Raw genomic sequence first — 70,385 nt, forward strand, 5'->3', positions numbered from 1 at the left:
TTTAACCAACAAAAAGCTAGAAGTGGAAGTGTGTCTCAAGAGACTGAATACCAGCCTTGAGCAAAAAAGCTAAGGGACAGTGCCCAGGCCCTGAGTTCAAACCCCCATACCAGCACAAAGATAAATAGATAAATCAATAGATACATAGATAGATAAATGAATAAATAAATATATGTGTGTGTAGGTAATGCACAAGTAAGTTAAGGCTGGCAGGCGATAAGAAGCCAAGGGTCCAGCATTGAAGGTCAGGAAAAAAGTAAAGGTCAAGGCCCCTGCACTCCAGGGGCCTTGTAGGCCCAAGGAGACTACCACTCGTATGTCCAGATGCAACAGTATAAAGCAAATGGTTAGCTAGCTAGATTCTGCAATGAACGGATAGTTGTCTTTAAAGAGAGATGTTGATTTGAGAAATAAAGCTTTTTATTATCATTAGAGAAGAAAGCAGTATAAATTGCCACACTAAGGAGAACAAATAGGCAATTTGCTACTAAATGTAACAAAGACATTTAAAAAACTTTAACATCCATTCATGATTAAAACTAAGACAAAGAGGGGCACCCGTGGCTCACGCCCATAATCTGCGCTATTCAGGAGGCTGAGGTCTGAGGATAGCAGTTTGAAGCTAGCTCAGGGACAGCTCTGAGCTCAAACCCCACAACCAAACCAAAAAACAATTTTTAAACTAATTTTTCACAAGTAGCATGATCATGCAGAGACCTCAAATAAAGAAGGTAAAGTTAATTTATTAGATCACTGAGTTTGTAGGAGCGTTTGCATGGCCCTGGATTCAAAGCTTAGTATGCTGTCCCCCTCCCAGAAAAAGAATTAATTGCTAGATACAGAACTATTTAATGTATAAAATCTTATTTATTTCTATATAACAGACTCAGTGAATAGACATAGAAAATTTAAACCTAGGGTATAGTTCTGTGGTAGAATACTTGTGTAGCATGCATGTGACCTAGGTTCAAGATCAAGCCCTGAAAAAATAAAAATTAAATGATACTATGTATAACAATATCAAAAGATATCCATTGCCAGTGGTTTACACTTAACCATTCCAACTACTCAGGAGGCTGAATTTAGAAGCCCTGCTAACCCAGGCAGAGAAAGTCTGCGAGACTCCTCCAAACTAACCAACATAAAAGTTGGCTGGAAGCATGGTTCAAGTAGTAGAGTGCCACCCAAGTGAGCAGACAAGCCAAGCAAGTTCAAGGTTCTAAATTCGAGTCTCAGAAACAGAGATACCAGGCTCCTAGAAACAAGTCTAGTAGAATGTGCACAAACCCTCAGAATAATTTATCAAACTTTGATAATACATGTTAATGAAGTTTTTCAGAAAGATTTGTGGCTTGAATTTTTTAATCTCAAAAAAACTTTCAGTGAAAAAATCAGGGCTGTGTCATGCTCATGTTCAAGGCTAGCCCTCTATCACTTGAACCATGTCTCCATTTGTGGCTTTTTGCTGGTTACTTGGAGATCCAAGTCCCATGGGTTTGTCTGCCTGTGCTGACTCCAAACTCAATCCTCAGATCTCAGCTTCCTGGACAGCTGAGATTATAGGCATGAACCACTGGCCAGATTGTTTTAAATTGGGGTCTATTGAGATGCGATGTATCTACAGTACAAGCCACCCATTTTTAGCATATACTTCTGGACTTTTTTTTTTTTTTTTTTGGTTGGGGTCTTTGAACTCAGGGCCTGGGCGCTGTCCTTGAGCCTCTTGGTGTTCAAGGCTAGCACTCTACCACTCTGAGCTATAGCAGCACCACTTCGTTTCTGAGTGGTTTATTGGAGATAGCAGTCTCATGAGAACTTCTCTGCCTGGGCTGGCTTCGAAATGAGATCCTCAGATCTCAGCCTCCTAAGTAGCTAAGCACCCAGCTACTTCTGGACATTTTGACAAACTAAAATGATCATGTGACCACTCCCAGCACCAAGAGGTAGCAGTTTTCACCTCCCAGAATTCCTAAGGCTGCTCTGTCACAAATCCAATTCTCAACCCAGTCCCTGGAAAGCACCAATCTATTTCCATGTCTCTGGTTTTACATCTTCTAGAAAGAAAGTGGAGTCCTTTGGGTCTGGCTTTGATTGTGAGCCTGTGTGTACTAAGAGCTTGCTCTCTTCTGTTGTTCATTAGTATTTTATTATATGGGGACACCGTTGTTTCAAGAATTTTCCAGTGGTTTCCAGTTTGGGAGCATTATAAATCAAGCTAGCTTAAAAACTGATGCATAGGAGATGGGCACCGGTAGCTCATGCCTATAATCCTAGCTACTCTGGAGGCTAAGATTTGAGGATCATGGTTCAAAGCCAGGCCTGGCAGGAAAGTCTGTGAAACTCTTACCTAAAAAAAAAAAAAAAAAAAAAAAAAAAAAACACTAGAAAACTGGAAGTAACATCGTGGCTCAAGTGGTAGAACACTCGCCTTTAGCTGAAGAGCTGAGGGACAGTGCCCAGGCCCACAGTTCAAGCCCCACGACCGACAAAAAAAAAAAAACCTGATGCATAGATTTTTCAGCTAATTGTCTTGAGAGAGTTCCTGAAGCAGCTAGCTGGCACGAGTCTACCTCTGGGAGACACTGCCGAACTGTTTCTTCAAGGAGGCCAGACCATCTTGCGTTCCCGCCAGAGCGCCAGGTGCTCTGCGCTCACACCAGCCCTCATTTGGTCAGGTTGGTTGGTTTGTGCTGGGGATTGAACTCCAGCTTTGTGCATGCTAGGCAAACAGGCTACCACTGAGCTACAATCTCCAACCTGCATGGGAAGGTTTTGTTGTTTTGTTTTGTGCCAGTACTAGTGCTTGAGAACTCAGGGCCTGGGCACTACCCCTGAGCTTATTTTGCTCAAAGTCAGTACTCTACCACTTCCAGCTTTTTTCTTTTCTTTTTTTTTTTTTTTTTTGGTCAGTCGTGGGACTTGAACTCTGGGCCTGGGCACTGTCCCTCAGCTCTTCAGCTCAAGGCTAGCGTTCTACAACTTGAGCCACAGCACCACTTCTGGTTTTCTGGTGGTTAATTTGAGTTAAGAGTCTCGCTGATTTTCCTGCCTGAGCTGGCTTTGAACCATGATCCTCATATCTCAGCCCCCTGAGTAGAGCTAAGATTACAGGCATGAGCCACCGGCGCCCAGTTCTGCATGGTAAATTTTAATAAATCATTTGTCACAGATGTATAGAATTTCCCATCTGATCATTTCCATCTCAACTAACCACTGAGCATCTTTGATGCTCTCGTTTGGCACCTGTGTGTGCCTTTAAAGAAATGTCCAAATATTCTACCCCACTTTATATATGGGTTGTGTGTTTAATATTATATTTTTAGCCAGATGCCAGTGGCTCACACCTGTAATCCTACTTACTCAGGAGGGTAAGATATAAGGCTCTCAATTTAAAACCAACCTAGGCAGGAAAGTCCATGAGATTCTTATCTCCAATTAACCACCAAAAAGCAATACATAGAGCTGTAGCTCAAGTGGTGGAGCAATAGCCTTGAGCAAAAAAACTAAGGGACATCCCCCAGACCCTGAGTTCCAGCCCTAGTACCTAAGTGTTTGGTTGCTATTGTAAAGGGTTCTTTTTTCTAATTTCAATTCCCAATGATTCAAGTGTATAAGATCATAATTCTTGGTACACTGACCTTGCATCTTAAGACCCTGTCAACCCACGGTGTGTTCTAGCAACTTTTCCATAGATTTCTTTGAGATTTTCCTGACGACAACCGTGTGGGAAGCGATTTCAGTCCTTCAGTTTTCATCCCGTGCCTGTAGTTCCCTTTTCCTGCCTTATTCCACTGGCTAGCCTTTTAGTGCGATAGCAAACAGGAGTGATGTTACAGCATTCCTCCCTTTTTCCTGGTCCTAGAAGAAAGTACTCCTTATCTCATCATCACAGTATTATCTGTAGGTCTTTCATAGATGTCCTTCAACATGAAATTGATGAAGTTCCAGTCTCCTGCTGGTTTACTAGGAATTTTCCATGAATAGGTGCTGAGTGCATCAAATGATTTTTGCTTTACACTTATTGACAGGGTCATATAGGTCATATGGGTTTTCTCCTGTAATCTGTCAAGATGAATTAGGTAGACAGACCTTTTGAATGTAGAAGCAGACTTGGGTTCCTGAGACAAGCTCCCTGGGTTCGACATCTAACCTCTTTAGACTTGCGCTGGATCTTCTTTGCTGATGCTTTGCTGAGAATATCTGTGACTATGTTCAGAAGGGAAGCTGTTCCATTTTCTCACACTTTCTCTGCTTTAGTCTACTATAAGGCTCACGTTGGCCATGTAGGACAAGTAGGAAAGCTGTTCCCTCCTCTCCACTTTACATAATTACCACTTGTTCCTCTACTACCTGGAGATGTGGCCAAGAAACTTATCTGTGCCCTAAGTTCTTTGCTATTGCTACAAGAATTTTAACAAAGCCAGGCGCTGGTGGCTCACACCTGTAATCCTAGCTACAAAGGAGGCTGAGATCTGAGGACCATGGTTCAAAGTCAGCCCAGGCAGGAAAGTCCGTGAGACTCTTATCTCCAATAAACCACTAGAAAACCAGAAGTGACGCTGTGGCTCAAGCAGTAGAGCGCTTGCCTTGAGCTGAAGAGCGCAGGGAACAGCGCCCAGGCCTAGAGTTTAAGCTCCACGACCAACAAAAAAAAAAAAAGGATTTTAACAAGCCAGGCCCTGGTGGCTCATGCCTGTCATCCTTGCTACTCAGGAGGCTGAGATCTGAGGATCACAGTTCAAAGCCAGCCCAGGCAGGAAAGTCCATGAGACTCTTATCTCCAAAAAACCACCAGAAAACCGGAAGTGGTGTTGTGGCTCAAGTGGTAAAGCGCTAGTCTTGAGCTGAAGAGCTGAGGGATAGCGCCCAAGCCCAGAGTTCAAGCCCCACTACCAACAAAAACAAAAAAAATTAATAATAAATCTGACTTATTTGGTATGTACAAGCCTATTTCTGTGTGCATGCACACATCAGTACTGAGGCTTGAACTCCAGCCTCATGCTCAAAGCTGGCACTTTACCACTGGAGCCACACCTCTATTTCCTGTTTTTTGCTGGTTAATTGGCGATAAAGACTCAAATTTTTCTGCCCCAACTGGTTTTAAAAGCATGATCATCCAATCTTAGCCTCCTGAGGATTTAGGTTGCAGGCATGAGCTCTGGTACCTTTTTTTTTTTTTTTTTCAGTGAACCTTGGTGTTTCAAAATATGTGCCCATTTCATGTACAAGATCTATAATGATGTTGTCTGTTTAATTCCTGATATTGGTACTTTTTCTCTTTTTTTCTCAGTCTGATGAGAAGTTTGTTATACTGATCTTGTCATAAAAGTAGCTTTACTAGCCAGCCAAAAAAAAAAAGAAGTAGCTTTACTCTCCCCTTCATTATTTGTCCCCTTTCACTTTTCTGTTTCAAGAATTTCCACTCATCTTTTTTTATTGTTGTTGTTGGTTGTGGGGCTTGAACTCTGGGCCTGGACACTGTTCCTGACTGAGCTCTTCAGGTCAAGGCAAGTGTTCTACCACTTGAGCCATAGCGGCACTTCAGATTTTCTGGTGGTTAATTGGAGATAAGAGTGTCACAGACTTTCCTGCCTGGGCTGGCTTTGAATCACGATCCTCAGATCTCAGCCTCCTGAGTAGCTAAGATAACAAGCATGAGCCACCGACACCCATTCGCCACTCTTATCTTTCTTGTATCCATTTGCTTTGAGTTTAATTTGCTCCCTTTTTCAATTTCTTAAGGTAGATGCTTGGATTGATTTCATCTTTAAATATAAACATTTAATGCTGTAAGTTTTCTTTTCTTGTTTTAGCTGTCCCCAAAATATCAGCTTTCTATGTTTTAATTTTCATTGTTTGAAGTATTTTGTAATTTCCCATCCCCATATACAAGCTGTATGGTCTTGGGAAGATAGGAGAAGCAGGAACTGGGGGCAGGCCTGTTGGGCTGGGGACAGTGCCCAGTGTTCTCCTGAGATTCCACACTGCCCCAAGCCAATCCCCAGAGAGAAGCTGCTCAGAGGAGAGAATTCAAGCGTCGCCAAGCCGCCCTCTCCTTTCCAGTTCCGCCTTCATCTGACTATCCTGCCTGCTCTGGCATCTGGGCCCCACTCTCCTGATTCCTGGGCACCTTTCAGTCACTAAAGGCCACTTCACTTGTGATCCAGCTAGAGAGACTCTTCACCTCTATGACTGTTCAATGACACAAGCAAACTGCAGGGACAATGGTCACTGTTAGAGATGTCCTGGGATGCTGGGGTGTGGCACAGAACCTTGCACTCAAAGTTTCCTTCTGCACACAAGGGTGTGTGAACACATCAAAATGGTGTCTGAACATGCACAAGCACACACACACACACACATGTACACACACAGGCACACACTTGCATGCACACACAGGTACGCACACAGACATATTCATACACACATAGGTACACACACATGCACACAGCAAGTGTAGCAACAGCAGAGAATGACTGCCTTCCCAGCGCAAATTCCATCCAGACAGAGTAATCCAAGTCAAAGAGCCTCGCCTCTCAGAGAGAGAAGATGCACGGTGGAGGTCCCGGTGGAAGATGAAGATCTCTCCACAAGCAGATCACTAGCTGTCCCTTGACTAGCGAACAACAGACTGTCCCACAAGCTGAACAAGAGAACAGAAAACACACGCCACAGCAGCATAGAACCAAAGAGAGCTGACTTCCCCCAGAGACCTGTCCTGAACAGACCAGACACACACAAGAAAGATGCCAACCACAGAACGTCTGCTGTTACTAAGAACACAACCTAAAGCCGGGCGCCAGTAGCTCACGCCTGTCATCCTAGCTACTCAGGAGGCTGAGATCTGAGGATCGAGGTTCAAAGCCAGCCTGGGCAGGAAAGTCCGTGAGACTCTTATCTACAATAAATCACCAGAAAACCGGAAGTGGCGCTGTGGCTCAAGTGGTAGAACACTCGCCTTGAGCTTGAGCTCCCAAGCCCAGAGTTCAACCCCCATGACTGACAAAAAAAAAAAAAAATTAAAAAACAGAGTGAAAGCAAGAGCAAGAGCAACACACACACACACACACACACACACACGTACACACACACACACACACACACACACACGTACACACACAACCTTGGTAGAGAACTCAGCTTTACCTTTATTCCCACATGTACAAATGGAACAAGTCAAAGGGAGCTTCCTTGACTCCACTTCTGTTTCCCATGGCCTAGAACTTCTCCCTCATTTTCCGTGGGAAAAAGTGTCCATGACTGTTTTCCTGTGCACTCATCCTCCTCGGTTACTGGAGATTTCTTGTGCACCTCCTGTTGCAGTCAAACCCCCAGACTGTGGCTTCTCACCCAATCTGAGATTGCTTCCTCCATCTGCAGTGCTCCGTCTTTACTAGTAGGAGTGTAAAGCCATGAGTCAGGACTCTACTCCCTCTCTGCGTCAAGGACACACCTAAATCACACACACATAATCCCTGAAAATACCCCCCACCAAGGCAGTACTAGTAACCCAGTTTTTCTGCCTTGGTCCAGGCACAAGGTTCCCTTGTCACTGCATCTTTCTCCACGCCCCTTTATTGCATTGCCGATCTACCTCCTGTCCATCCTTGCCACTGAGGAATGCTAGTTCAGCCAGTCGCTGCCACAGCGGGGCAGCGGGACACGTCTCGTCCCAAGGAGGAGCTTCCAGGATTTCCTTGGGCAAGGTGAACAATCCCAGATGAGCCCCCATGTTGTTAGAAGTGGCTCAGGATGTTAGGGTGTCACAAAGGTCTAAGGACACCACCTCAAAAGGAATTCCTCAAGGCAAAGTTTACTTCTGCACAGAAGGCCTGTGAACATGCCAACATGCGTCGGAGCACACCCACGTGCGTCAGGTGCTACGCTCCTGCCTTTCATCCTGACACCGTGAGCCCCAGCTCCTCACCTGCACCAGTCAGGCTCAGGGCTCACTGCCTAACACTGCCTAACACCCAACATTTAAACCAAAAGGCAGAGAAGCTTGGTGGTTTTTTGTTGTTGTTGTTTTGTTTGTTTCTTGTCGGTCATGGGGCTTGAACTCTAAGCCTGGGTGCTGTTCCTCAGCTTTTCAGCTCAAGGCAAGTGCTCTACCACTTGAGCTACAATGCTACTTCTGGTTTTCCGAGTGGTTTACTGGAATCATGGATTTTCCTGACCAGGCTGGCTTTGAACTGTGATCCTCAGATCTCAGCCTACTGAGTAGCTAGGATTACAGGCATGAGCCACCAGCGCCCGGCCTTGGTGGGTTTTTAACAAACAAAGCGTCTGGATGGACCACATGAAGAGTCTGGACAAGTTTCACAGACAAAGGGAGAAGGGGTTTCTCAAAGTAAGAATCCAAAAAAGGGGGCTGGGAAGGTAGCTCAGTGGTAGAGTGCTTACCTTGCATGCATGAGGCTCTGCATTAGATTCCTCAGCACCACATAAGCAGAAAAAACCAGAAGTGGTGCTGTGGCTCAGGTGGTAGAGCACTAGCCCTGAGCTGAAGAGCTTAGGGACAGTGCCCAGGCCCAGAGTTCAAGACCCATAACCGACAAAAAAAAAAAAAAAAAAAAAAAAAAATCCAAAAAAGAACTCAGAGCAAGGCAAGTAAAAATGGAGTCTTACAAACAAATGTAACACACTTTGATAGAAAATGCTAGCTCTTCGTCATGAACCCCGCCCCCCCATTGTAAACTAGGGACAGGGGCTGACATTCCTCCCTAGTCATCATTCCTCCTGAGTTTATAATACTCTCTTCAGACAGCAAGATCCCTGTCCACTCCACTCATCCAGGTGTGAGAGTGGACGCACAGGGGAGGAATGGTCCTTGTTTTGACTCACAGGGATCCCCAGAACTCGGGGGCTGCTCAGTGCAGGAGAGAAGTAAGGCAGGGAGCTCAGGCTCCAGCACAGAACTCAAAACTACCTATCTCCCAGTAATTCCCCACTGAGTTCCTCACAGTCTAGAGCCCGGGGATGGGAGGGGAGTCTGTCTTCCTGAGGCAATCAGCAAGCATGCTCTGGGGGAGAATGCCAAGTCCTGAACCCCAGTGCCACCGCACAGGTGGCTGTGACCAGGCACAGGGCCAGTTCTGTCCCCCAGGGCCAAGGCAGGAAGACTTCCATCCTGTCCCTGAGGGCGCCCAGCCCCTCCCGTGCCTCCAGATGCAGGGCAGGGAGCCAGCAAGCCCAATGGGGCCTCCAGCTCCCAGGCACTAACCCCGGTGGGGCTCAGCCTCCATTCTGACCTGTCACCACCACCATGCTGGCCCAGGGTGCCTTTTCCATGAGCTGCCACAGACCGAAGGTGACCCAAGCCAAAATCCTGGCCACAGGAAGCAGGGCCCTGGCTGCAGGCTCTTTGTGCAGTGCTCTCTCTGGGCTCTGGAGCAGGCTTCTACCATCTTTCACCTCCAGGATGCAGAAAGGATGAGCAGTACCGTGTCCTGCTAACAAATTAGCCATACTTAGTCTGAGCGCCTGGTGCCCGCTGCCCACCAGGCCCACCATGCAAGGCCACTTGAGATTCTCGGCAGCGGCGAGCAGCCCTTACCCATCCTAAGTCCCCAGAGCCACAGAGCCTTGGCTGAAGGCTGCAGAGTCCAAAGCAGCAGCCACGGCCCAGGGCTCTCTACCCCAGGGCTCCTGAAAGCCAGTGGACCTGGCACTGACCAGACCAAGTCATAGAACAGAACCCACGGGGTGCCTGAGGAAGGCGAATCAGACCCCTCTTGAGGCCACGCCCTCTCTTCAATGGGGGCGGGGCTGCAACCGCAAGGTGAAAGAAGAGGAGACAACTTGGGGTTTTCTGTCTCGCTGGTCCACTTCCCCAGAATCTTTCAGAGCCAAGAACAGGGACAGGAGGACACCAGCCTCCTCCAAGCATGTGCCCACCACGCCTGCCCTTGCTCTGGGCATCACTCCATGCCACCCTCTCCCACTGCCACCTCAGCTACCCAGACCAGGCCACCAGGTCCCTGCTTCCTGCTCCCACACTCTGAATCTTTCCAAAGCCCAAATCTAGCCAGGCGCCAGTGGCTCACACCTGTCATCCTAACTACCCAGGAGGCTGAGATCTGGGGACCACAGTTCAAAGTCAGCCCAGGCAGGAAAGTCTGTGAGACTCTTATCTCCAATAAACCACTAGAAACTAGAAGTGGTGCTGTGGCTCAAGCGGTAGAGCGCTCGCCTTGAGCTGAAGAGCGCAGGGACAGCGCCCAGGCCCAGAGTTCAAGCCCCACGACTGACCAAAAAAAAAAAAAAAGCTGGAAGTAGAGCTATGACCGAAGTGATGGAGCAGCACGGCAACTGGACTGTCAGGCAGCTTCAGGGCAAGTGGTGGCTGTGGTTAATTGGAGGTAATAGTCTCACAGACTTCCCTGTCTGGGCTGGTTTTGAACCTTTACCCTCAGATCTCAGCCTTCAGAGTAGCTAGGAAACGGGTGTGAGCCACCTGCACCCAGCCTCCTTTCTCTTTTGTTTCTGGTGGCACAGGGGCTTGAACTCAGCTCTTGAGCTTGCTGTACAGGCACTCTGCCACTTGAGCAGCACTTTGTCTTTTTTTTTTTTTTTTTGCCAGTCCTGGGGCTTGAACTCAGGGCCTGGACACTGTCCCTGAGCTTCTTTTGCTCAAGGCTAGCACTCTACCACTTGAGCCACAGTGCCACTTCCTGAGCAGCCCTCTCTGCTTTGCTATTTTTCATGTAGAGTCTCACTTTTTTTGCTGGGGCCAGTCTGGGAAGTGGTCCTCCCATTTATGCCTCCTGAGAGCTGGGACGGCAGAGTGCAGCCTCCACACCCAGCTTTTATTGGCTGAGAGGAGGCTTCAAGAACTCCCATACCCTTTGCTTCAAACCACGATCCTCCATCCAGATTCCCAACCTCCAAGTAGCTAGGATTACAGGTGTAAACCACCACACCTGGTTGGGAAGTTCATTCCTGACACCAACTTTGCCTGTCATTTTTCTCTTTCTTGCAAAGCCGCTGGGACATCATCAGCGGTGGTCTGGGTGGTAGTGGGTGGAGCCCTCATTATGGGTGGCAGGGCAGTGGGTGTGGAGGGAGCTGGGGTTGCAGAGGGACGGGCCTGAGGGCACAGAGCCAGGGTCATGGACAGAGCGGACAGGAGCCAGGGGAGGAGGTGGCTCCCACGGTGCTCGGGACCCCGGTACCCAGGCCACACCTGGCTGAGATGCCCCCACACTCAGCTCTGGTGCCCTGGACTCCTTGCCAGGCCTGCCCACCAGGCGCCCACTCTGAGCAAGCTCCATCCTGTCTTACTCCGCATGGGATGGAGGGAGAGACAGAGACAGAGACAAAGCAGGAGTGTCTTCATGGACACGCTCCCCAATGCCACAGCCAGACCCAGGCTACTCTATTGTTGCCCCCTTCAGACGACCAGAGACATTTAACCAGTTAGCCCTCCTCCCCCTACCCCCCAGTCCAGGGATGCTGCTGCTCATGGGCCGCCCTCCTGGCCATGCTGGTCTCCTCTCCATCTCTCCGTCTCTGATCTCTCCGCTTCCTTCCCTCCCCCAGGCAGGAGGGCAGGAGCCACCGTGTGCACACGCAGTAACAAATCTTCTGTATTATTCCCTTTCCTTTATTTACACCGGGCGCACAGTAGCAATTCAATCTGAGAAAGTGCCATGTTTTCGGAGGCGTGCAGCCTAGGAAATTGATGTTTGCGCTAATCAATCTTGTAGGAGCCCGCGGGGCTCAAAGAGGTGCCACTCGAGAGATTTCTTCTATTGATTAATTGAACTTCGAGCAGGGCAGAATGAGGAGAAAATCAAATACTGCAGGTGCCAGAAAGCTCTGGAGACAGGTCAGGTCCCCTGGCTGAGGTACATCCGAGGGCCCCCACGGGTGGGAGTCAGGACCTCTGACCTCAGGGGTGGGACTTAGGGTCCTCCTAGCTCGTGTGGAAGGTCTGGGGACAGCCCTTCCCGTACCAGCCTCCTGCTGCTGCTCCTGCAGGCAGAGGCAGAGACGGGGCAGCGGGCGGGCAACCATGGGCCTCAGCCCAGCCCCTCCACAGGAATTGTGCCCCTGTGCACCCCCAGGAACCAAGCTGGCTCAGCTGGCGAGGGGCTGGAAGCTGGGAATGGACGCGGACACCTCAGCTGCCACTGGCAGCAAACATGGAGGGCCCAGCTGTGGGAGGTGAGGCCTGGCCTCTGTGGTCAACTTTAGGAGCACATGCTGACAGCGGTCGAGGCCCTGCAGGTGTCAGGGGGTGGGGGGGTAGAGGGGAGGACCAGAGCCCACACTCAGGATCAAGCTCTCCACACTCCTAGAGGCCGTATGAGTGACCACACACACATCAGCCAAGCCTTGTGGCTCTCCCTGAGAGGGAGGGCCAGAAAGACAGTGCCCCTCAGAGCTACATCCCAGGGGAAAATGGGCACCTACCACTTGAGCCACAGCTCCACTTTTGGCTTTTTGGGTCAACTGGGTAAGAGTCTCACACTCTTGCCTAGGTTGGCTTTGAACCATGATCCACAGATCTCAGCCTCCTGAGTAGCTAGGATGACAGGTGGCGCCCGGCTAAGAGTAGTACATTTTTAAAAATTATTTCTTGGGCTGGGAAGTGGCTCAGTGGTAGAGCACTTGCCTTGCATGCATGAGGCCCTGGGTTCGATTCCTCAGCACCACATAAACAAAGAAAAAAAGCCGGAAGTGGCGCTGTGGCTCAAGTGGTAGAGAGCTAGCCTTGAGCTGAAGAGCTGAGGGACAGAGCCCAGGCCCAGAGTTCAGGCCCCACGACCGGACCCAAAAAATAAATAAATAAAATAACATAAAAAATAAATAAATAAAAGTGACTTCTTGTACCAGTCCTGGGGCTTGAATTCAGAGTCTAGGTGCTGTCCCTTAGCATAGTCTGCTCAAGACCAGTGCTCTACCATTTGAGCCACAACTCCACTTCTAGTAGCTTTTTGGTGGCTAATTGGAGATAAGAGTCTCATAGACTTTGCTGCCTGGGCTGGCTTCGAACCTGGATCCTCAGATCTCAGCCTAAGTAGCTAAGATGACAGGTGTGAGCCACCAGCACGCAGCTAAGATCAGTCTCCTGTTCCAGTTCATGTGGACCTAATACCTAAACACAATCTGTGGCCCAGGCGAGAGGGCAGATTCCAGAGGTCAGCTGTCTGGCCACCTGGGGACAGACACTGGCCCTGAGGCATCCCAGGGCCAACCTCGGTGTTCCCACCACAGAGTGGCATCCCGCCACTCAGAGCACACTCACTAGGAAGCCGGACTCAGCCTCTCGTGTAGCCTTGTCCGGAGTGAGGCTGGCCTCCAAACCACTTGACAGACCCCGGTTCTAAGTGTTCACGGCCATGGGAGCTCAGGGTGGGGGAGGCCCAGACAGCTGGCCCAGGGGCAGTGCCCCAGTCCCTGTCAGCAGAGGGGCACTGGAACCCAAGTCCAGCTCTCAAAACAGAAGATCTATTGCCCTGGACAGTCAGAAGCTGCCTTTGGTCTGTCGCTCCTCATGCTCGCTATGGTCTCCTGTGAGAACCACCCAGAACACCCCAGGGTAAAGTGTCCATCAAAGGCAGCCCGCCCGCCCACCAGACAGGAAAGGAAGACGATTCTTAGAATGGCTCAAACTTTTCCAGAACTGCTCACTGGATGACTTTTGCCCCATTTACACACACACACACACATACACGCACACTCACGCGCACACACGCATGCACGCATGCACATCTTGTTGATTTTCCAACAAACAAAACACAATCTGTGCTTCTGCAAACAGAACGTCCTGTTTAGACTGACAGAAGCCAGTGGGGACAGGCTTCCAGGAAGTGGCCCCTGGGCCTGGCAGAAAGCCCCATGGCACAGACAGCCTCCAAAGGCAGGCACCAGGCCACACCACGATGCCTGTGCCAGGTCTCCGTGCCCATTGTTCCACCCGACCCCTCAAACTGTGCAGCACACACCCCAACATGAGCACCAGGGAGGAAAGAAGGGCACAAAAATTAACGCTCGCCAAGTGAAGACCCGCGGGCCGGCGACGCCGTGACAGAGGTGAGGACAGGCGTCGGCCTGCAGGCGGCACTTGTGAGGGGGCTGGCTGGGGTTGCCTTGGGGACCCCTCCTCTGACCTGTGCCACAGCAATGGGGAATCTGGCTTCCTTCCAGAGACCCCCAAGGGCTCCCGTCCTGAGCCAGGCCCTGTGAGACCCCAGAATCACAAGGAGCAGTGAAGGCCAGGCTCCGGGAGGCCACGCCTGGCAAGGAGACCCTGGGGGCTCAGTGCTGGACAGGCAGGCTGGACAGGGAGCCAGAGGAGGGCAGGACAGCTGCCTGGCACAGACGAAGTGCAGGATGGGGTGCGCACTTCCCCACCCAACCTCCGCCAGTGGCTTCGCAGAACCAGCCTGGCCTATCCAGGAAGGCGCCAAGAGGCAGCAGGCCTGAGAGGCAGCTGGACAGCAGGCGAAGGGGGCAGCCGGGACAGGGACAGCCTCATGGGGGCCTCCGCTGGTCCTCGGGACTTGAGCTGAGCGGGTAGACGGGGCAGAAGGCAGGAGGATAGGAAGGGTGGTGAGACTTTGGGGAGAGTTGGGGCCATGGAATGGGGATCTTGGTACTGGGATGAGAGAAGGCTACAGGGGTCAAAGGTTGGGCTGGGCAGGAGCCACCCAGGTGGATGCCTGACAAGGATGTCAAACCCTTCAGGATGATGGGATGCTGCAGCAGAGGAGCTTATCCCTGGCCTTACCGGGTCCCTGAATCATCCACCAAGCTCACTTCTACTTCAGGTCCTTTGCACATGCTGGCCTCGGGTCATAAATTCCCTTTCTGTGCACACACAGCTCCTTCTCATCTGTCCTTCTGGTCATAGACCATTTGTCATGTCCTTGGAGAAACTTCCAGAGCACCTGACCAAAATGGTTCCCCAGACATGTCCAGTTCTAGCATTTTCCCAGTCTGTCCTTCTGTTCAGAGTCTCCTCAGGAGCTCAACCACCAGTTCCAGATGACGACTGTCCCCTCCATGTCCCCTGCCATTCCCACAGCACCTTCGAGAGCACCCACACCCCAAAGTATCCTCCTCCCTCAGTCTGTCCTCCATCCCCGACTGGCACACAGGGGCTCTCCAGAAGGGAGTGAGCACTCACCACCCTGAAAGAGGGGGAGATGTGGGGGACACCGAGGCACAGCCAGGTGCGCACTGCCGTCCCTCCTCCTGCTTCGCCAAAGGGTGGCAGGGGTCTGCTGGCGGTCACTGCTCCATCCATGGTCATGGAAGTTGGGAAACACAAGATGCAGAGAACTTCCACACAGGCCTTCTCAGAGTCTTCGGTCACAGGGCATGACAGCCCCCAGAGGGCGCTGTGAGCCACATGTCCCAGCCAAGGGAGCCCCCGGGGTGTGGCTGTGTGCAGAACTGCCCTGCAGGAGCCCAGCAGTCTCCAGAGCTTCCTTAGTCATCATGCTGGCTAGCTGGGATCCACTCTGAACATTTGCTTTCTCCTAAGCAGAGCTCAGCTCCCAGAAACACTGGGAATAAGCCTGGGGATGGGGGGGGGGGGGGGAGGAGGGACAGAGAGCTGACCCCCTCCTGCCTCCCAGCAGCTGCACTCTGACTGGCAACATGATTTGGGGAAGGGAGAAAGCAACACTGGGGAGCGAACTCGAGGCCTTGCACTACAACCTGAACCATGCCTTCAGCTCTTTTTTCTTTATCAGGGGTGGGGCTTGAACTCGGGGGCCAGGGCGCTGTTCCTGAGCTCTTATGGTCAAGGGCGAAAGCTCCACCACTTGAGCCACAGCACTACTTCCATTTTTCTGGTGGTTCATTGAAGATAGTCTCACAGACTTTCCTGCCCAGGATGGCTTTGAACCACAATCCGCAGATCTCAGCCTCCTGAGTAGCTAGGATTACAGGCGTGAACCACCAGTGCCTGCTTTTCAGCTTTTTGCACTGCTTCTTTTCAAAGTAGAGTTTCACTTCCATGGAGAGGTCAGCCTAGGTGGTGACCCCCTACTTACGATTCTCAATATCACTGAGGACGCCCGGCGTGCACCACTGGGCCTAGCTATGGCTTTGAAATGGAGTCTCAAGACCTGTTATGCCCTGGCTGGCCTCAAACCGTGATCCCACCCCCCAATCTCAGCCTCCCAAGGAGCTGAAGTTCCAGGCTGGAGCCACCTGCAGGCAGCATCTTAACTCAGTTTTGCTCAGCTGGTTGTTAAGCGGGAGTGGGGTCTGTGACGGAGCACAGGGAGGCACGGCTCCCCGGGCTGAGCCGCGTGTAGGGTGGGATTTCCTGCCCACGGCCCTGCCTCCAGGAGGGAGGCTCCTGCCTCCCACTGAGGCCCACAGCCGCCCTGGGGACTTGGACACAGCCTCAGACCCACGGCCCAGGGGCCAGCGCTGCAGCCGGAGCCAGCAGCCTCTCCCGGTCGCAGTGCCTCATGGCTAGGCCAAGCTGCAGAGCCAGGGAGGGGTCTCCCCTGGACCAGGGTGTGGTAGCTGAGGGACGCCAGGCTGGCCAACCCCTCACCATCACAATAGGTCTTTCTTTGCTGACCCCAGGAAGCTTCCACGGGCTTCTCCGGCCCTCACCTTGGCCAGCAGGCACCTGGCACCTGCCTTGGCTCAAGTGTGCTCAGCCTGGAGCACCATCCCTCCTCCACACAGCTTCTACTGGTCTGCAGGAGGCTGCCCTCTGCCCCGGCCCCACTCCACGTGAGCCTCTGAGCAGGACAGCCCACCCAGAGCCCCACGGGCCCTGCGCTCAGGGCTGTGGCAGAGCTCGGACACCAGGCTCTGCTCGGGCGACAGGCCTGCCGGCGTGGGCTGCGGCTCAGGCTGCTGGTGCATGGGATGCCCATGCCCCACTCAGGAACTTGGTTCATCCAGTCACCCCTTCCTGGGCCCCAGCAAGGCAGCTTGAGAAGGTTCCAGAAGCACCTTGATCCGGCTCCTGCAGGGCAAATGACTCGTGATTGAGTCCCTAGGGCCTCATAGGCCCGGGGCTGTTTTCCACCCACTCGGGGGCCTGGGAGCTGGAGAAGCTCCCAGAAAGCCAGGTTTGGGGGAAGGGCAGCCCTGGCCCTCAATTCCACACAGGGCTTCTGGTACACCAGCCAGAACAAGAGTTCTCCCGAGGACCATGGCGGGGTCAGGCAAAAGAGGTCTCCAGGCAAACGCCAGCCCTGGGAACGCTCTGCCTCCTTCTCCCCCAACACGTCCGGGGTCAGCGGTCACTTTATTAATAGAGGCCCCTGAGGAGAGGCCTCACCCCAGAGGGTGGTCATCCACCCCTGCGCAGAACAGAGGGGCGGCCGCACACAGGCCCGGCCGGCCGCCACAGCGGGGCGGCCACACAGCCAGTCACCCTCTTCCCAAAGGCTGTAGTCTATGTCTGAGACCCATGTCTCCCGAACAGTGTGTGACCACTCAGAGTCACACAGCCGTGTCACCATAGCACGTGGACAGAAACAGCCAGATGGCGACCATGAGCCGGTGATGAACCATCTCCACGACCCTGGTGTCCACACCCAAGAACAGGGCCTATCTTAAGCCACCTGGACTTGTAATACACAGAGAAAAGTCTGGAAAGCTACTCACCCAAAAGGCTGGAACAGCCCCTCCCTTGTCCCAGGGAGGAGAGTAATTGGAGGTAGACAGAGCAGCTGTTGGTTGTCCTCCCAGTGGTCCTCCTAGCTGTCTTCCCACTCACTGGAAGAGACAGAGACAAGGAGCAGTCCTGTGGATGAGCCTCGTCTGCAGAAATAAACACTGTGACTCTTGGAAGGGCTTGAGTTAAGAGCAGGGTCCTTAGTCAGGTGCCAGTAGCCTGAATCTGAGAGGCTGAGATCGAGAGAATCCCAGCTCAAAAACTAGCCTGGGAAGAAAAGTCCGTGAGACTCCATCTCCAAAATAACTAACAAAAAGCCAGTCTGGAGGCATGGCTCAGGTGGTAGAGTCCTATCAGAGCAAGCAAGCCAAGTAGACTCAAGACCCTGAGCTCAAATCCCAATACTGAGCTGGGTGCTGGTGATTTACATGGTATTCCTAGCTCCTCAGGCTAAGTACCATCAGAGCAAATAAGCCAAATGAGCTCAACAAGCCCTAGTTCAAACCTCAGTACCGCATTTAAATTCTGCAAGGCATGAATGGAAAAGAACTGAGCTGCAGCTGTGCTGAGGCTGATACTTATAGGGCCCTGCACGTGTGACACCCACAGAAGCACACCAACCCCAGGCCTCTGGGGCTCCTGATCTCACAGCTGGCCAGGAGCACCACCTCTAAACCCCTGGGAACACCAGGAGCCTCAGTTTCTCCATATCAAAATTTGGATGGCCTTAACCAGCAGTGGGGGAGACTGAATTCTTCTGGGGTAATTCCTTTAGGAAACTGAGGCACAGAGCAGGAGGTGACATGCCCAAGGCACGTTAAGAAAGCCGGCCTGCCCCAGGCCTCAAGCCTGGAGATGGGAAGAGCATATAACCCTTAGCCCTGGTCCAATCATCTTGCTCAGACTTGGTGCATCCTGAATGACACAAGCTTGCCCCTCAGTGGAGGCTTCTGGAATCGCCCAGCCTGATAGCTCAGGAGAGAAAGGCTGTTCACCCCTCCTATGAGGTGTTCATGGGGGTGAATGGCTAAGGTCTAGCAGCGTAAGACTGGCATACACACACACACCCAGTGGGCCTCTTTCAAAACAAAACAAAAACAAAAAAACTAGCCCCCACCAGCCACCACCAGGCCAATCCGGCCAAATCCAAAAGCCATGCGCCTGTGCATCAGCCTTAGCTTGGCTATGGAGCTGACCCTCTGGGTCCCAGCAGCCTCTCCAAAAGTCTCATGATGGGCCAGGCACTAATGACTCGTGCCTGTACTCGGGAGGCTGAAATCTGAGGATCACAGTTCAAAGCCAGTCCAGGCACTTAACTACCACCAAAAAAACAAAAACAAAACCTGGAAGTGGAGCAGTGGCTCAAGTAGCAGACAGAACACTGCAAAAAAGCTAAGGGACAGCACTCAAGATTCTGAGTTCAAGATTCCTTGTTCTAGCCAGCAGTATGCTGGCAGGAATGCCCCTCCTCCTCCCCCCCCCCTCACCCTCCCCACCCCTACCTCTCACACACACAGCTCATGATGGCCCCAGGAAGGTCCTGGGTCACCAAGGCCTCTGTCCCAAGAGGAAGTGAATCCCTGGGGTCTGATTCACCTGACTAACCTGCTCCTCCCAGGAGCCTCCCCAGGCCTGGAGAAGCCTTTGGAGCTGGCAGGGGGAAAGCAGTGGAGGGCTGTGAGCTGAAGGTGGGCAGGACAAGCGTCTCTACCTCTGTCTGCCTCAACCACACAGATGCCGCCAGGAAGCTGTCACCCAGGGAAACCCCCCAAGACCAGCTCTCGTCCACCACGAGTCTCCAGTTCCCCCTGGGTTCTGCTCCACCCTCCTTCCCAGTGCTGCTCAGAGTTTTGCATTACCAGGACTAGGCCAGGATGACCTGGACCATCCATGAGGCCTAGAGAGGGAACAGGGGCAGTCAGGGGCCCAGACTGGCCTTGGAGTTTCCTCCAGCAGCCTGAGTCCTCAATTACCTGACTTCTCTATAACCAGAAAGCATGAAAGGTCTGGAAAAATCTGACTACAAATAGGGCAGGACACCACTCTGTGCCTGCAAACCCAAAGGCTACCATGGGGAGATGGGAAGAATGTGAGCTCTGGCAAGATTAGGCCAAAGGAAGGAAAGGTGCACACTTATGCCCGCACACACCAGTGTGTGCACGCACGTGTCCACATACATGGGCTAGAACTCACAGCCTGGGCACTGTCCAGTTTTGTTTTGTTTTGCTTTGCTGAAGGCTGGATCTCCACCACTTGAGACATAGCTCAACTATTTTTTTTTAGTCGGTCGTGGGGCCTGAACTCTGGGCCTGGGCGCTGTCCCTTAGCTTTTCAGCTCAAGGCCAGCACTCTACCACTTGAGCCACAGCTCCACTTCCAGCTTTTTCTGCTTATACAGTGCTGAGAATCAAACCCAGGGCCTCATCCATGCAAGACAAGCTCTATCACTGAGCCACCTTCCCAGCCCCTTCTTTTGTTTGTTTTTGAAACAGGGCTTCCTAGGTAGCTGAGCCTGGCTTCAAACTCTGGATCCTCTTGCCTCTACCTCCTTAGTACTAAGATTTTAGGCATTCACCACCACTAATTTTTTTTTTTGGGGGGGGGCGTTGTTTTCCTAAATAACAAGCACACAGGGCTGGGAATGTGGCTTAGCGGTACAGTGTTTGCTTAGCATGCATGAAGCCCTGGGTTCGATTCCTCAGTACCACATACACAGAAAAAGCGGAAGTGGCTCAAGTGGTAGAGTGCTAGCCTTGAGCAAAAGAAGCTCAGGACAGTGCCCTGGCCCTGAGGTCAAGCCCCAGGACTGGCAGTAATAATAATAACAACGATTACACCTGGAATTGCACATCCTCAAAATCACAGAAATACAGAAAGACCAGTCAAACCTGCTGGGAGACCCCAAGATCTTAAGGCAGGCACACAGATCTTTGCATGCACAGGCATGTGTGCACTCATATATGCACGTGCATGTGTGTGTACAGGAAGCAGGCGTGTCCCTGGGGGCATGTGCATGGAGCGGGAGAATGCATGCGCACACAGGGGTCATGAGCACCGGCCGGGGGGCGGAGGTGCCTGGACACCTCTAGGCACACGAGCGCGCGTGGGGCGGGAGGCGCACGTGAGAGCAGGACATGCCCGTGTACCTGCACATGCACGCGCGTGGGGCGGGAGGCGTACGTGTATCTGGACGCGCGTGAGGGCAGGGGAACGTGCACGCCCCGCACGCGCTTGAGGGCAAGGGCGTCGTGCACGTGTACCTGTACGTGCACGCGCGTGGGGCGGGAGGACGCGCGCGTGTACCTGTTGGTGCCCGCGTGAGGGCGGGCGCTGCCCACAGACACCGCGGGAGACACACAAGCAGACGTATTTGTACAAAAACACGGGCTGGCGCCCAGGTGGTGCAGGCTCACTGGTTTACCAGGAAAGGATTGAGCCTGGGCTCCCTCGAGAAAGGCAGGATGTCCGACCGCGCGCGACACGCACAGGCACTCTGCCTCAGGTGGAGGACGCGCGCGAACTGGACCCAAACCAGCCGCGCGGGGCTAGAACGCCAGGCTGAGCCTGCGCGGCGCACGCGCAGACGTGCAGGCAAGGACCAGGGTGAGAGCGAAGAGGAGTATGCGCAGACCTAGGTAGAGGCGCGAACAGAGACCCAGGGCGCATGCGCAAACGCGGGTGGCCGCCGGCCGGGGAGACGCATGCGCAGAAAGCGCTCCGCGAGCCGCGGCCTCTGGGCATCGACAGCTCCGGACATCAGGCCACATCCGGAAGTCCGTGGAGAGCTCTTCCGATGTTCAGCCTTTGATTCCTCAACAGCCACTTCCACTTCCGCAGACAATTCCGTTCCTCTTCCCGCCGTCCGCGAGAGTGTCCCAGTAGGAAGTACCCGCCGATCCTGTTTTGTTTCCGGGGGAATGAGCTACTCTGAAGGAACGCTCGGGACGTCCGGTGTCTATCTCAGCCTCTGATTGGATAGTTTTTTGAATAATTAGAGTGCAAGACAAAAAGGTATTTTTTGTTGCTTATACATTAAATTAATAAAGGAAATAAAGGATACACGTTTGTTATCTCTTGATGCAGGTATTTCTTCCCCGGGTTTTCTGTAGCGAGCAAACGAAAATTTCACCATCAGTGTAAAGTGTTTCCATTGGTGCGCCTTAAATAGCGCATACGGGCGAGGCCTTGTCGTGTTGTATGAAAGGAGAGAAGGTTAGCACTCCCCTTGACAAGGATGGAAGAGGCCCTTGGGCCTGACAACACGCATACGGTTAAGGCATTGCCACCTACTTCGTGGCATCTAACCATCGTTTTGATCATATTTTGTTAACTTTTCTGCCAGTCCTAGGGCTTCAATTCAGCGCCTGGGCACTGTCCCTGAGCTTTTGCTCAAGGTTAGCCCTCTACCACTTGAATCACAGCATCACTTCTGTCTTTTTCTGTTTAAGACACTGAGAAATCGAACCCAGGGCTTCATGCATGCTAAGCAAGCACTCTACCATTAAGCCACATTCCCAGCCTCTAGCACCCAGCTTTAAAATGGTTTCAAGAAGGGACATCACCTTTGCAATAAAATAAAAAATAAAATTGAAAAAAAAAATAGGATATAGCTCAGATTGCTGAGTAAATAGCAGGGTGATCTGGGCCCCAATGGCTCACACCTGTAATCCTAGCCACTCAGGAGGCTGAGATCTGAGGATAGAATTTCGAAGCCAGCCCAGGCCCGAAGTGGCACTGTGGCTCAAAGGGCTAGAGCCATAGCCTTGAGCTGAAGAGCTCAGGGATAGTGCCCAAGCTCAGAGTTCAAATCACATGAGTGACAAAAAGAAAAAGAAAAACATCAGGGTGCTGGTATTTTTTTTTTTTGAGATTCTCAAGTACTGTTCTTCCTGTAGTCACCTTATATAAATATATTTCAAATTAGCCAGTCACAGCAGATTGTGAACCAATAAATAATTATCAGAGCAAATGGCCTACTCTGTGCTTGTTGGACTTTCAGCTAAGAGTGTACCCTTCTGCAGAAGCAAATTTTGCCTTGCTGAGACAGTTCTTTGTTTTGAGTCCAAGGAGAGCACATTTATAACAAGTTGTAGAAGCACCAGCCTTGAGTAAAAAAAACTTAGGGACAGTGCCCAGCCCCCCCTAAGTCCAAGCCCCAGGGTTTGCAGACCAGCTTGGCCAGCTCCCTGCCCCACACTTGGGCCTAGCTCATGTCCATATTGAGCATCCTGTTCTCAGGGCAAGAGAGATGACCATGAAGGTGGCTGAGGAGCTGAACATCCACTGGGCCCCAGTGTTCTGGCAGACAGGAAACTTGCAATCAGGAACCCTAATGGAACAAGCAACCCTGTCCATCAAGGCCATGAGACATCTTGGAAGCTGGACAGCATAGCTCCTTCCTTCTTTTTTCGGTTTTTGGAGGGAGAGTAGGGAAGGGGCTGGTTCTAGGCTTGAACTCAGCCTGGGTACTGTCCCTGAACTTCTTGCTCAGGGCAAGCACTCTACCTTTCTTCCTTCTTTTCTTTCTGGCCTTTTCTGAGTTTATTGGACACAAATCTCCCGGACTTTCCCGCCTGGGCTTTGAACTGAGATCCTCAGATCTCATTTCAGTCCTTTGCGTTTGGTTACAGGTGTGACCCACTGGTGTTCAGCTCCTTCCCATTTTTTTGAACCACCATTCCATCACGTTAGTAAATTGTCCATAAGTTTTTGGTTTTTTGTCAGTTATGGGGCTTGAACTCTGGGCCTATGCGCTGTCCCTCAGCTCTTCAGCTCAAGGCTAGCACTCTACCCTTGAGCTATAGTGCCACTTCTGGTTTTCTGGTGATTTACTGGAGATAAGAACTTCACCGCCTTTCCTGCCCAAGCTGGCTTTGAACCAAGATCCTCAGATCTCAGTCTCCTGTGTAGCCAGGATTACAGGCAGATTACAGGTGTGAGCCACCGGAGCCCGGCTTTGTCCCTAAGTTTTTAAGTGCCAGAGTGTTCCATCCTTGTAAAGCCTTTGTACAGCACTTGCCTCCGATCATCCGAATCCTCAGCTGTCACATCAAGGCTAGTCTTCCCATGCCATCCTACTACGAGGGGCATCTCGTTCTGCTGCACCCTTGGTGATGGGTGCCTCCAGGACAGTTAACCTGTTGGCTATATTAAATGTAATTAACCCAACTTTTTCATTTATGGTGGACTACCAGAATAGAGCCAACTCAAAACTGCTGATACCTTATTTCTGGCTTATTTTTATGCCAATACTGAGCAGGAGTTCCCCTTGCTCTCCAGTTTCCTGCTATGACTCACGCCTATAATGCTAGCTTTTCAGGATGCTGAGATCGCAAGACGACAGTTCAAAGCCAGCCTCACCCCCAATTAACCACCCAAAGTGGATGTGTGGCTCAAGTGTTAAAAGCCACTACCCTTGAGCAAAACAGCTCAGGGAAGCCAGGCACAGGTGGCTCACACCTGTCATCCTAGCTACTCAGGAGGCTGAGATCTGAGGATCGCGGTTCAAAGCCAGCCTGGGTAGGAAAGTCTGTGAGACTCTTATCTCTAATAAACCACCAGAAAACTAGAAGTGGCGCCGTGGCTCAAGCAGTAGAGCGCTCACCTTGAGCTGAAGAGCTTGAGGGATAGCGCCCAAGCCCAGAGTTCAAGCCCCATAACTGACATAAAAGCAAAAACAGGGGCTGGGAAGGTAGCTCAGTGGTAGAGCGCTTGCCTTGCATGCATGAGGCCCTGGGTTCGATTCCTTAGCACCACATAAGCAAAAAGAAAAAAGCCGGAAGTGGCACTGTGGCTCAAGTGGTAGAGTGCTAGCCTTGAGCTGAAAAGCTGAGGGACAGCGCCCAGGCCCAGAGTTCAGGCCCCACCGGAACCAAAAAACAAAAAAAGCTCAGGGACAGCAACCAGGCCCTGAGTTCAAGCCACACACACACACACCACCCCCACCACCCCCACCCCCACAATAAGTTTGTGCTGTTCAAAATGAAATTCTTAGACAAAATTACAAGACATGAAAATCTTTATTTTCAAAAAAAATGTCTTTTTACACAAATCTACAACAGAATTCAACTGTAGAAAAAATAAACTATCCTCCGGAACACAGCTCTGGACACAGTGAGCTCCCATCCCTCCCGGAGGGCTGCCCACCCAGGGCGGAGCTGGAAAGGCCTCATCTTGCCAGGACACCCAGATCGATGCTACATGAAGCCCAGACCCCCGTCACAGAAGCCACCCTGTGCAGCCACGGGCCTCTTCAACCAGGGAGCCTGTCTGCACCTCTCCAAAGGAGAGCCAGGCGAGCTGCCTTTCTCCCTTGCGGATCCATTTAGGACTGAGTTGCCCCCTACCTTAGTGGACAGTTTTAGAGGACTCCAGAGCCTGGTGCCCCATCATACCACAGGCCAAGCTGATTGATCACGTCTGAGGCACCCCCAGACTTGGGCCACCAGGCTCCCCCGACAGCAGGCTGACGCACACACCCACACACCCGTGACCAACTGTGTGCAGCTCTGAGCCCAGCAGCCCCCTCCCCAGACCACTCTAAAGGTCCCAGCTGGGAGGTCAGGCTGGGGTAACAGTGAGTGGGGTCCCACAAGGAGCCTCCTCCTGAGGATGCAGAGGCTGTGGGGAGGGGAGGAGAGTGGGGGAAGACAGGGATGGGAAGAGCTATGCCCCTCCCGAGCTAATCAGCCTGGCCTGATCTGACGAGAAGAGGCACCATCTCTACACCACAGCACCAAAAGGCCGTTTTCGGCCCGACCCCTTCCAGCTGAGAAGCTGCCACTCTCACTCCAGCTGCCACACCTGGCGCTCTGTGCCCTCACTGTGCCCACAGGAAGCTGGCCGTTGGAAGGGAACAGCCGGTCTGTGGGGGGAGACCCTTTTAGCCTCACGTGTGTGTGAAACTTTCTAAATGTCAGGGAGAGATCAGCTCACATCAGAACTCAGGGACCACAGCCCACGGTAACCCGCACCCTGCCCCTGCCACAGAACTGTGGACACCATCCACAGTCCCGCCGCCAGCTCCAGCAATACAAAATGACTCCACGCAGAACACACCTATGCTCTCCAGTGACACCGTCAACCACTGGAGGCAGGCTAGGAGCCAGGGACAGGGCAGGGACGCAGGGACTAGCCTGCAGGAGACCAGGCAGCCGGGGGCCAGAGGGCCTGACAACAGCGTCACGTTGGGTAGTAAAGTATCAAAAGGGTACAGAACTATTACTGGAAAAAACACAACCCATGATAAATTGAACGTCACTCTTGTGTAATAAAAAATTAAAAATTTGTGTTGCCTCTGGGCACGGAACAGACAGGAACTCCCGAGTGGACGAGGACAGACAATTGGCAAGAAATGTCCCAGCGACTGGTAGAACCCTCTGGCGCCGGCGGCGGCACGTCCCCTCTGCCAGTGCCTTCACAGAGGAGCCGCGCTCGGGCCTGTCTCCGGTGCCCCAGGTCCCAGGCCCCGGAAGCTCCGGCCACACGCACGTTTGTTTCTTGCCAGTCCAGGTCTTCTAACTGCAGTCTCTGGCGGCCAGGACTCAGCAGTCGCTCTTCCACAACTTAATCGTCTTGTCGTTCTCCAAGGCGGCGGAGGCGATGATGTTTTCCGTGGGGTGACAAGCCGTTGAGATCACAACATCTGGAAGCCCAGGAGACTCGGTCAGGGCGCCATCGCCCACCAAGCTCTGTGCCCTTTGGCCCAGCTGACCACAAGGGGCTCAGTGCAAGCAATTGGAAGCGCTAGGGCAGCCTCACTCTGCCAGGGCGGCCAGCAGCCCCTCGCCTCCGGCAGCACGCTCTCCTCTGGGCTCCAGCTGGCTGCTCCTACTGCCACCTGCATGGCCCTCAGCCCTGGGGGGCTGTTCTGTCCCAGTGGTGGCAAACCAGGGCCCAGGCAGAAGTTGGCTGGCACAACCAAGCTGCTACCCATCAGCACAATCCACATGCTGACCGCACTATGCCATGGGGCCCCAGGCCTGCCTGAGTGCCTTCACAGCCACAGCCCGGAGTGTGGAGAGCGACAGCAGGTAAGTCCCCACACTCAGGGCTGTGTGCTCCCGGCTGGGGCAGCTGCCCTTGTTTCCCCTAACACAGCTGCGGGCAGGAACAGCGAGGATCAGGGAACCACTGGAGCCACTGATAAGAGCCAGATAGCGGGCGCTCACCAGGCACGCGCAGGCTGGCTCTGTGAGGAACCAACACCAGCATCTGAAAGGGGCTGGGGACTCGGGAACCCAGCTCCCCACCACAGAGGCAGCCACAGTCTGCCAGCCCAGGACCTGAGTCAGGACCACATGACTAGCCCTGAGACCCAGCAAGTGCACCTACAGCAGCCTCCAAACCAGCTACATCCTCTCAGGCCTGCCGGGCTGAGGAAGCTGCACAGAGGGCGCCCTGTCCCCTCAAGGCAGAGAGGGCCCTGTCCCCCAATGTGGGGAGTACCCTGTCCCCCCAAGGTGGGGAAGGTACACAGAGCAGAGCCCACCTGTGTGGCCCTGCAGCTTCTGCACGATCTCCTTGGTCTGCAGGTTCCAGATGTACACAAGGTTGTCCTCAGAGCCAGACACAATCCACTGGGCCACCGCAACAGTGCAGGAAAAAACACAAGGTCAGGGTTCAGCAGCCACAGACAAACCTTCCCATCTCTTTCCACCCTGTCCCCCCCATCCCTCTAGTAACTACGTGCAAACAAGCGCAGGGCTTCCCCTTGTCTCCCCAGGGCCTGGCACCTCACAAGCCCCCACAGGAGGCTTTCTGGGCGAAGGTACTCCTTAGGCCACTATACTCTCAGTGTGTCTCAGTGTAGCCCAGGATATTCAGACAAGGACAGGGCCACCAGTGCCCTGAGTCACGCAGGTGCATCTTGACAGGGCCACAGCCCAGCCCTAGAGGGAGCCACCGGGCCCGCTAACAAGGCAGACCGCGAGGCAGCTGGCAAGTCCCCCGCACACACCAGTGTGGCACTTGCTTGGCACACCGTGTTTTGCCTTGGGCACAGGGAAGGCTCCACCTGGGTCACATGACCCTGTAGAGAGGCGCTGGGGGTGAGCAGGTTCAGTGAGGACTCACCTTCCCGCCAGTTACAGAGAAATTGGCAAATATGCAGTACTTCTCATTCTTGTGACCAGTGTAAGTCTTCAGGCACTGAAAAGACAGGAAAGGTCCTTAGCACCAGAGCTGCCACACATCCCACAGGCGCAGACATCACACCGCTCAGGAGCTGAGACCTGGATGGCACTGCAAACACACACAGGGCCAGACATCACACCGCTCAGGAGCTTAGACCTGGATGGCACTGCAAACACACTGGTGCAGACATCACACCGCTCAGGAGCTGAGACCTGGATGGCACTGCAAACACACACAGGTGCAGACATCACACCGCTCAGGAGCTGAGACCTGGATGGCACTGCAAACACACAGGCGCAGACATCACACCGCTCAGGAGCTTAGACCTGGATGGCACTGCAAACACACACAGGGCCAGACATCACACCGCTCAGGAGCTGAGACCTGGATGGCACTGCAAACACACACAGGTGCAGACATCACACAGCTCAGGAGCTGAGACCTGGATGGCACTGCAAACACACACAGGTGCAGACATCACACAGCTCAGGAGCTGAGACCTGGATGACACTGCAAACACACACAGGGCCAGACATCACACCGCTCAGGAGCTTAGACCTGGATGACACTGCAAACACACAGGTGCAGACATCACACAGCTCAGGAGCTGAGACCTGGATGGCACTGCAAACACACACAGGTGCAGACATCACACCGCTCAGGAGCTGAGACCTGGATGGCACTGCAAACACACTGGTGCAGAGCCTTGTCAATCCAAGCAGCATCCACAGACCAGTGGCCCATAAAACCTGGGTCTGTCAAACATCTAAACCACAGCAGCTCTGTGAACACCCAGAATCCCTCCTGCTTCAGCCCTGAGGAGTCTGTGGCCCTCACCACCTTGTTCCCCAGGCCAAGCCAGCAGGGCAGAGCTCACCTTCCCCTTGCTGTAGTCCCAGAGTTTCAGTGTGCTGGAAGACAAAGAAGAGGTTGAGGGGCTGCACGTCTGAGCTGTGCCCAGCCTGTTACCACCTCATCGTGGCAATGGTCAGAACCAAGTGAGAGCCCTACCCCAAGGGGGCGCCAGCTCTGACAGAGGTTGGCATCCACCACATGCAGCCACCCTATGCACACAGGAGCAAGAACAAAACTCCAAATCCCTGCAGTTCAAAGGTACTTCTGCAACGAGGCAGCTGAGTTACTACTGTCCCTGGATCAGAGGCCAGTCTCACAGACAAGCTGCAGGGCCAGGGTGGCAGCACACACCGCAATTCCTTCTGCAGCCTTGTGCCTGTCTCACTCCACATGCAACAGCCTCCCCTGCAGTCCCTCGAGGAGCGGGTGGGCCCCCAAACCCAGTCTGCCAGAGCCTAGGCATCCCCACACCCCAGGGAAGTAAGAGCGCTTACTTGTCCAGCGTGGCAGCCAGGATGTATTTGCCATTCGGAGAGAACTTCACGAAGGACACCGGGGGGTTATCGTCATCTGCGCAGGGGACAAGCCACATGACGACCAGAGGCCAGAGAGGCAGCCAGCTCCATCACCCATGCCACCAGTGCCAACCCTTCCCGTCTCGGCCATGCACCAGTCCCTTAGTCACCAGGATGTGAGGAACAAAGGGCCTGAGGCAAGCCACACTAGGACTAGGACCTGACCCTCGTAGGGTGTCCTCAGGTGTGCGCCCATGAGCCTAGGGGCCACCTCATGTGGCATCCTTGCAGATGCCCAAGGATGCTAACATTCTTTCCGGAGCAGCAACAGTGTGGCAGCCGCAGGCATCCACCCACTCTGGAGCTCAGCTCTCACTTCTACTTCTAATGCCCTGACTCTTCAGGCCTTGGGGGACAAGAGGAGGGACAGAGCCAGGCCTGCTGGAAAAGGCGATGCAAAGGCCAGTGTCCAGGCCTGGTGCAATGGGTGAGCCTCACATAGCACGCCCAGGAGGCTGCCCTGGCCAGGTGCGAAGGGAGGGCGTGCCGAGGGCGTTGTGTCTGCCTGTGAGGTTGGAGCACACGCATTACCACCACAGGCGCGCTGGGGGTTCTGCTCCCTCGGGCTGGTCACCCACACTGCAAAAGCACACACGACACAGTGTGAGCTACCGGATGGGTACACGTGCAGCCCACCATGAGGGCTGTGCTCTTCCTTCCTGTGCAGAGAGGATGCTGGGGTGAACCCAAGGTCTGGCTCACAGTAGACAAGAACTCGATCAGTCAGCATCAAGGGTCTTTGTCCCATCACCTCAGCAACACAGCCCTGTCTTGCGTCCTGGCGTCCGTTCCTAGCCCCAAGGGAGGAGAGCCTGGCGGCCCACTGTCGGCAGCCTAGCCCTCACTCCCCCAGCACACAATCTGCAGCAGAGGCACTCAGCCGCCAGCTCCCACCCACACCAGTCAACCGTCCAATCATCTGTCACATCTCCTGGGTTCATCCAACTGCAGACAGAAAACACAGCAAGATGCATCAGGTCACAATCCTAGCTCTCAGGAGGATTACAGCTAAGGATCAAGGTTAAAAGCCAGCCCAGGAGGAAAAGTCCATGAGACTCTTATTGCCAGTTAACCATCAAAAGCTGTGGCTCAAGTGCTAGTCTTGAGCACAAAAGCTCGAAGACAGTGCCTCCAGATCCAGCAAAAAGGGGGAAGGGGATATGAAGGTGCGGTTCAGTTGGTAGAGCCCCAGTCAATGAGCGAAAAGTGTCAGGTACCAAGTTTGAGTCCCCAATCTCAGCCACCTCCCAAAAAATGGCCAAAAAAAATATTCCAACAGAACTTAAGTTACCATAAGGCAAGTAGAAGCTTGAATATGAGTGAAAAGGAGCACTGAGCAGCATGGGCGGCACAGGACTATGGCTGCAGCACTGAGCAGTGCAGAGGAGCGCATGGGACCACAACTGCAGCACTGAGCAGTGCAGGGCAGCACAGGACCACAACTGCAGCACTGAGCAGTGCAGGGGAGCGCAGGACCAAAACTGCAGCACTGAGCAGTGCAGGGGAAGCATGGGACCACAGCCGCAGCACTGAGCAGTGCAGGGGAGTATGGGACCACGGCTGCAGCACTGAGCAGTGCAGGGCAGCACGGGACCACGGCTGCAGCACTGAGCAGTGCAGGGCAGCACGGGACCACGGCTGCAGCACTGAGCAGTGCAGGGCAGCACAGGACCACGGCTGCAGCACTGAGCAGTACAGGGGAGCGCATGGGACCACGGCTGCAGCACTGAGCAGTGCAGGGGAGCGCATGGGACCACAACTGCAGCACTGAGCAGTGCAGGGGAGCACGGGACCACAACTGCAGCACTGAGCAGTGCAGGGCAGCATGGGACCACAGCTGCAGCACTGAGCAGTGCAGGGGAGCACAGGACCACGGCTGCAGCACTGAGCAGTGCAAGGCAGCACGGGACCACGGCTGCAGCACTGAGCAGCATGGGCAGCATGGGACCACGGCTGCAGCACTGAGCAGTGCAGGGGAAGCATGGGACCACGGCTGCAGCACTGAGCAGTGCAGGGCAGCATGGGACCACAGCTGCAGCACTGAGCAGTGCAGGGGAGCACAGGACCATGGCTGCAGCACTGAGCAGTGCAGGGCAGCATGGGATCACAACTGCAGCACTGAGCAGTGCAGGGCAGCACAGGACCACGGCTGCAGCACTGAGCAGTGCAGGGGAGCGCATGGGACCACGGCTGCAGCACTGAGCAGTGCAGGGCAGCACGGGACCACGGCTGCAGCACTGAGCAGTGCAGGGGAGCGCAGGACCAAAACTGCAGCACTGAGCAGTGCAGGGGAGCACAGGACCACGGCTGCAGCACTGAGCAGTGCAGGGCAGCACGGGACCACGGCTGCAGCACTGAGCAGTACAGGGGAAGCATGGGACCACGGCTGCAGCACTGAGCAGTGCAGGGCAGCATGGGATCACAACTGCAGCACTGAGCAGTGCAGGGCAGCACGGGACCACGGCTGCAGCACTGAGCAGTGCAGGGCAGCATGGGATCACAACTGCAGCACTGAGCAGTGCAGGGCAGCACGGGACCACGGCTGCAGCACTGAGCAGTGCAGGGCAGCACAGGACCACGGCTGCAGCACTGAGCAGTGCAGGACAGCACGGGATCACAACTGCAGCACTGAGCAGTGCAGGGCAGCACAGGACCACGGCTGCAGCACTGAGCAGTGCAGGGCAGCACGGGACCACAGCTGCAGCACTGAGCAGTGCAGGGGAACACAGGACCACGGCTGCAGCACTGAGCAGTGCAGGGCAGCACGGGACCACAGCTGCAGCACTGAGCAGTGCAGGGGAGCGCATGGAACCACAGCTGCAGCACTGAGCAGTGCAGGGCAGCACAGGACCACAGCTGCAGCACTGAGCAGTGCAGGGCAGCACAGGACCACCTGCTACAGCTTTGAGCAGCAAGGGGTGGCACAGGCCCACTGGCTGCAGCTCCAAGTCTGCACCCTCCTCAGTACCATTGGTACTGGCCACATGCCCCCTGCTGTCACCAGGCCTAAATAAAAGTAGTGACAGTCTGACAACTGTTACGATCCATCTGGAGACATATAAAGCACACAAGAGTGTGCTCAAACACCACACCATCTTCTAAGAGTTCTTCAGTATCCATGGAAGGTCCTGGAGCCAAAGGGATGACTGGCACATTGGGTGACTGACTTGTTAGCCTGCAGGTGCCCACCCTGTAAAGCCAGGACATACCTATGGGGAGGGGGGTAGGAACCTTGGTGCTCATTACCACAGTCCTAACACCTGCCACAGGCCACCAGGAAGGACTGTCCTAGAGACAGAGCTGGGTGCCACTCTGGGAGGAAGACACCCGACCCTAGGATTCCACTAGGGAAGCTGGGGTGCAGTAGGCTTCCCACAGGTACAGCACAAGGTCATGGTTCCAGCTCAGTCCCAGCAGGTGACCATACTGAGGCTGCCTCCTCCATTTGTCCTTAGAAGAGAAGCCAGACACAGACAGGGAAAAGATGGCGTCTTCAAGGCAAGGACAGCCAAGAAGCAGCAATCTGCTAGACCAACCTGGATGTCCACACTTGTTACCAAAGTCTAGGAAAGCAAAAGAGCCAGAGGCACTGCCCCCCTGGTGGACCCACCTCCCTTCCCCACCCCTACTCCAAGTCAGGCCAGTCCTTTCCATTCTGACCTGAGGTTCCCATGCTTCAGGCTGGCACATAAGGACCAGTCTCTTCAACATCAACCCCTTCCAAGTCCCACTACCTCAACCCCTGACCCCTGACCTGCCTGCACGAGCCATGCCAGTCCTCCTCCTTCCTCACCTCATCCCTGCACTCCTATTCCCAGACTTTGTATCCACCTCCCTAACACCGAGGACAGTGACCAGGAGTGGCCAGGGGGTGGCCAGGGACTGACAAGAACAGGTAGAGAGTCCATGGCCCAAAGTCGCCACAGAGTAACCCCAGATAGACAGCCCAGGCCATGGGCCCAAAGAGCAGAAAGAAGACCTGGCAGCAGTTCCACAAAGGAATGACAGAGCTCTTTACAGATATGGGGGCTCAGGTAGAAGCGGGGGGGGGGGGGGGGGGGGGGGTAAGGGGGGGAAGGATGGTCCAGTGGAGAGGAGGCCTCCAAAGGCACCAGGACCAAGACAAAAAGGCAGGCTGAGCTCAGGAGAACAGAAGGCTCCAGAAGAACCACTGCAAGCACAGACAGTGAACACCTTGGGAGAAAGGCCTCCCTGGCAGGCCTGAGCAGACACTGAGCCCGGAGCCAACCCCATGTGGCATGGAGCACTCACCGATGAGTGTCTTCAGACACTGGCCCGACGCGGTGTCCCAGATGCGGCTTCAAAGCAAGAACAAAAACGAAACATGAGAGAGCCAATGGCTGCACCGCCGGTGACAGTCCTCATCTTCCGGCACCATCGTCCTCCACCGTCAGGACAGAGGCGAGTCCTGGGCCTGCAACTGGTCTTCGGCTGTCAGCCTGCACCCCAGCCAGGGACAAAGGCAAAGGTGTCCCACCCCTCCTCCACAAGGGAGCAAGCAGGCCTACCATGTCACCAGCCCCCAGGTGGGTGGGCGACACACCCTGGCAAAGGCCTTGCAGCTCTGCCTCCTCCACAGCATACAGTCCACGGGCAGAATCAGCTTCCTTAAACCCGAGGCTGGATTCAATTTCCTGAACAGCCCATTAGTTAAGCAGTGAGATGGCTCATGCCTGTAACGCTAGCTGAGAAGGCTGAGATCTGAGGATCAAGGTTTGAAACCAGACCAGGAAGGAAAAAAGTGACTGTTATCGCCAATTAACTACTCAGAAAAAGCCAGAAGTGGCACTGCAACTCAAGTGTTAGAGCACTAACCTTGAACAAAAAGCTCAGGCCCTGAAATCAAGCCCCAGGACTAGCACAAAAAAAAGGAAAAAAAAAAAAAAATCCTTAAAGATTGGGACTCTGGAACAGACAAGCTATCCTGCTACCAGCCCAGTTCCAGGGTTTCTGAGACTCCTGCCCAACGCATGCACATAGTGCAAACATGCCTGCCTACACTGCCAGCCCCCACCTGCCATGGCGGACTCCCACTTGTGTACCTGGCCCAAGCTGGGCCTCACCAGTGCCCAGGGTGTTAATTCATGTCTGCCTGCTGTGGCGTGGCCCCCATCACCGCAAGGGACCCAGTACTGGACTTCAGCACTGCCTTTGAACTACGTGCCCAGCCTCTCCCAGGCCTCCTTCCCCCTCCTTTCCTTAATTCTCCTGGCACTCAATTCAAATGTTCCATGATAGATTTTGTTTTGGCACAGAGGCAATCTGCTTTCTCGGCCTCTCCAGTAGGGTTTTATTCTCTTTATACTCTCTTCTGCCTTACAGAACTGACCCCCCCCCCCCCCAACTTCCCCTCCCCTAACTGCCCGCTGTCCTCAGCGGGACATCATTGCACTCACTGCATCCTGCTCTCCTGAACCTGCTCCTGATCATCCCGGTACAGGCCATCCTATGAGACCTTAACCCCACTTCTAGCACAGAAAAAGGGGACTGATCTCTGGTGCAGCTGGTACAGCCTATGGCTGAACCAGGGCTCTACAACTCACACAGGCTGGACCCTGGCCTGTCACCAGCTGAGGGACAACTGGCAGCTATTTATCCAGCTCCCCAAGAGAAAGTAAGGATGGGGCTGGGAATCAGTGTTAAATTGCTTGCTTCACATGCATGAGGCCCTGGGTTCGAGTCCTCAGTACCACATAAGCAGAAAAAGCCAGAAGTGGTGCTGTGGCTCAAGTGGTATAGCACTAGCCTTGAGCTGAAGAGCTGAAGGACCAGTGCCCAGGCCCAGAGTCCAAGCCCCACAACTGACCAAAATAGTAAGGATGACAAGAATCATAGACATGTCACCGAGTTAAGTGGGCACAGCACCACACTGGTGCTTTTTGTTTTTGGATTTTTGGTGCCCTCAACTGGGGCTTGGTCACAGGGCCTAGGAGCTGTCTGGGCTTCTTCCCTCAAGACCAGCATCCAATCACTTGAGCTACAGCTCCATTTCTGGTTTTGCAGTGGTTAAGTGTATAAAAGAGTCTCACAGGGCTGGGAAGGTGGCTCAGTGGTAGAGCGCTTGCCTTGCATGCATGAGGCCCTGGGTTCAATTCCTCAGCACCACATAAGCAAAAAGAAAAAAGCCAGAAGTGGTGCTGTGGCTCAAGTGGTAGAGCGCTAGCCTTGAGCTGAAGAGCTGAGGGACAGCGTCTAGGCCCAGAGTTCAGGCCCCACAAACGGACCCAAAAAAAAAGTCTCACTTTCCTCTTCAAGCCTGCTTCAAACTGTGATCCTAGTATCTCAGCCTCCAGAATAGCAAGGATTACAGGTGTGAACCACCGGCACCTAGCCCAGCTTGTTTTTAGAATTTTTTTTTTTTGTTGGTCATGGGACTTGAACTCTGGGCTTGAGCTCTACCACTTGAGCCACAGTGCCACTTCCCCAGCTTGTTTTTAAAAACCTAAAAATGTGTGTCTACAGAGATCCATCTGCCCACCTTGTTGAGTAACCACAAGCATGACTGTGGAATGGCCATGCTCACTGTGATCTGTACTTGGCAGGTAGTTTTAGCGAGTCTCTGCGTATTATGGGAGTCTGAGTTCACACAACTGCTGGCACCACTGGCCTATCCTACGGAGAGTAAGATCAGCTGCCGTATTATTACTCCATCAGGTGCCCTCTGATCTCTACTAGAGATAAGCCCTATGGGTCTCCCTTGAATTTGCTGACACAAAGCCATCAGTTTCCTGAGGTTGGCACTATCCCAGTCCTTTCACTGATCAGACTTGCTTAGTCGTGGAATCTCTATTTGATGCACTGCTGGACACAGCATCCGGGTATTTTCTGTGGGATTCTGGCATCGATGTTCACTCAGGAGCTGCCTTTGAGCTCCAGGCCACAATCAGGGGGAACACGTTAATCTAGACCTGTAAGATGGGTCTGGAAGACCTTACCTTCTATGATCTGGAGACATCTAGTAGCCTTACAAGTTTGTTATTTGATTGAAGGTACAGGACCGGGAAGTGCAATAGCCCTTTCTACCTGACACTTCCTCAGGGCTCCTTTGTGATGAGCTCTCCCCATTCCCTTTCCTGGGCCATTTTGGGTGACAACCTGTCCCTTGAGCCAAGGACACTGCTGGGGAGGACAGGGCCTTCCCCATAACTGTGGCCTCTCCCTTGATCTCCACTCAGGCTATTTTGTTTCTTAAATTGGCTTCCAATTCCTGATCTTCCCAAATAAACTTTATAAAAGATTTTTATTTCCTTCCCCACGTCTCCATCTTTTAGCTTTGTAAGTCCTTCCTACTAGCCTCTCTGGTATACTGTTTCTATGTTGTGGGAAGGTTCTTCAAAGCCAAGTCCACACGCGATTCACAAACTGTCCCAGTCTTTACAGACACTAGCGTCTGTTCTACGCTTTGTCGAGGTGCTAGGAGTGTGGCACCCAAAAAGTATCCAGGTACTCTGCAGCCCGTAGGTCTCATCTGCCTGCCATTACTAGTGCACCGGCCGACATTTGCACGTGGCTATGGCTTCATCCTTGGGTGCTACTGGCCCAGACAGCCTTCCAGATGCCATTACCATGCCGCACCGGCAAAGGCAGGCACAGCCTACAGGACCCATCCAGACTCAGGATGGGAAAACCGTGCTGCTTTCAGCCTGGACTTCCACCTGAGGTCCCCACAGCAGTGACAGTGCCGGTACAGAGCACACAGGCAGACAGGGAGTCAAGCAAAGCTCTTCAGGTGCTTAAATTCTGCAGAACTGGATTTAATCAAGTTTGTCCCCCACCAAAAAAAGGGAAGAAAACATATTGAGCCCTAAGACTACACAAAGCAAGCCCCGAGTTAAAGCAATGCCAAAAAAGACAACGCATGTGCTCTGTGGTACACTTGCCCAGAACCACCAAAAGACATTTTTTTTAAATTTTCCCCTTTCTAGATTTTGTCTCCAATCCTCCTGTCGCTTGGTCATCAATCCACCAGCCCTCTGGCCTGCTGTCAACTCCAGTCCCAGGCCACTTCTTTCTGCAGGGGGCGGGGTAGTCACACTGAGGACCCAGGAAGATCCTGCTCATGTCTTTCCAATCACCTCATTTCAGGTGCTTCTTAAAGGATCATGGAGTCGGGCTGGGAAGGTGGCTCAGTGGTAGAGCGCTTGCCTTGCATGCATGAGGCCCTGGGTTCAATTCCTCAGCACCACATAAGCAAAAAGAAAAAAGCCGGAAGTGGCGCTGTGGCTCAAGTGGTAGAGCGCTAGCCCTGAGCTGAAGAGCTGAGGGACAGCGTCCAGGCCCAGAGTTCAGGCCCCATGACCGGACCCAAAAAAAAAAAAAGGATCATGGAGTCACAGCAGTGTTTAAACCAAGCTTGGTGTATTCAGTTTATCTATGGCTCCTGCCATGGCTCAGACCCTGCTTTAATTTCCCCCGTTACTCTGGGAAGTCCTACCTGGCTCAATCCAATGGTACCACTGTCCCCCTTAGCCTCACCAACCACTGTGGAAGTTACGAAGCCACCATCCCCAAGCCCAGAATGCAACTCCAGAGCTTTTACTGCTACCCCTACCTACCAGTTACCACAGACGCCCACGTCCACACTTCCCGTTTCCCGAAGCCCTGGGCACCTCCACCAAAACCATCTCCAGCAAGGCCTCGCCCACTCAGCCTAACTCCAAGGTCTATAGAGCCCACAGCCTTGCTCCTCCTCCCTTCATTCACCCATCTGCAACCCACTGGGGCATATGCTTCTGGAAGGTGAAGGCCATGTCCCCTGCCCACTGCACCCTGGAGCTAGAATGGACCAGCAGCAGGCCTTGAATGAAGTAAGATTTTTCTCATTTGGCCAAGGCCCTGTAGCTCATGCCTGTAATCCTAGCTACTCGGGAGGCTGAAATCTGAGGATCACGGTTCAAAACCAGCCTGGGCAGGAAAAGTCCTTGAGACTCTTATCTCCAATAAACTACCAGGGGGAAAAAAAAAAAACAGAAATGGAGCTATGCGTCAGGTGGTAGGATCACTCGTCTTGAGCTGAAGAGCTGAGGGACAGCGCTCAGGCCCAGAGTTCAAACCCCACAACCAGCCAAAAAAAAAAAAAGTACTTACCAGAGACCGTCATAACTACTTGAAACTATCAAGGATCCATCTCGATTAAAATGAACCTAAAAATTCAAAATTCAGAGAGGAATAAAGAGAAGCTTACTTCTCAGCCGGGAACACATGGCTTCTCACCCCAATGCCCTTCTGCCGAGAGCGGATGGCATGCAACAACAACGGATCATTGCGCGGATGCACTAACAGGATGGCTGTGGTTACGTGATGTCTCATGGGTTTTTTGTTTTGTGTGTGTGTGTGTGTGTGTGTGTGTGTGTGTGTGTGAGAGAGAGAGAGAGAGAGAGAGAGAGAGAGGGAGGGAGAGAGAGGGAGAGAGAGAGAGGGAGGGAGGGAGGAAGGGAGAGGGAGGAAGGGAGAGAGAGGAAGGGAGAGGGGGGGGAGAGGGGGGAGGGGGGGGAGAGAAAAGGAGGGGAGAGAGGGGAGAGGGGGGAGAGGGGGGAGAAGAGGGGGGGAGAGAAAGAGAGACAGAGACAGTCCCAAGTCTTGAACATGGGGCCTGGGTGTTGTCTGAGCATTTTTGCTCAATGCTAGCTCTTGACCACTTGAGCCACACCTCCACTTCTGGCTTTTTCCTTTTTCTGGTGGTTAACTGCCCAGCTGGGTGCAAACCTCCATCTTCAAATCAGAGCCTCCTGAGTAGCTGAGATTACAGGCATGAGCCGCCAGCACCTGGTTCTTTGTTTTTACTGCGTGGTGTACACTGAGCACGAAGCACTCTGGGGACTCCCTCCCAGCACCCACTGTTCTCACCAACAAGTCACTGCCTCAGCCCCAGTCATCAACCAAAGCTACTCCACTCAACATTCACCTCACCTGTGGTCACACTCCCATTCCCTTCACCAGAGAACCTCTCAGGAGACCACCTCCGAAATCCCTAGCCTACCTTCCTGCTCAGCCCCACATAAGGCTCTCAGTGCTCACCACAGGCACCCCGTCCACCCACTCTCCACGGTATACAGGACTGAGAGGTCTCACGGCACCAACCTCTAGGCACCTAAAGAATCACCCGGACACAGCAAGCACGTCAGAGGCCCACAATGCATGGCAGAAACTTACGGCTGACACTGGATCTGAATGAGCAGGCAAAGTCTTGAGGCACTTCCCAGTCTTCACGTCCCATATCCTCACACTTTCATCAAACTACGTGAGAGGGGATGAAAATCATTCCAGACCTCAAACCCAGCCCCACCTCCACCCATGCTGAGCATGGCTGTGACCTACCACAGCGCCCCCAGAGGAGAGACCATGTACTTACAGACCCTGAGACGATGAGGTTGGACTGGGGGTTGAAGTTGCAGCAGAAGACATAGTTGCTGTGCCCCTTCAGGGTCTTCAGACACTTTCCCTAGAGCACAGCAGGGTCAGGCCACCTGCTCCCAGCCCCAGCTGACTACTTCCTGCCCTTCCTTAGCTACAGGAGCCTCCCTGGGAAAGGACCAATGCCTTACCGAGCTCACATCCCATATCTTCAACGTTTTGTCATCAGAGGCAGACACAAGGAGGTTAGAATCCGACGACCAGGCTACATCAGATATTCCCTTGGGAAGGGGGGGAAAAAAAAGCTACTGTATTTTGGGACAAAATTGAACTGATTGATAAAGGGCCAAAATCCCATAGCGGGGAATCAGGGGCTATCCAATCTTAGCTATTCAGGAGGCTGAGATCTGAGGATTGTGATTCAAAGCCTCTAGGCAGGAAAGCCTGTGAGACTCTTATCTCCAGTGTAAAAAAGCTGGAAGTAGGGCTGGGAAGGTGGCTCAGTGGTAGAGCGCTTGCCTTGCATGCCTGAGGCCCTGAGTTCGATTCCTCAGCACCATATAAGCAAAAAGAAAAAAGCCAGAAGTGGCGCTGTGGCTCAAGTGGTAGAGTGCTAGCCTTGAGCTGAAGAGCTGAGGGACAGCGCCCAGGCCCAGAGTTCAGGCCCCACGACCGAACCAAAAAAAAAAAAAAAAAAAAAGCTGGAAGTAGAGCTGTGGCTCAAGTGATAAAGCACTAGCCTGAAACACCAAGGCCTTGACTTCCAGCCCCAGAACTGGCAAGAGGGGAGGGGAGGGGAGGGGAGGGGAGGGGAGGGGAGGGGAGGGGAGGGGAGGGGAGGGGAGGGGAGGGGAGGGGAGGGGAGGGGAGGGGAGGGGAGGGGAGGGGAGGGGAGGGGAGGGGAGGGGAGGGGAGGGGAGGGGAGGGGAGGATCCCAAACACATGCCAGGCCCCCGGCAAATCGTCTGGCCAGCATTAACTCAGAAGATGCACACTCAGGGTACAGGCGTAAGCCATTCTCGGGAGCTCTGCCAGATGGCAGAGATGGCCATATGCACACCTGTAGCAATCCAAGGTGCCTTCACTAAAAACCAATCTTGCCTCGTTGCCCTGCACAACAGCCAGGACTTCTCATGCAGGAACCTACCAGCTTGTGACCAGATATGGTTTTCTCAAACTTTCCATCGTAGGCTCCCCAAATTTTAATGAGTTTATCGGCAGCTGAAAGAAATAAAAAGAGCTAAGGCTCAGAGAAGAAAAACAACTGTGCAGGACTGAGCTTCCCTGCTGAGCCTAAAACCAACACCGATGCTCCCACACTGAGCCTGGCCTTGAGTGGGGAAAGGCTGGAGTCTCAGCCCTCAGCTCCCAGGAGCAATGGGTACACTCTCAGGCCACACTAGCTCTGCAGAGAACATGTAGCACACTACAGGACCCCATGGCAGACTAACAAAGCTACATAACCCACCCATACGCACTCAGAGGACCCATACGCACACGAGCTTGCCAGCCACTCTCCATTCGGGCTGAATTTCACAGAGGACACAGCTTTGGTGTGGCCAGCCAGAGTGAATTTTAGTGCATAGTTGGGTTTAACAGGTGTAGGCTGTTGGAGAAATAGTACAACCTGAGTTAGCTAAATGTAAACACCACAGTCCCATTCATTCAGTCAGTCAGCTGACTTGATTCCCAAAGTTTAACTCAGCCTTCAAACTGACTGCACCTGAGTGCGATGTGAGGCAAGTCCCCACCTCAGCACCCCAACTCCATCATCCAAGCTGGACGTCAAAGCCCCCACAACACCTGGCACTGCTGAGCTGTGCCCCTTCCACCTCCACAAAGCCATTTGAAGCCAGGGCTCCCCCTGTTTAAAAGCTCCTGGTTGCCTGGAAAGGAGTCTGCATACCTACCAATCCCACAACTGTGGGACTTGTCCAGATTTGGGTCTCACAAACTTTTACAATCTTCATCAAGAACCTGTGTATTTTTATGCCCCACCCCTTCCATCTAAGTGACAGATTTGAGAATTCCTATCATTACATCATGAGATCAGTAATACAACTGGTAACATATTTAACTGAGCACCAATAGTCCTGGATTCCTTAAAGCCTGTTTGGCCAGAGGGGCCCAAGGAGCCCAGGTGCGCACCTTGCTCTGGGTGGCCGATGAGGAAGGAGTGGGTTGTGCTCTTGCAGCTTCTGTCTCTGGCTTCTTCTCCTCAGTGGCCATGGCTCAGAAGCCCACGGGCAGAAGCTGTGGATGGGATTCACACAGCAAGAGGCTGTCTGCTAGTCCAGCCCTACAGTGGAAAGACCTATAAACAAATCATTTATTGTAAAAAAATTAGAAGACTGCCGGGCGCCGGTGGCTCACCCCTGTAATCCCAGCTACTCGGGAGGCTGAGATCTGAGGATCTCGGTTCAAAGCCAGCCTGGGCAGGAAAGTCCCTGAGACTTTTATCTCCAATAAACTACCAGAAAACCGGAAGTGGCGCTGTGGCTCAAGAGGCAGAGCGCTCGCCTGGAGCTGAAGAGCTGAGGGACAGCGCCCAGGCCCAGAGTTCAAGCCCCATGACCAACCATAAAAAAAAAAAAATAAAAAAAAATAGAAGATTGTCAGGGCTGGGGGAGGTGTGACTTGCTAGCATGTAAGAAGCCCTGGATCTGAGCCTCAGCAGCACAAAAAAAAAATTTTCTATAATTTCATGAAAAGGGATAAAAAGAGAACCATGCGGGCTGGGAAGGCGGCTCAGTGGTAGAGTGCTTGCCTCACATGCATGAGACCCTGGGTTCGATTCCTCAGCACCACATAAGCAGGAAAAGCAGGAAGCTACACTGTGACTCAAGTGGTAGAGCGCTAGCCTTGAGCTGAAGAGCTGAGACACAGTGCCCAGGCCCAGAGTTCAGGCCCACAACCAACAAAAGAGAAAGAGAGACAGAGAGACAGAGACAGACAAGACCATTCAGCCACCATATTGAGCTCTACATACAGCAAGCAATGTGCTGTTCCAAACTGGGGAATCTAGCCATTATCCTCACTCCAGGCTAATATTTTTCACTCGCTCTGCTGCTTGTGCCCCTTGAAATCCCAAGGAAGACCACTCTTGAGGAGGCTTGCTACTGTGTTATGCCAAGTGAAGCAGAGGGAGCTTCAAGGTGGCATCTGGAAGCTTATCCAAATGTCCTCTTATCTACAACACAGAGCATGCACCCAGCTGCTGCCTCACAGGCTGCAGATCATGGCCACCTTCTAGGCCACCAGTGCAGTGCTAAGATCTGCAGCAGCAAACCAGAGGGCTCTCCCTCTCTCCCCCTCTGGAGGTTCCCTGCTGACTGTAGAAACAGTCCAGAGTATAATGCTGAAACTCTACAATTGAAAATGCAGCTTAGTCTAGTTTGGGCTTCATGAGGTATAGCCCCAAGCCATGAGCAACAGTAACCCCCATCCTAGTGACCGACAGATGCTGCTACTCCAATGCAGCTCACAAAGCACACAGGTGACTCTGAAATGGGGAGTTTATTAAAGAGAGCCACCTTGTAAATGTCACTAGTCACCCCAGCCATTAACCTAGTGAGCCAGTACCCTGTAAATTCTAGCTTAGAGCTTAAAACTGAAATCTTGCCAGGCTCCACATAACACAAAGGTAAAATGGATGCCATCAAAAGGAATCTGTCAGCCAGTGCCAGTGGCTCCTGTCTCTAATCCTAGCTAGTCAGGAGACTAAGATCTGAGGATCTCCATTCAAAGCCAGCCTAGAGCAGCAAAATCCATGAGCCTTATCTCCAAATAACTACTCAGAAAAAGCCAGAAATGGCATTGTGGCTCCAGTGGTAGAGCAAAGAGGTTCAGGCCCAGGCCCAGGTCCTGAGTTCAAGCCCGAGAACAGGGGAGGGGAGGAAGGGCTTGTCCAAGCCAGACAAGCTCACCCCTATTCTCCTAGTTACTCAGGAGGCTGAGATTGCAATTTGAAGCCAGCCAGGGTAGAAAAGTCTGTGAGACTCTTACCTCTAACTACCAAAAAGCCAGAAGTGGAGCATGAGCCTTGGGTTTGGTGTTTTTTTTTTTTTTTTGGTCAGTCATGGGCCTGAACTCTGGGCCTGGGTGCTGTTCCTCAGCTCTTCAGCTCAAGGCTAGTGCTCTACCACTTGAGCCACAGCACCACTTCTGGCTTTTTCTGCTTATGTGGTGCTAAGGAATTGAACCCAGGGCCTCAAGCGTGCAAGGCAAGCACTCCACCACTGAGCCACCTTCCCAGCCCCGAGCCTTGGGCTTTTAAACCAACAAAAAACCAGAAGTAGAGCTGTGGCTCAAAGTGGTAGAGCGTAGTCCTTGAAAAGAAAAAAAACTAAGGGACAGAATCTAGGCCTTGAGTTCAAGTCCCAGGACCCACAAAATTGTCTTCACTTTCTGCCAAAGGAGAGTTGTTTTGCTGAAGGGGAGGATCTAAGGGATTTAACTCCTTCCAGCACTAGAAGGTGGTGAACACCAACAAGAAGCCCAGGGGTGGCGGGGAGGGGGGAGCAAAACATTAAAAACCTACTCCACAGGGTGGGCCCCAAGGTCTTGAACCCTGGGGTGGAAATGCGAGTGGGGGAGAGGAGGAGAGGGCCTTGGAGCAAAGGTTTCCCGTAGCAGGGAAGGGTGCACCGCAGGTATACTTCGGGGCTTGGGAAGGAAAAATGAGGAGCAGGAGGCAGGCCAAGTGACTTGGCTTTGGCCCCCACAGTTTCTCCCCTAGCGAGCCTAGTCAGTGAAGGCCCAGCAATCAGCCCTTCATGCGCTCGGCCTTGGGCCAGATGCAGATTCCAGGGCTCCAGGTGCGAGGAGACAGAAGGCAATGTAAACGGGCACTGTAGGCGACGGGAGGCGCAGAGGGCCGGGGACCCAGCCGGGGCCCCGCCGTCCTAGACACCTGACTGGATCCCGGGGCTCCCCTGCAGCCTTCCCGAGGGGGAAGCTCCCGGAGGACACCTTCCCCAGGCCCGGCCCGCAAACCTTTAACCGGGGGGACAGGTAGAACCGGCGGAGGACGCGTGAGGGGCGTGCGGGCAGCGCCCAAGATGGCTCTCGCGGACCAGGGCGGAGGGGCTGACAGGACCCCTCCGGGGCGACACGGGAAGGGGCTGGCGGCCGGCGAGGCGCCGCGGGGCGGGGGCGCCCCACCAGGCCCGGGAGCGGGGCAGGGGGCGCCCGGGCCGCAGAGGCGGAGGGCTGGGCCGGGCTCTGGGCCGCCGGGGCCGGCGGAGGCCGAGGCGCGGACGGCGCGGGCGCGCGGCGGCCACGAGGGGGTCGGCGGCCGGGACGGGGCGCGGCCGCAGCGGGCCCGGCCTCAGGCCCGCGGCACACGTGCGGCGGCCCGGGAGCGCGGAGCCCGCCCGCCCTCCCCGCGGCCGCGGGGCCGCACCGCTCACCCACCTGCAGGGCCGCGGCGGCGGAGCCGGGCGCGCGGAGTCGCGCTGGTCGCCCCGGGGCGCGGGCGCCGACGAGCTGCGGGACTCGGCGGCGGCGGCGGCGCGCAGGCGCGGGGGCGGGGCCGCGCCGGGGGCGGGGCGACGGCGGGCGGCAAGGGTCAGAAAGTAAGGGGAGGCGCAACGCCTTAAAGGGACAGGCGGCCACGGCTCCGACTTCCGGCTCGTGGGCCCTCCTCTGGGGCTGGGTGGCTGCCGGCGGTCCTCCCGCGCCCTGCGTTTGTGTGCTTCCAGCAAAACGCGCGGGAACGCGCCAGTTTGCCCACCGCGTGATCGCCAGCGGCTTTCCCCCCGCCGACGGTTAGGGCGTGGCCGCTCTGGCCGGTCCCTCTGCCGAGCCGCCGAGGGCTTGGCACCCACGACGGAGGGCGCCGCCCCTGGGCCCCCGCGGGGCCCCGAGTCCCTCGCGGCGGCCGCACCCGCGCTTCCCGCCCGGGCGCCACGGCCCCGGTGGCCGCTGGGCCTGCGCCCCGGCCGGAGAAGGGTCGCCTTGTGCACCATTTTCAAACTCAGAAAAAAAAAAAAGATCTCATGAGATTCTTAGGATTGCAATGTAGGGTTGGGGCCGGAGAGCTCCGCCATCGCGGTCCCGAAGCGGGGCGGAGGAGAGGACAGCGACCAGGTGTACATGTCCCTAATACAGGAGCTCGGCGCGCATCCAGGCTGGCAGCTTGAGGTGAGGCCCTCCGAGGGTGGGAGTGAGCCGGCCTCACGGTCCAGCAGCCGCCCCAGAGGACCGGAGCCCCCCGCCCATAAGGCCCCCGGCTCCATCTGGGAAGCTCTTTCCTGTCATCTGGACAAAGCCCTCCGAGGAAGTCCCCAGAGCCCCCATCTCTATGGAAAACAGGGCTATCAGCTTCAGGAAGTGGTCACTGAAAAGAGTTGTAGCAGCTGGTGCTAAAGGTTGGCTCGTGCCTGTAATCCTAGCTACTCAGGAGGCTGCGATCTGAAGATCACAGTTCAAAGCCAGCCTGGGCAGGAAAGTGTGAGACTCTTACCAATAAGCCAGAAGTGGAAGAGGTGTGTCTCAAGTGGTAGAGGGGTAGCCTTGAGGGATAATCTAAGGGACAATGCCTAGGCCCTGAGTTCAAGTACTAATGTAAGCGCACACACTCACACACAATGTTGAATAGTAAAGGAAAGCAAGAGAAAGGCTTGTGGAAACCCAGATGTGAGTGTAGGCACATCTGGTTGGATTTATAGTGAAAGATAGGTTAAGGGTTTCTATTCAGCCCTGTCTGAAAAATTGCTTTTCTTTATTCTAAGCACAGGTATGCTCTGGACTGTTAGATAACAAGTCTGGTCACTTTGTAATAAATTCGTATTATTCTGTACTGTTTGAGCATTCCTTTAAAACAAGGGATGCTTTTACCAAATGCCCTGTTTTTGTTTTCTTCTTCTTGTTCCTGGAACTTGGACTCAGGGCCTGGATGCTTTTTGCTCAAGGCTAGCACTCTACCACTAGGAGCCACAACTCCACTTCCAGTTTTCTGGTGGTTAATTAGAGTCTCAAGGTCCAGCTGGCTTTGAATCTCAATCCTCAACTCTCAGCCCCATGAGTAGCTAGGATTAAGGCATGAGCTACCAACACCAAGCCAAATGCCCTGTTTATTTTTTTCTTTCTTCCTTCCCTTCTTTTTTTTTTCTGTTTTCTTTGTTGTTGTTGTTGTCAGTCATGGGGCTTGAACTCAGGGCCTGGTTGCTGTCTCCAAGCTCCTTTGCTCAAGGCTCTACCCACTTTGAGCCACAGCTCCACTTCCAGTTTTTGAGTGGTTAATTGGAGATAAGAGACTCTTGAGGACTTTTCTGCTGGGCTTGGTTTGAACCACCATCCTCAGACCTCAGCCTCCTGAGTAGCTAGGATTACAGGCGTCAGCCACCAGAGCCTCCCTATTTCTGTTCTGTTTTAGCAGTATTGTGAATGCCTGGCCTTATGATAATAAGGCAGATATACTAACTCAATAGCTTCTTTCAAGCCAGGTGTATATACTTGATATGAATTCTTTTTTTTTTTCTGCAAAATGTTGTATATTTTAAAAGTCATAGTCTACGCTCCCCCCCCCCCCCCCCCCCCCCCACACACCACACACACACAGTGTCTTTCTCTAAGATACGGTTGCTCAGTTCTCAAGGCTTAGTAACCATTTGGGCAATTGAATAAGGTCAAGAGCTACTTTAAAACAAACAAGCTGTATCCTGCCCATGTAATTGTAACCCCTCTGTACAGTATGTTCACAAATAAAATTAAATAAATTAGAAAATAAATAAATAAAACAAGCTGGCGCCCGTGGCTCACGCCTGTCATCCTAGCTGGGTGCCCGTGGCTCACGCCTGTCATCCTAGCTACTCGGGAGGCTGAGATCCAAGGGTCAGATCACAGTGCAAAGCCAGCCTGGGGAGGAAGTCCATAAGACTCTTAAGTCAGTCTTAGGGCTTGAACTCTAGGCCTGGGCACTGTCCCTCAGCTCTTGAGCTCAAGGCAAGCATTCTACCACTTGAGCCACTTCCAGTCTTCTGATGGTTTACTGCAGATAAGAGTCTCACAGATTCTCCTGCCCGGGCTGGCTTTGAACCACAATCCTCATATCTCAGCCTTCTAGTAGCTAGGATTATAAGCATGAGCAACCAGCGTCTGGTTCCATGAGACTCCTGTCTCCAATTAACCACCAGAAAACCTGAAGTGGTGCTGTGGCTCAAGTGATAGAACGCTCACCTTGAACTAAAGAGCTCAGGGACAGTGCTCAGGCCCAGAGTTCAAGCCCCGTGATACATATATGTGTTGCAGTTTAGTGATGGAATTTGAAGTTTGAGGCAAATACCTTTAAGAAAGCTCTTCACTGATACACTGTTATTTGTTTGTTTTGTCTGTCTTTTTTTTTTTTTTTTGATCGGTCATGACACTTGAACTCTGGGCTTGGGCGCTGTCCCTGCACTCTTCAGGTCAAGGCAAGCGCTCTACCACTTGAGCCACAGCGCCACTTCCAGTTTTCTAGTGGTTTATTGGAGAGAAGAGTCTTACAGACTTTGTTTTGCCTGTCTTGAGGCTTGAGTTTGCCTGGCTCAGCCAGTGTTCTACCACTTGAGCCACACCTCCAGTCCAGCTATTTTGCTAGTTCAATTAGAGATAGACTTTTCTAAGCCAGAAGTGGTGCTGTGGCTCAAGTGGTAGAGCGCTAGCCCTGAGCTGAAGAGCTGAGGGACAGCGCCCAGGCCCAGAGTTCTGGCCCATGATTGGCAAAAAAAAAAAAAAAAAAGAGAGAGAGAGAGAGAGAGATAGACTTTTCTGCCCAAACTGGCTAGGGCAATCACACCCAAAAGCCAGAAATGGAGATGCTGCTCAAAAAGTAGAGGGCTAATCTTGAGGAAAAAAAGAAAAGAAAAACCTTCAGGACAGCACTCAGGCGCTGATTTCAAGCCCAGTACCACTGCAAAAAAATAAATAATAAATTTCTAGAAAGTTCCTCCCAAAACCTAAGGCCAGGCAGGGCTAGGAAAGTGGCTTAGTGGTAGAAAGCTTGCCTAGCATGCATGAAGCCCTGGGTTCCATTGCTTGATAACCACATAAAAAGATAAATAAAAAAATGTTTTTAATGCCAGGCAGTGCTGAGTCACCTGTGCAGCTTGCAGCTCCATTGGCAGCCTCCTTAGGGAGCCGCCAGCAAACAGCCTCCACCAGGGCTTGCTTTCTGCCATGACCCCTGGAGGAGTGAGTCCAGTTGTGTTTCCCCAGCCTCCGCACCTCCCCCCCCCACCTCTGCTAGGGAAGCACCCCTCTTTGATTGGCACTCTTGTCAGTATCACTGGGCTGGCCGAAATGGACAGGGCTCCTCTCACCCTGTGCACTGTGCAGTTGGCACAGGACGGGGAGGGGACGTTTGTTGATCACTGAGCATTGTGCACCAGATCCTATATTACTAGCCCACCTCTACCTGGCCCCGCAGGACATCCTGAGGCCCACCAACCCAGGCAATGGATTTCATGTAAGTTCCTTTCCCCTAATAGCTCTGCCAGCAGCTCTCCGTTTGGGGTGTTTGGCTGCCAGGGTACTCAGGTCCTGTTACCCTCCTCTTGTCAGCCCTGGGTTCCACAGGAAGGACTGCCTTTGTTCTAAATGTGGGTTGTGCAGCTGCTTCCCAGTGTCCCCAAGTCCCCGTCCCTTTGTTGCTCCCCTTGTCCCCAGCCTCCGCACCCTCCTGTGTGCCTCCTTCTAAGGTGACTGCTCTAGGCGGCCTCGTCCAGGATGGCCACAACCCAGATAACCGGCACGCTCGCTCCCTGCTCTGAAGGGAAGGAAGGCACTGCCCAGACCACCTCACTGCACAGAAGCACAACTTTCCCTGCTGGTATGGGGGAGCCCCCTGCAGATCTACCACTCCAGCAGGGACTCCTGGGGTCCCCTGGCGCACCCACCACTCTGGCAGGGACTTGTGAGCAGCCTGGGCATGGGCATGAGCACCCTTGGCATGGGACATTTGTCCTCACTTCCTGTCCTGTTTAAACATGAGCTAAAGTTGCTTCAAAGACTCCATTCTGTGTCCATCTGCCCTCACCTCTGTCCTGGTCCAGGCGGTGTCCCTCGGGATGGGCCCTGCTCTGCCTCCAGGTGGTGCTGGGAGCTCAGTCACAGAACCAGGGGGGCATCAGGGCAGGTCTGGCCCAGGGCCCAGTGGGCGGATCTCTAGCAGGAATCCCAGGAATGCAGCCCTGCTTCCCAAGCCAGGCGGCACCTGGGGTCTGCTGAGCCCTGCCCTCCCCTCCCCCCCCCCCCGCCCCCCCCCCCCCCCCCCCCCCCCCCCGCCCCCAAGGCAGACAAAGACAAGAAGGCAGACAAAGACCAGCGGGAATGGCGTGCTCCAGGCCGACCAGGCCCCAAAGCCAAGGAGATTCCTCTGTTTCCTGTGTGTGTGTGTGTGTGTGTGTGTGTGTGTGTGTGTGTGTGTGTGTGTGTGTGTGTGAACTTTTTCACTCAAGCCTGATATACTACTACTGGAGCTATAGCTCCTCTTCCAGCTTTTTTTTCATCGGTTGTGGGGGCTGAACTCTGGGCCTGGGCGCTGTCCCTCAGCTCTTCAGCTCAAGGCTAACGCTCTACCACTTGAGCCACAGCACCACTTCCGGCTTTTTTCTGCTTATGTGTTGCTGAGGAATTGAACCCAGGGCCTCATGCATGCGAGTCAAGTGCTCTACCACTGAGCCACCTTCCCAGCCAAGCTTTATTTTATTTTATTTTATTTTTGGTCTTGGTTAATTGGAGATGAGTCTCACAGGCTCTCTCTCCAACATTCTGTCTTGGAACTGCGATCCTCACATCTCAACCTCCTGAGAAGTTAGGATTACAGGCATGAGCCACCAGTGCCTGGCTGTGGTGATATCTATAGATGGTGAAATGTGGCTGTGCGAAGCTGGGTGCCTGCTTTGCGGGGCTGCACACTGCCCCGTGGCCTCCCTGGCCCCCCGTGTGTCCTCTCACACACTGTCTTCCGTGGGACGGTGCCCATCGCCATTGTGCAGATTGAAACCTGGACTTCAAACCCTGCCTTTGGATGCTGTGCTTGAAGACAGCTCCTTCCCAGGATGTCAGGATGACGAACTGTTTGTCTGGGATAAAATCCAGGATCGCACATGTGGTCAGGGGACAGGAACATCCGCACCCCCCCCCAGGGGTGGCCTGTGTTTGGATGAGCCTGTCAGTTTGGCATGTACCCCTCATCTAGGCACAGGACAGGAATTCCTGGGACTGAAGCAGGGATCACAGGGACCGACAGGGGCAGAGCTGGTGCTTCTGCGTTTCCCACAGGCTCGCTGAGAATTCCCCAAGGAAGGAATAAGCAGCCTAAAATAGTGCAGCTGAATGCACTGGACCCGAGGAGGAGGCCCTCGCAGGATGGGGGGCAGGGGGCAGCTGCAAGCGGCTCCCCCAAGTGGCCCCTCCCTTTCCTCCATCCTCCAGGGGGTTCTCCCCCCTCACTCCAAACAACTTGCATCTGCAGGAATGTGGAAGAGACTGTCTTCCTGGGGCCAGCGCAACCTTGGAGACAGAGTGTGGGAGGCTGGGCTCATCAGTGTTTGCTGGCATTGGGAAGAAGGACTGGGCTGAGCAAAATCGGGGCAGAGGGTACCTTAACATCCCCCTCACCCCAGGACTTCAAGTTAAAGTCGTTGGCAACCAGAGGGGTGGGGACTGTGAGGTCAAGCAGGGAGGCCTGAGACCCAACCATCAGAAGAGAGGACCCCACCTGGCGCCCCTTCAGGAGCAGGGCACCAGGCAGACAGGCCCGGCAAGCCTGTTGCCACGTGACGGCAGGCTCAGTCTCCAAAGAATGGGGTAGCCAAGATGTCCTGGCTCTGGGCGAGGGTGACATCAGTCCGTAGAAGGAGCCATACAATTGGTCCTATCATTGTAAGCCAGAGCCCAAGGCAGAAGGACCCTCCACGAGGGTCTTGGCAGGTGACTGACTCCAAGTCTTGGCAGTAGCCCTGCCCAGGCTGGACATAAGAAGGTCTGGGGGAGGGGGTCTGCACCTCACATGGGAGGTCCCCAGGAGTAAAGAAATAACCCCAGCTGGGTGCCAATGACTCAGGCTTGTCATCCTAGCTACTCAGGAGGCTGAGATATGAGGATCACAGTTCAAAGCCAGCCAGGGCAGGACAGTCCGTGAGACTCTTAACTCCAATAAACCACCAGAGAACAGGAAGTGTCGCTATGGCTCAAGTGGTAGAGCACTCTCCTTGAGCTGAAGAGCTGAGGGACAGGGCTTTGGCCCAGAGTTCAAGCCCTACGATTGACGAAAGAGAGAGAGAGAGAAGGAAAGAAAGAAAACAAACCCCAGTGGGCTGCCTTTTCCATGGGAGGAGGAGCATACACAAGGCCATTACAAATGCTTCTTGCACCGAACAAAGCCTGCCCTAACTTCTGCTCTTCATCAGCATCCCTGAAGCCATCCTGGTGTCAGGAGCTGCCCTGGCACTGGGTAGGATGCCAGCCTCTCAGTAGCTCTCCCTAATCTCATCAGGTACACCGCTGGACCCGCAGGCCCTTGTTACACAAGCTGGTGCCTGCTTCTAGTATAAGTTCTATGTGTGTTGGGGAAGCTGCTAGGGGTTGGTGGAAAATGAGGGGCTTGACCTAGGAGCCAGACTGTCCTATGGCAGGACACAGACATCTGGAAGGAAACAGCCTGGTACCCAGTCAAGCTGGTGAGGTGGAGGGAAGCAGGGGGATGAACAAGAGGACCAGCCTCGAGTGGAAAAGGCCAAGGCCCCAAGTTCAAGTCTCAGCACACACACAAGTTAATTAAACAAGTTGTTTTAGGGCTGGGAAGGTGGCTCAGCGGTAGAGCGCTTGCTTTGCATGCATGAGGCCCTGGGTTTGATTCCCAAGCACCACATAAGCAAAAAGAAAAAAGCCGGAAGTGGCACTGTGGCTCAAGTGGTAGAGCGCTAGCCTTGAGCTGAAGAGCTGAGGGACAGCGCCCAGGCCCAGAGTTCAGGCCCCACGACTGGACCAAAAAAAAAAAGTTTTAGTGGTGCTTGGAACGGTACCCAGGACCATTCACGTAGAACGCTGTCCCACTGGGCTACATCTCCAGTCTTTTTGACTTGTTTGGTTTATATTGAGACTGAATCCTGCTCACGTTGACTATGCTGATCTTAGAGCTTCGGGACGCAAGTGATTTCTCCTGGCTTAGCCTCCCAGGTAGGATCGCAGGCCTGTGCCCTTATACCTAGTTAGTGTGTGTGTGTGTGTGTGTGTGTGTGTGTGTGTGTGTGTGTGTGTGTGTGTGTGTGTGTGTGTGTGTGTGTGTGTCCTGGGCTTGAACTCTGGGCCGGGACACTGTCCCTCAGCTCTTCACTTCAAGGCTAGTGCTCTACCACTTGAGCCACAGTGCCACTTCCGATTTTCTAGTCGTTTATTGGAGATGAGAGTTTCACGGACTTTCCTGCCCGGGATGACTATGAACTCTGATCCTCAGATCTCAGCCTCCTGAGTAGCTAGGATTACAGGTGTGAGCCACCAGCGCCTGGCTAATTCAGATGGTTTTAATATATCAGTTAAAACAGGAAAGAAAGCTGGGAAGATGATCCAAACCTGAGGGGTACAGCTTCTGGCTGTAGCCCCAGGTCAGGAGGGAGATTGCGCATGCTCCAGCCTAGCCCACCCATCTGTGTACCCACAGGGAGCATGCACAGCAGCAGCAGCTACTTGGCGGCCACTCCCTGCTTCGGTTTCCCCAATTCTCAGGAAAGAAGTGCATGCATTCTCTTCCCTTTCTCCACTCCGGTTTTTTACTCATGGTGAAACCTGGACTCCACACCCTCCATCCATGTGTCTGTGGCATTCTCTCACATGCTGACCCAGGCCCCCTATGTGTGTGGTCCCCTGAGACCTGAACCCTGCCTCTGCCCTGTGCAGAATGTCAGCCTTGCTGGTGTGCAGCTTTGCTGACCCAAGCCTGTCTGCTGCCCACACGAGCCCTGAGGGCTGGGGGCAGGCCTGGAGTCCTGTTACCATGGTTACAGAGATCTGCAGCTTAGCTATCCTGCACCTGGGAACTTGGCTAAGACACTGTGTCCAAAAATCCTCACCAGACTGGGGGGTACTCACTGAGCACCTACCGGGTGCCAGGGGCTGGAGACGACTCATGCTGGGCCCAAGAAGTCACTTCATCTCCCAAGAAATCCTCAACATGGACTCCATGTGTCTGCAGACACATCAAGACTTGGCAAGGCTGATGGCTGGCACGGTTCTATGGTGGAGGTGCACCTGCCTACGGGGACAACGTCCACTCTGATGGCTTGGGGTTCTAGGCCAGCCTCAGCTTCCCCATCCATGGGTGCTTTGTGCCCCCCAGCCTTCTCCCAGTCTCCATGAATTAGAAATGGTGCCAAGAAGGTGGTCAGGAGCCCCAGGGCTGCTGAGAGCCCCCCCACAGATCGGCCTGAGCTCGCTCAGGACTCAGGGTAGAGCTCCCCCCCACCCCATCACTTCCATCCACCTGCAAGGGCTGGGATGCCCTCTGACCTCTGGGTGGCCCCATTAGGATTCCAACTGCACAGCTGCAGCTATAATTAGCAGTATAGTTCCCCTTGTCCTGCACAAGTGTGTGATCTGTGAGGCCGGGGCCTCCGGTGTCACGTTTACCCTGGTCCCCCACATGCCCAGCCACCCTGAGGACAGTAGGGCTCAATAAACTGTGGGATTTCTCTCTCTCTCTCTCTCTGGGTATTGTTGTCTTTTGTCAATACTGGTGTTGGATCTCAGGACCTTGCCCTTGCTCGGCTTACTTACTTGCCTGATGCTTGACCACTTGAGCCATATCTCCAGCCCTGCTTTTTGCTGGTCATTTGAGAGATGGAGTCTTGTGGCTATTTCTACCAAGGCAGGTTTTGAACTGTGATCCTCTGGATCTGAGCCTCCAGAATAGCTAGGATTAGAGGCATGCGCCACCAGCACCTGGCTAGCACCTGGCTAGGGTGACAGGTTATGACAAAGGACTCACTCAGAATGCCAAGGAAAAAGCAAGTCATTGCCAAATCTGGAACAGCCTAAGCAAGTTAGACACATGGAACACCACAGTTAATTGTGACCTACAGCATGAAGTGAACCTGTCCACACTGAGAATAAGTGAAAGATTGCACACACAGGAGACACACCTTCCTTCCCAGCAGACTCCAACTGTCGCACGCATGCAGTTCCAGTGGCCCCTGAGCCTGGTGCGTGTTGATGACTCCCTCTCAGCGACTGGGGGGGGGGGAGGGGAGGGAGGCAGACTCACACCTGTGGGCTCAGGCTCGCACGGCACCATGCCTAGGTGGCAGGAGGCCCAGCTGATTCATGTGAACACCGGAGCACTTCGCCTCTGGTCTTCGTTTTGAAGCTACCGCACAGATGAATCCTGTGGAAAACTCAGCCCTGTCTGGGGCCTTCTCCAGAATGCTATGGAGCTGTCATGGGATGGAAGGCGCCAACTTCAGAGCTGTATCTCGAGATGGATTCTGAGCAGAAAGAGGATGTTCTAGACAGTGGTGGAGCACAAATGCAGCTGGAGTCTAGTCAGCAGCACATTCCCAATGCCGTGTCTCTTATCATTAAACAAATCCATTTCAGCAGGGCACAGCAGCTCACGCATGTAATCCTAGCTACTCAGGAAGCTGAGATCTGAGGATCAAGGTTTGAAGCCAGCTTGTAGGAAAGTCTGTGACAATTAGCCACCAAAAAGCCAAAAATGGCCACGTGCTAGTGGCTCATGCCTGTAATCCTAGCTACTCAGGCTATGAGGATCAGGGTTCAAAGCCAGCCCAGGCAGGAAAGTCCATAAGACTCTAATCTCCAATAAAATACCAGAAAACTGGAAGTGGAACAGTGGCTCAAGTGGTAGAGCACCAGCCTTGAGTTGAAGAGCTGAGGGACACTGCCCAGGTCCAGAGTTCAAGCCCCACAATTGACAAAAAAGTCCAAAAACAGAGCTGTGGTTCAAATGGTAGAGCAGCAGCCTTGAGTAAACAAGCTGAGGGACAGCACCTAGGCACTGGGATTAATCCCCAATATGGGTACACACACACACAAAATACATTTTTTTTTCTTTTTTGTCAGTTGTGAGACTTGAACTCTGGGCCTGGGTGTTTTCCCTGTGCTCTTCAGCTCAAGATGAGCACTCTATCACGTGAGCCACAGCACCACTTCCAGTTTTCTAGTGGTTTATTGGAGATTAGAGTCTCAAGGAGTTTCCTGCCCACTGCCCAGTCTGGCTTTGAACCGTGGTCCTCAGATCTCAACCTCCTGAGTAGCTAGGATTACAGACATGAGCTACCGGCACCTGGCGGTGTTTTTTTGTTGTTGTTGTTTATTTTTAGGTCTTGGGGCTTGAACTGTGGGCCTGGGTGCTGTCCCTCAGTTCTTCAGCTCAAGGCAAGCACTCAACCACTTGAGCCCCAGCGCCACTTCCATATTTTTCTGTTTATGTGGTGCTGAGGAATCGAACCCAGGGCCTCATGCATGTGAGGCAAGCATGCTACCAATGAGCCACCTACCCAGCCCCACACGAAATACATCTTACAGCTGATGGCTATACTCATTTGTTCCATCCAATTCTAGCTGTGTCCCTCTGGGCTATCTCTCCTATCTCTCCCGGTCCACTTCCTAGGGATGTTTCTATGAATTTGTTTTTTTTCACATTTAGTATATGAGATCATGCAGTATTTGTCTTTCTTTGTCTGGTTTATTTCACTCAAACCCTTGGTCACAAATAACAAAGTCTCCTCTTCATTTATTTTGTGCCAATCCTGAGGTTTGAACTCAGGCCTGGGTGTTGTCCCTGGGTGTTGTCCAGGCTAGTACTCTAGCATTTTGAGCTACAGCTCCACTTCTGGTTTTCTGGTGGTTATTTGGAAGTAAGAGTTTCATGGACTTTTCTGCCTGGGCTGACTTTGAACCATGATTCTCAGATCTCAGCCTCCTGAGCAGCTAGGATTACAAGGCTTGAGCTACTGGTGCCCAGCTGTTTCTGTTGAGAAGGGTCTGATGTATAGTCTAGGTTGGACTCAAAGTGAATAGGTAGCCTCCTGCCTCAACCCCCAAGTGCTGTATAGCAGGTATACCCAAATAATGTCCAGCCAGGATTTCCTACATTAAAGACCAATGTAGCCGGGCACGGGTGGCTCACACCTGTAATCCTAGCTACTCAGGAGGCTGAGATATGTGGATCTTGGTTCAAAGCCAGCCTGGGCAGCAAAGTCCATGAGACTCTTATCTCCAATAAACCACTAGAAAACTGGAAGTGGCGCTGTGGCTCAAGCGGTAGAGTGCTAGCCTTGAGCTGAAGAGCTGAGGGACAGCGCCCAGGCCCACCGTTCAAGCCTCAGGACCGACCAAAAAAAAAAAAAGGCTCAGCTGGGAAGGTAGCTCATTGGTAGAGTGCTTGCCTTGCATGCATGAGGGCCTGGGTTCGATTCCTCAGTACCACATAAGCAGAAAAAACGGGAAGTGGTGCTGTGGCTCAAGTGGTAGAGCACTAGCCTGGAGCTGAAGAGCTCAGGGACAGAGCCCAGACCCAGAGTTCTGGCCGTATGACTGGCAAAAAAAAAAAAGGCTGATGTAGTCTAGTGGTACACATACACCCTACAATTTCTTTATCCATCTCATTACTCATCATTAAACACTTGGTTGGTTCCATATCTTTTTTTTTTTTTTTCCATCGGTTGTGGGGCTTGAACTCTGGGCCTGACGCTGTCCCTCAGCTCTTCAGCTCAAGGCTAGCACTCTACCAATTGAGCCATAGCACCACTTCCTGTTTTTTCTGTTTATGTGGTGCTGAGAAATAGAACCCATGCATGCAAGGCAAGCACTCTACCACTGAGCCACCTTCCCAGCCCCTGGTTCCATATCTTGACTATTATGAATAACACTTCTGTGAACACAGATGTGTACCTGCCTCAGACATACTGATTTCATCTGGGTGCATACTAAGAGATGGTTGATTTTAATTTTTCTGTTATTAATCAATTGTTATTATAGAGGTGATGTGTAAAGGGATTACAATTACATGAGTCAGGTAATAAACACATTTCCTTTTGTGCAGTGTCTTCTGTTCCCTGGTTCTCTCCCAGGCCCCCCTCCCGTCTCTACCCATGAGATGCATAGTTCACTTTCATAGTCCAGTGAGCTCCACTGATGCATTTTTTCACCCTTTTCACCTTGAGTTCTGTGTCCTTTCCCCAACCCTTCCGAAGATGTACACATGAATACACTTTACAGAAGGTAAAGAAGGGGCTGGGAAGGTAGCTCAGTGGTAGAGCACTTGCCTTGCATGCATGAGGCCCTGGGTTCGATTCCTCAGTACCACATAAGCAGAAAAAACAAAAAGCCGGAAATGGCTCTGTGGCTCAAGTGGTAGAGCGCTAGCCTTGAGCTGAAGAGCTGAGGGACAGCACCAAGGCCCAGAGTTCAGGCCCATAACCAGACACACACACACACACACACACACCCCAAAAAAAGAAGGTAAAGAAAACAGAGTTATCAAAAACTAAAAACTAAACAAATAAAAAAGAAAAATAAAAGAAGAAGGGGCTGGGAAGGTGGCTCAGCGGTAGAGTGCCTGCCTAGCATGCATGAAATTCTAGATTCAATTCGTCAATACCATATAAACAGAAAGAGCCAGAAGTGGCATTGTAGCTCAACTGGTAGAGTGTTCGCCTTGAGCAAAAGAAGTTCAGGGACAGTGACCAGGCCCTGAGTTCAAGCCCCATGACTGGCAAAAAAAAAAAAAAAGAAAGAAAGAAAGGAAAAAAACGTGTTTTAAATCTAATTTCTGCACAGAATATGCGCTGTTTGTCTCTCAGAGCTTGGCTTACCTCACTTAACATGATTTGTTTTAGTCCATCCATTTCCCTGCAAATGACAATATTTTTTTCTTTCTAATGGCTATGTATATATAAGTACCATATTTTTTGGATCCACTCATCTATTGTGGGACATCTGGGCTGTTTCCATAGCTTGGCTATTGTGAATAGTGCAGCAATGAATTTGGAGGTACAAGAGTATCATGTCCTGGCTCATGATATTCAGGGTAGATGCCCAGGAGTGGAATGGCTGGGTCATGGAGAAGGTCTATGTTTTTTTTTTTTGGGTCTGGTCATGGGGCCTGAACTCTAGGCCTGGGCACTGTCCCTCAGCTCTTCAGCTCAAGGCTAGCGCTCTACCACTTGAGCCACAGCGCCACTCCGGCTTTTTTCTTTTTGCTTATGTGGTGCTGAGGAATCGAACCCAGGGCCTCAGGCATGCAAGGCAAGCGCTCTACCACTGAGCCATCTTAGTTTTTTGAGGAACCTCCAGACTGCTGTCCAGAATGGTTGTGCTAGTTTACATCCCCATCAAAAACAGAGTTCCTTTTCCTCTACATCCCTGTCAATATTTGTTGTTCGAATTCATGTTGGCCAGTCTAACTGGGGTGAGATGGAATCTAGAGTTGTTTTGATTTGCATTTCCTTTACAGTCAGGGATGATGAACATTTCCTTCTGTGGTTTTTTTTTTGGGGGGGGTCCGATCAAGGGGCTTGAACTCTAGGCCTGGGCGCTGCCCCTCAGCTCTTCAGCTCAAGGCTAGCGCTTTACCACTTGAGCCACAGTGCCACTTCTGGCTTTTTTTTTTTTTGCTTACGTGGTGCTGAGGAATCGAACCAGGTCCTCATGCATGCAAGGCAAGCACTCTACCACTGAGCCACCTTCCCATCCCCTCCTTCTGTGTTTCTTTACCGTTCTTACTTCTTCTTCTGGAAAGTCTCTCTCTTAGCTCCCTTGCCCATTTTGTGATTTTTTTTTTTTTTTTTTTTTTTTGGGTCCGGTCGTGGGGCCTGAACTCTGGGCCTGGGCTCTGTCCCTCAGCTCTTCAGCTCAAGACTAGCGCTCTACCACTTGAGCCACAGCGCCACTTCTGGCTTTTTCTGCTTATGTGGTGTTGAGGAATCTAACCCAGGGCCTCATGCATGAAAGGCAAGCACTCTACCACTGCTAGCTTCCAAGCCCTATAAAGATCTTTTATGTCTTTGGTTAGGTTATTCCTAGTTGTTTGTTTGTTTGTTTGTTTAGACTATTACAAATGGAGTTGTTTCATTATTTCCCTCTCTGCTTTTACATTTTTGGCATACCAAAAGGCTACTGATTCTGGGGGATTGATTTTGTATCCTGCTACTTTGCCAAAGTGGTTGATGAGCTTCAGAAGCTTGGGGGTGGAAGCTTTTGTTCTCTTTAGGTTTAAGATCATATTGTCTGCAAATAAGGATAGTTTGACTTCTTTCCCTATGTGAATCCCTTTTATGTCCTTTTCTTGCTTTATTGCTCTGGCTAGGAATTCCAGGACTATATTGAAAAAGAGTGGAGAGAGTGGACAATCTTGCTTTAATCCTGATTTCAGAGGAAATGGTTTTAATTTTTCCCCATTCAATATGATGTTAGCTGTTGGTCTGTCATATATAGCCTTTATTATTTTAAGGAATGTCCTTTCTATTCTTAGTTTCTCTAAAGATTTTAACAGGAATGGGTGTTGTATTTTGTCAAAGGCTTTTTCTGCTTTTATTGAGATGATCGTGTGGTTTTTGTCTTTGGTTCTGTTGACTTGGTAAATTACATTTATTGATTTGCATATGTTGCGTTTGTGGGATGAAGCTTTGTGATCATAATGTACAATTTTTTAATGTTTCTGGATTTTGTTGACTAGTATTTTATTGAGGAGCTTTGCATCTGTGTTCATCAGAGAAAGTGGTCTATAGTTTTCTTTTTTTGTTGAATCCTTACCTGGTTTGGGGGTGAGTGTGACATTGGCTTCATAGAATGATTTTGGGATTGCTCCTTCTGGTTCTATTTCACGGAAAAGCTTAAGGAGTATTAGTATTAGTTCATCTTTTTTTTTTTTTGGCCAGTCCTGGGGCTTGAACTCAGGGGCAGGGCACTGTCTCTGAGCTTCTTTTGCTCAAGGCTAGCACTCTACTACTTGAGCCACAATGCCACCTCCAGCTTTTTCTGTTTATATGGTACTAAGGAATTGAACCCAGGGCTTCATACATACTACACAAGCACTCTACCACTGAGCCACATTCCCAGCCTCTAGTTCATCTTTAAAAGTCCTATAGAATTCAGCAGTGAATCCATCCAGGTCTGGGCTTTTCCTTGGTTCAGTTTAGGCAGTTTGTCTGTTTCTAGAAATTTTTCCATTTCTGCTAGTTTTCCCTTCTTTTTTGAGAATAGATTTTGAAAGTAGTCCTTTACAATTTTTTGACTCTCTTGAATGCTTGTTGCGAAGTTTCCCGTGGCAGCTCTGATTTTATTGATTTGCATCTCGTCTCTTCTTCCTCAATCTTGCTGGTGGTCTGTCAATGTAAGTAATTTTTTCAAAGAACAAGCTTTTTGTTTCATTGATTTTGCTTTTAGTATTTTTTTTTTTTTGCGTCCGGTCGTGGGGCCTGAACTCTGGACCTGGGCACTGTCCCTCAGCTCTTCAGCTCAAGGCTAGCGCTCTACCACTTGAGCCACAATGCCACTTCCGGCTTTTTTTCTTTTTGCTTATGTGGTGCTGAGGAATGGAACCCAGGGCCTCAGGCATGCAAGGCAAGCACTCTACCACTGAGCCAACTTCCCAACCCCGTGCTTTTAATATTTTTGAGCAAGAAGTTCCATAATGTTTTCCATAATGGCTGTACCAATCACAGCAGTGCACCAACACTGTATCTCTCTGTCTCTGTCTCTGTCTCTCTCTCTCTCTCTGTACTAGGGCTTGAACCCAGATTCCCATACTCAACACTCGTTAGGCAAGTTCTCTACTATTTGAACTATGTAGTAAGCCCTTCTGTGTGTGTGTGTGTGAGTGTGTGTGTGTGTGAGTGTGTGTACACGTGTGCGTGTGCTAGTCTTGGGATTTGGATTCAATGCCTTGATGCTGTCCCTGGGCTATTTTGCTCAACACTAGGGCTCTATTTCTTGAGCCATAACTCCACTTCTGGCTTTTTTGGTGGTTAGTTGGAGATAAGAGTTTCATAGAATTTCCTGCTCTGGGTGGCTTCAAATCTTAATCCTCAGATCTCAGTCTCCTGCGTAGTCAGGATTACAGACATGAGCATTAGCACCCAGAATGCATGTCCTTCTGATGGCTTCAAAATTTCCCATTTGTGCTGGGTGCTAGTGGCTCACACCTGTAATCCTAGCTACTCAGGAGGCTGAGATCTGAGGACCTTAGTTCAAAGCCAGCTGGAAGGAAAGTTTGTGAAAGTCCGTGAAACTCTTATCTCCAATAAACCACTCAGAAAAGCAGAAGTGGTGCTGTGGTTCATGTGGTAGAGCACTCACCTTGAGCTGAATTGCTGAGGGACAGTGCCCAAGCTGAGTTCAGGCCCTATGACCAAAAACAACAACAAAAAGTTTCCCATTTGTTGTGCTGCTATTATTTTTATGGTTAGCCTGAATATCTTTTTTTTTTATTGTAAAGATACTATACAGAGGGTTACAGTTACATGAGTAAAGTAATGAGTACACTTCCTATTGAGCATTGTTACCCCCTCCATTGTTTTCCCTCTACCATCCCTTCCTTCCCTACCTTCCCTGAGGTTCTTTTTTTTTTTTTTTATTGTGATTAAGTGATTACATAATTTCCCGAATTTCACAGTATTGTGGAATAATGATGCTCGTTTAAAGTCATAAGTTCATTCTAACTTTCCTGGAGCAAATTGTCTATCACAGTCTATAACATATAACGCTGTTCACATGTTATACACCGTACATGTGATCAGCAGCATGGAGATATTTAGTAGTGGTTCGACCAGATGAGTGGGAGTTCTTTGTTTCTTAAGTCCTGTTAGTTTTGTCGTATCACCTAACATTTTGGATTTAGCATCCACTTATCAGGGAGACCATGTACCGTTTGTCTCTTTGCTCTTGGCTTACCTCGCTCAACATGATTCCTTCTAGCTCCATCCATTTCCCTGCAAATGCCATTATTTTGTCATTTCTAATGGCTGCATAAGATTCCATTGTGTATAGATACCACAATTTTTGGATCCATTCATCTGTGGTAGGGCATCTGGGTTGTTTCCATATCCTAGCTATTGTGAACAGTGCTGCAATAAACATGGATAGCCTGAATATCTTAAAAGCGTGCTTCCTAGAAGATGAAGATCCCAAGTCTAGAGAGAATATAGAATGCTCAACACTCAGCGTCCCATCCTATTGGCTAGGCAAGGGAGGGGTAACATCAGCTTGAAGACACAGAAAGGCAAAGCAGATGCCACCAGCCAACTAGGCTTCATCTCTCATCATGGGCCCCAAGTCCAAGGGGAGGGGCCAGACCAGTGGGGGGATGGGGAAGCACCATGGGCATTCCAAGAGGGTGGCCCTCCAAGTCCATCCAGGGGCAGCAGCAGACAGGGAGGGGCCATCTCAGAAGGTGTGAGCACCAAGTTTCCTCTTGCCTCCTGGGACTCCCCCAGCTTCCAGCGAGGCTGAAAAATGAGCATTTCATCTGGGAAGGCCTCAGGCCTGGTACAGACCAGGACTTCAATGACTCAGATTGGAGGAACATGAATATTTGGGGCTGAATTAGTCCAGTTTCCATTGTTGTTACTAAGTGCTTTATAAAGAAGGAAGGTTTATCTGTTTTACATCTTGTTTTATTTTCTTCTTTTATTTTGGAGATCCCGGGGCTTGAATTCAGAGCCTCGAGTTTTCTCAGCTTGCTAGTACTCTACCATGTGAACCAGGCTTCTAGCTCTCTTTTTTTTTCTGGTTATTTTGGAAACAGAGTCTCACTTTTCTGCCTAGACTGGCTGTGAACCTCCATCCTCAGATCTCAGCCTCCTGAGTCACTGGGATTGCAGGCGTGAGCCACCAGCACCTGGCTCTTCCAGCTTTTTTTTTTTTCAGTCATTAATTGGAGATGAGATTCTGCCAGTCTCATTTTGAACCATGATCCTCAAATCTCAGCCCCCTGAGTAAATAGGATGACAGGCATGAGCTACCTGCACCTGGCAATTAAGTAAGTCATACCCAAGGCTGAGAACGTAGCTTAGTGCTAGAGTGCTTGCCTAGCATGCATGAAGACCTGGGTTCAACTCCTCAGTACGACATTCACAAAAAGAGCAGGGCTGGGAAGGTGGCTCAGTGGTAGAGTGCTTGCCTTGCATTCATGAAACCCTGGGTTCAATTCCAAAGTACCACATAAACAGAAAAAGCTGGAAGTGGTTCTGTGGCTCAAGCAGTAGACTGCTAGCCTTGAACAAAAGAAGCTCAGGGACAGTGCCCAGGCCTGACTGTAAGCCTCAGGACTGGCAAAAAACAACTAAGTCATACCAGATTAGAGCTCATGCTCCCGACTTTATTTAATCATTTGTGTGAATGACTGTGTGTGTGTGTGTGTGTGCGCGCACACACACACACACACACACACACACACACACGCGTGCTTATGCTGGTCCTGGGGCTTGAACTCAGAGTCTGGGCATTGTCCTTGAGCTTTTATTCTCAACTGCAGTACTCTACCACTTAAGCCATAGCTCTACTATGCCTTTGTAGTGGTTAATTGGAGATAAAAGTCTCATGAACTTTGCTGCCTGGACTGGCTTTGAACCTTGATTTCCAGATCTCAGCCTCCTGAGTAGCTAGGATTATAGGTGTGAGCCTGTACTGGTGGCTCATGCCACCAGTACCTGGGAACCATCTGTCTTTTATTATGGAGTATGAAAGTAGTTGATTTCCTCTGGGAAGCCACCTTCCATTTGGGGCCAAGCCCACTTTGTCAGGATGCATAATCATTTTGATAAATTGGTAAGATTTGTTTTGCTGGCATTTACTTGAAGTCTTCTGCACCTGTGTTTAAAGGGAATATTGGTCTGGCTTATTTTCCACTGACACTTTATCTCGTTTTGTATCAGGACAACATAGATCTGCCCAATTGAAAGATCAAGAAGTGTTTAAGCCAGGCACTGGTGGCTCATGCCTATAATCCTAGCTATTCAGGAGGCTGAGATCTGATGATCTCGGTTCAAAGCCAGCCCGGGCAGGAAACTTGGTGAGACTCTCATCTCCAATAAACCACTAGAAAACTGGAAGTGGCACTGTGGCTCAAGTGGTAGAGTGCTCATCTTGAGCTGAAGAGCTGAGCGACAGCACCCAAGCCCAGAGTTCAAGCCCCACGACCAACCAAAAAAAATGAATAAATAAAAAACAAGTGTTTACTTGGGGAGAGACTGGGAAGGATTAGTGTAAAGTCTTTAGACATTTGGTTCAATTCCCATGTGAGCCATCTGGTCCTGAGCTTTATTTTGTTGGAAGTTTTTGTTGGTTTTACTATTTTTTATTACTGATTCAATCTCTCACTATATATTTTTTTAGATTTTGTCTTTCCTTGACAGTCACTTTTGGCAGTTTGTATGTTCCTAGGACTTTCTCTGTTTCATCTAGATTTTCTCATTTGATGATGTATAAAATGCTTTTCTTTCTTCTTTTTCTTTTTTTTTTAATCAGTCATGGGGCTTGAACTCTGGGCCGGGGCACTGTCCCTCAGCTCTTTGGCTCAAGGCAAGTGCTTTGCCACTTGAACCGCAGCACCACTTCCAATTTTTCTGGTAGTTAATTGGAGGTAAGAGTCTCACCAACTTTCCTGCTTGGGCTGGCTTTGAACCCTGATCCTCAGATCTCAGCCTCCTGAGTAGCTAGGATTACAGGTGTGAGCTCTTTTACTAATTTCTTTTCTTTTTCTTTTTGTCAGTTGTGAGGCTTAAATTCAGGGCCTGGGTACTCTCCCTGACTTCTTTTGCTCAAGCTTAGTGTTCTATTTCTTTGTGCCACAACCTCACCTCCAGTTTTCTGGTGGTTAATTGAAGATAAAAGTCTCACAGACTTTCCTGCCTGGCTTTGCTTTGAACCACAATCCTCAGATTTCATCCTCCTGAGCTACTATTACAGGGGTAAATACTGGTGCTCATCTTCTTGTGAGTGTGTGTGTGTGTGTGTGTGTGTGTGTGTGTGTGAGAGAGAGAGAGAGAGAGACAGAGACAGAGACAGAGACAGAGACAGTCTCCTTATGTATGTGGGCATTTTTTTTTTTTTTGTGGCTAGTTGTGGGGCCTAAACTCTGGGCCTGGGCACTATCTCTGAGCTCTTCAGCTCAAGGCTAGCTGCTCTACCACTTGAGCCACAGCACCACTTCTGGCTTTTTCTGCTTATATGGTACTGAGGAATCAAACCCAGGGCCTCATACATGCGAGGCAAGTGCTCTCCCACTGAGCCGCCTTCCCAGCCCAGTCTCGTTATGTGTATGTGCCAGTCCTGGGGCCTGAACTCAGCCCCCCCAGCATGGAGCTGGCACAAGCCACTCGCCGTGGGTGGCAGCTGCTATGCGTCCACTTCTTTCTTTTGTTGTTGTTGGTGGTGGTGGACAGAAGGCTTGAACTCAAGGCTTGGGTGCTGTCGTTGAACTTTTGTGTTCAAGGCTAGTGTTTTACCACTTTGAGCCATAATGCTACTTCCTGTTTTCTGTTGGTTCACTGGAAATAAGAGTCTCACAGACTTTCCTGCCCAGACTTGTTTGAACCACAATCCTCAGATCTCAGCCTCCTGAGTAGTAGGATTACAGATGTGAGCCACTTGTGCTTGGCTTCTTTGATCTTTTTAAAATTTGTGTGTGTGTGTGTGCATGCATGCGTGTGTGTGTGTCCACGCATTTGGACACCAGTACTGGGCTTGAACTCAGGGCCTGGACCCTGGCCCTCAACTTTTTACTCAAGGCTGATGCTCTACTGTTTCAGTCACAGTTATACTTGCAGCTTTTTGGTGGTTAATTGGAGATAAGAATCTCACTGATTTTCCTGCCCAGGCTGGCTTCACACTGTGATTCTCAGCCCTCAACTCCCTGAGTAGGTAGGATGACAGCCGTGAGCTACCAGTGTCTGGCAATTTTTTTTTTTTTTGACATAAGTATCGACAGCACTCATTCTCTCTGACCACTGCATTCAGCTTACCTCATATGATGGGGTGCATTGTTTTTCTTCTCATTCCTCAAATTCCCCCGCCCCTCACCAATTTCCTCTTGTGATTTCTTCTTTGACCTGTTAGCTGTTGAAGAATGTGTTAACTCATTTTCAACTGGTTGTACAGTTTCCAACTTTATTTCTTTTGCTCATCTTTAGCTTTATTCCATTTTGGCCGGAGGAGACTTTTCTTTTGTAGGATTTTAAACTTTTAAAATGATTGAGTTTTGTTTGGTGGTGTAACACAGAGTTCTTGAAGAATGTTCTAATACGCTTGGAAAAAATAGGTGTGTCCTGCTGTGGTTCTGAAACAGATTAGAGATAAATAAAATAGAGAATGGATAAATTCTAGCTACGCAGGAGGCTGAGATCTGAGGATCAGGGTTCAAAGCCAGCCTGGGCAGGAGAGCCCGTGAGACTCTTATCTCCAATTAACTACCAGAAAAACTGGAAGTGGCGCTGTGGCTCAAGTGGTAGAGCGCTTACCTTGAACTGAAGAGCTGAGTGACAGCGCCCAGGCCCAGTGTTCAAGCCCCACAACCAAAAAAAAAAAAAAAGCAGGAAGAGTCAATTTGAGCTAGGGTATTCTCCATGTATCTGTGAGGTCCAGTTGGTTTATAAGCAGAATCAGTAGGCTTATAAAGAGAAATCAGTGCTGGGTCCTAGTGCTCACACCAGTCATTCAAGCTATTCAGGGGCTAAAATCTGAAGCCATCCTGGGAAGGAAGGTCTATGAGACTTTTATATCCAATTAGCCAACAAAAAGCCAGAAGTGGAGCTGTGATTCAAACAGTAGAATGCAGGGATTGAGCAAAAGAGCTTTGGTACAGCCCTGAGATCATGCCCCAGTACCCAGCATCACTATATACCCGTGCTCACACAAATACACACCATAAATAAATAAAACTTAAAAAGAGAGGGAAACCAACTGAGATTATGTAATCCGAGGAGCAGCATGAAAAGAGAATGAAAAAGTAATGGATAAGGGCCTATGAGCTAGATAAAACCACATAATATCATAGGCTCTCTGCAACTTCCTATTAGAGAGAGAGGAAGCTAGGTACTGGTGGCTCACATCTGTAATCCTAGTTACTCAAAGGGCTGACAGTTCAAAGCCAGCCTGGGCAGGAAAGTCAGTGAGACTCTTTACCTTCAATAAAGCACCAAAAATGCTCGAAGTGGAGCTGTGGCTCAAGTGGTAGAACCTTGAGCCCAAAAGCCCGGGTGTCCAGGCCAGAGTTCAAACCCCAGCACAGGCAAAAAAGAAAGAAGGAAAGAAGGAAGGAAGGAAAGAAGGTTGGGAGGGAGGGAAGGTATAACCTGTTTTTGAGCTGAGTTTTCTGTTATTTTGTATTTTCCTTCTCTGCTTATCTGTGCTTCATTTTGGTGGATTTCCTCAGATCTATCTTTCATGGAATGAATTCTCTCCTTAGCTTTGTCTAAGTTCATATGTAATCCTTTCCTGAAGTTTATAGCCTATGTAGGGTATATAGGCTGTATTTTTATTTCTAGATACTCTACAATTTATTTTCAAGACATCCAAAACACTGATAGTTTTTGAAAGCAATTGAAAGAACAATTATTATTTTTTCTTTTGTGCCAGACCTGAGGCTTGAATTCAAGGCCTAGGTGCTATCCTTGAGCTTTTGTGCTCAAGGCTAGTGCCCTACCATCTGAGCCACAGCTCTACTTCTGGCTTTTTGGGAGGAGGGGGTGATTAATTAAAGAGTCTCCTGGACTTCCTTGACCATCTGACTCTGAACTACTGTCCTCAGTTCTCAGCCTCCTGAGTGGCTAGGCTTACAGTCATGAGCTACCGGTTCCTGGCTTAATTATTAATTTTCACATCTTTTTTTTCCTTTTTTCTTTTTTTGGTTGTGGAGTTTGAACTCAGGGCCTGAGTGCTGTGCCTGAGCACTTTTGTTCAAAGATAGCCCTCTGCCACTTTGAGCCACAACACCACTTCTGGTTTTCTGGTGGTATTGAAGAGTCTCACAGACTTTCTTATCTGGGCTGGCTTTGAACCATGATCTTCAGCTCTCAGCTTCCTAAGTAGTTAGGATTATAGGTGTGAACCACTAGTGCCCAGCTTTTTATGTCTTTTTTTTTTTTTTTCTGGTCATGGGGCTTGAACTCTGGACCTGGGCACTATCTCTCAGCTCTTCAGCTCAACGAGAACCCTCTACCACTTGAGCCACAGCGCCACTTCTGGTTTTCTGGTGGTTAATTGGACAATCTCACAGACTTTCTTACCTGGGCTAGCTTTGAACCACGATCTTCAGATCTCAACTTCCTGAGTAGCTGGGATTATAGGCATGAGCCACTAGCACCCAGCTTTTTATGTCATTTTTGAAGTCCCCCCTTTTTTTTGTCGGTAGTGGAGCCTGAACTCTGGGCCTGGGCACTGTCCCTTAGCTCTTCAGCTCAAGGCTAGTGCTCTACTACATGAACCACAGCACACCTTCTGGCTTTTTCTGCTTATATGGTGCTGAGGAATGGAACTCAGGTCATTATGCATGCGGCAAGCACTCTACCACTGAGCCACCTTCCCAGTCCCTTAAAGCCCTTATTTTATGGTCTCGGAGTTCCTTCTCTGTGGCCAGGGATGCAAGCAGGATCATGGTTTCACAGGAGACCATGAACACAGAGCTTTCCCATGGCTGGAAGAGGCCAGGTGGGCTGGTGTCACCACCTGTCAAACCACCAGGGCCCCGGGAATGCCATGGGCACCTGGAATTTGAGCAAGGATCCCAGGAGACCCAGAGAACAAAAACACTTCCAAAGCTAGCTGTCTAGATTGCACCACAATAATTACTTCTTTCTTTTCATTCTTTTGTCTTTTTTTTATTCATGCCAGTACTGGGGCTTGAACTCAGAGCATAGATGCTGTCCCTTAGCCTTTTTTTTGCTCAAGATCACCACTCTACTATTTGAGCCACACTGCTACTTCTACCTTTTTGGTTGTTAATTGAAGATAAAAGTCTCTTGGACTTTGCTGTTTGGGTTGGCTTTGAACTTTGATCCTCAGATCTCAACCTCCTGAGTAGCTAGAACTACAGTCATGAGCCACTGGCACCAGGCACTACAATGACTATTTCTTTTTTGGTGTTGTTGTTGTGGGACTTGAACTCTGAGCCTGGGTGCTATCCCTGAGCTTTTCTCCTTAAAGTTAGTGCTCTACCACTTGTAGCCATAGCACCACTTCCGGTTTTCTGGTGGTTAATTGGAGATTAGAGTCTCATGGACTTTCCTGCCCTGACTGGCTTCAAAATGGGATCTTAAAATTTCAGGCTCCTAAGTAATAGGATTACAGATGTGAGCTACCAGCTTCCGGCTCAATGTGATTACTTCTTTAGAAACTCACCTTGTTTGCCACAGGAGAAAGGGAAAATACCAGTGATAAGAAGAACTCTAAGGGCCTGGCACTGGTAGTTCACACCTGAATTCCTAGGTACTCAGGAGGCTGGATCACAGTTCAAAGCCAGCCTGGACAAGAAAGTCCATAAGACTCCTATCTCCAATTAACCACTCAGAAACCAGAAGTGGCGCTGTGGCTCAAAGTGGTAGAACACTAGCCTTGAGCGAGAAAGCTTGGGGACAGTGTCCAGGCCCTGAGTTCAAACCCCATGACAGACAAAAAAAAAAAAGAATAACAAATGAAAATGACCCACAACAAGATGAGAAGCCATACTTCATGGTACTGACTGTATGAGTCTGGACCCTGATTCCTTTCCCTCCCTGTCTTTTCTCCCTAGCACCAAGTTCTACCAGCTACAACTTGGCCCTGTTGGCTCAGGGCTGTGTCCCCAGTGCCTCCGCTCCAGGACATGGATTTTGTCTCTCTTGTTGAAGGGCGGTGACAAGTGG

The 70,385-nt window shown here is 51.7% G+C and overlaps 1 protein-coding gene and 1 non-coding gene across 2 annotated transcripts; one reads left to right on the top strand and one right to left on the bottom strand.

Annotated features, from left to right (window-relative positions):
- The first annotated feature begins 21,795 nt into the window (after positions 1 to 21,795).
- Positions 21,796 to 21,921, top strand: LOC122109092. Its single transcript, XR_006147669.1, has one exon. It is a non-coding gene; the product is annotated as a U6atac minor spliceosomal RNA (small nuclear RNA).
- Positions 21,922 to 24,605: 2,684 nt separating this feature from the next.
- Wdr5 (WD repeat domain 5) lies at positions 24,606 to 45,019 on the bottom strand. The gene is made up of 14 exons (XM_042680933.1): positions 44,959 to 45,019; positions 41,692 to 41,857; positions 41,041 to 41,149; positions 40,691 to 40,764; positions 39,735 to 39,824; positions 39,542 to 39,631; positions 39,343 to 39,426; positions 38,278 to 38,333; positions 33,442 to 33,488; positions 29,089 to 29,164; positions 28,617 to 28,650; positions 27,680 to 27,754; positions 27,096 to 27,183; positions 24,606 to 26,249 (listed from the first exon to the last, which is right to left on the bottom strand). The coding sequence occupies exons 2-14, from the start codon at positions 41,770 to 41,772 to the stop codon at positions 26,149 to 26,151; spliced, it is 1,005 nt and encodes a 334-aa protein (XP_042536867.1). The 5' UTR covers positions 41,773 to 41,857; positions 44,959 to 45,019; the 3' UTR covers positions 24,606 to 26,148.
- Positions 45,020 to 70,385: the final 25,366 nt, after the last annotated feature.

This window comes from Dipodomys spectabilis, unplaced genomic scaffold, assembly GCF_019054845.1.
Source record: "Dipodomys spectabilis isolate Male_0828 unplaced genomic scaffold, ASM1905484v1 ptg000067l, whole genome shotgun sequence".
Classification (NCBI taxonomy): Eukaryota; Metazoa; Chordata; class Mammalia; order Rodentia; family Heteromyidae; genus Dipodomys; species Dipodomys spectabilis.

Bases quoted from the DNA above. Each gene is read 5' to 3' on its own strand.
- Wdr5 (XM_042680933.1), bottom strand. From the start codon at position 41,772: ATGGCCACTGAGGAGAAGAAGCCAGAGACAGAAGCTGCAAGAGCACAA. The intron at 39,825-40,690 runs GTAGGTTCCTGC...CCCCTTCCCAAG, and splicing joins CCATATCTGGTCACAAGCTG to GGAATATCTGATGTAGCCTG. The intron at 38,334-39,342 runs GTAAGTTTCTGC...TTGAATTTTTAG, and splicing joins ATTCAGATCCAGTGTCAGCC to GTTCATTTTAATCGAGATGG.